Source organism: Mobula birostris, unplaced genomic scaffold (assembly GCF_030028105.1).
Source record: "Mobula birostris isolate sMobBir1 unplaced genomic scaffold, sMobBir1.hap1 scaffold_392, whole genome shotgun sequence".
Classification (NCBI taxonomy): domain Eukaryota; kingdom Metazoa; phylum Chordata; class Chondrichthyes; order Myliobatiformes; family Myliobatidae; genus Mobula; species Mobula birostris.
The window spans coordinates 388,798-460,886 of NW_027277007.1; the positions used below are offsets into that span (position 1 = coordinate 388,798).

General features: G+C 43.4%; 1 protein-coding gene across 2 annotated transcripts; it reads left to right on the forward strand.

Moving 5' to 3' along the window:
- Positions 1–6,839: 6,839 nt before the first annotated feature.
- saraf (store-operated calcium entry-associated regulatory factor) lies at positions 6,840–49,046 on the forward strand. Of its 2 annotated transcripts, XM_072250540.1 has the most exons (6): positions 6,840–6,953; positions 13,741–13,919; positions 14,770–15,166; positions 28,706–28,844; positions 38,140–38,255; positions 45,943–46,054. In XM_072250540.1, the coding sequence occupies exons 1-6, from the start codon at positions 6,884–6,886 to the stop codon at positions 45,966–45,968; spliced, it is 927 nt and encodes a 308-aa protein (XP_072106641.1). In that variant the 5' UTR covers positions 6,840–6,883; the 3' UTR covers positions 45,969–46,054. The 2 variants fall into 2 exon arrangements, with proteins under 2 accessions (XP_072106641.1, XP_072106642.1); XM_072250541.1 differs by lacking the exon at positions 28,706–28,844 and having other exon boundaries at positions 45,943–49,046.
- Positions 49,047–72,089: the final 23,043 nt, after the last annotated feature.

Below are 72,089 nucleotides of genomic sequence, written 5' to 3' on the forward strand. Positions count from 1 at the left end.
GCCTTCAATAAAGCGTATTTCCCGACTGGGAGAGTCACCAGTTTCACCTGTTCTCTTTGGCTTCCTCATCGGGAATTCTGTAAAGACTGAGGTGGTCTATCCTTTAAAATGTTCCACTCCACCCCCCGCAGCCCCCCCACCCAAACCTCCCCCTTCCCACCTCTGTATTGTTTTACCAAACATGTTTGTCCATTCCTGCTGTAGCGTCTGGCCGTTGCCGGCCCGCCCTATTTGTTAAGACTCTTAAAGGTAAATTATCCACTAATTGCGCTGCTCCTTTTTATTATTCGACCCTCCCCATTCTTTTAGCCCCTAATTTTTTATTTCTATTCCTTTAATACCGAGTTAGAGTTGAGATTAGATTTCATCCTATTTCTCCTTTCAGGATTACGTTATTTTATTGTGACTTAAGTGTTCAGACTGTGAGTTTACTGTTCTGTGGGTATAATGTGGTGGAAGCTTTGGCTAATGTATGTTGGGGTTGGGGTTTAACCTCAGTAGCCTGTGCCAGTTTTCATAGCTTCCTGGATTTACTTTGGCTTTTGAGGACCAGGATGATGAGAGAGACGTGTCACTTCTAGCTTCCATGTGAGTATGCGGGCAGTGGGCAAAATATTCCTCTAGTGTTTATGGATCTCGTACTGGAGATGCAGTATCACTTTACCCTGCCACTTTGTTTTTGGCCCACGTCATCATCATCTCGGTCCCCAACTTTCCTTTACTGGGATCTTCCTCCTCTTCAACCTCCATTCTGGAGTTTAAGTTACAATATTGGAGTTATTGCCTAGGGATAGTGTTTTGGATTTGGGGTCTTTTTTATAGGGACTGTGTGCTGTGATCTGGGGGTTGTGCGGTAGCTAATTGAGGGGTGTTGTGGGGAGGGACATGCCCGGGGGTAGAGTTAGGTAATGGGGGTTGAGGATTCACGGCAAAGGGAGGCAGGGTGGGGTGGCAAATAGCATTGCAGGGTGGGGGTGTCCCCAGTAGTAGGGGAGAGGACTGAAATTGGAGCCGAACTGCTGGTGATATTGGGCGAATTTGGTCCCTTGATGGAGTAAGAAACATAGAAACATAGAAAATAGGTGCAGGAGTAGGCCATTCGGCCCTTCGAGCCTGCACCGCCATTCAATATGATCATGGCTGATCATCCAACTCAGAACCCCACCCCTCCCTCCATACCCCCTGACCCCCATAGCCACAAGGGCCATATCTAACTCCCTCTTAAATATAGCCAATGAACTGGCCTCAACTGTTTCCTGTGGCAGAGAATTCCACAGATTCACCACTCTCTGTATGAAGAAGTTTTTCCTTAATCTCGGTACTAAAAGGTTTTCCCTTTATCCTCAAACTGTGACCCCTCGTTCTGGACTTCCCCAACATCGGGAGCAATCTTCCTGCATCTAGCCTGTCCAATCCCTTTAGGATTTTATATGCTTCAATAAGATCCCCCCTCAATCTTCTAAATTCCAACGAGTATAAGCCTAGTCGATCCAGTCTTTCATCATATAAAAGTCCTGCCAACCCAGGAATCAATCTGGTGAACCTTCTTTGTACTTCCTGTATGGCAAGAATGTCCTTCCTCAGATTAGAGGACCAAAACTGCACACAATACTCCAGGTGTGGTCTCACCAAGGCCTTGTACAACTGCAGTAGTACCTCCCTGCTCCTGTACTCGAATCCTCTTGCTATGAATGCCAGCATACCATTCGTCTTTTTCACTGCCTGCTGTACCTGCATGCCCACTTTCAATGACTGGTGTATAATGACACTCAGGTCTCATTGCACCTCCCCTTTTCCTAATCGGCCACCGTTCGGATAATAATCTGTTTTCCTGTTTTTTGCCACCAAAGTGGATAATCTCATATTTATCCACATTAAATTGCATCTGCCATGAATTTGCCCACTCACCTAACCTATCCAAGTCACGCTGCATCCTCTTAGCATCCTCCTCACAGCAAACACTGCCGCCCAGCTTCGTGTCGTCCGCAAACTTGGAGATGAGTACAGAGAAGGTTCACCAGATTGATTCCTGGGATGGCAGGACTTTCATATGAAGAAAGAATGGATGAACTGGGCTTGTACTCGTTGGAATTTAGAAGATTGAGGGGGGATCTGATTGAAACGTATAAGATCCTAAAGGGATTGGACAGGCTAGATGCAGGAAGATTGTTCCCGATGTTGGGGAAGTCCAGAACGAGGGGTCACAGTTTGAGGATAGAGGGGAAGCCTTTTAGGACCGAGATTAGGAAAAACTTCTTCACACAGAGAGTGGTGAATCTGTGGAATTCTCTGCCACAGGAAACAGTTGAGGCCAGTTCATTGGCTATATTTAAGAGGGAGTTAGATATGGCCCTTGTGGCTACGGGGGTCAGGGGGTATGGAGGGAAGGCTGGGACGGTGTTCTGAGTTGGATGATCAGCCATGATCATAATAAATGGCGGTGCAGGCTCGAAGGGCTGAATGGCCTACTCCTGCACCTATTTTCTATGTTTCTATGTTTCTATGTCCCGTTTATTCCCACTCTTTGCTTCCTGTCTGCCAACCAATTCTCTAACCACATCAATACCTTACCCCCAATACCGTGTGCTTGAAGTTTGCACACTAATCTCCTGTGTGGGACCTTGTCAAAAGCCTTTTGAAAATCCAAATATACCCCATCCACTGGTTCTCCCCTATCCACTGGTTCTCCCCTATCCACTCTACTAGTTACATCCTCAAAAAATTCTGAGATTCGTCAGACATGATTTTCCTTTCACAAATCCATGCTGACTTTGTCCGATGATTTCACCACTTTCCAAATGTGCTGTTATCACATCTTTGATAACTGACTCTAGCATTTTCCCCACCACCGATGTCAGGCTAACCGGTCTATAATTCCCCGGTTTCTCTCTCCCTCCTTTTTTAAAAAGTGGAGTTACATTAGCCACCCTCCAATCCTCAGGAACTAGTACAGAATCTAAAGAGTTTTGAAAAATTATCACTAATGCATCCACTATTTCTTGGGCTACTTCCTTAAGCACTCTGGGATGCAGACCATCTGGCCCTGGGGATTTATCTGCCTTTAATCTCCTCAATTTACCTAACACCACTTCCCTACTAACATGTATTTCCCTCAGTTTCTCCATCTCACTGGACCCTCTGTCCCCTACTATTTCTGGAAGATTATTTATTTCCTCCTTAGTGAAGACAGAACCAAAGTAGTTATTCAATTGGTCTGTCATGTCCTTGCTCCCCATGATTAATTCACCTGTTTCTGACTGTAGGGGACCTACATTTGTCTTAACCAATCTTCAATAAGGGCTTGGATTTATGGGTGTGTGTAGCAGGGTTGGAGATGTTAGGTTTAGGGTTAGGGCAACGGACTGTTATATAAGCCCTTTTGTCTGGTGTGGTTTGGGTTATTTGGGGTGCTGTCCGATTTAGTTGGGGTGCGCGGTCCATTGGAAGTTATGGTTATGGTGAAAACTAGGGTTTGGGATGTTTGTGGGTGGTGTGGTGCTGGTGATGTGGGGTGAACCTGGCTCCCAGGTGGGAAGAGTGCTAGGGTTTATGGGGGTGTGCTGAGGAGTTGGAGGTGTTAGGCTGAGGTGTATGGCTGGGTAGTGAGGTCACGGGACCTTGTGGTGGGAGGGTTAGGGTTAGGGGTCCATCATTAAATAGGCCCCTTTGTGGGGGTGTGGCCGGGGTCCACTTGGGCGCCGTCTGGTTTAGTTGGGGTGTGAGGTCCTTTTGGATGTTACGATCGGGTTGGGGTGGTAGGGTTGAGGAGGGTCCGCTGGGTGGTGGGAGGTATAACTGGTGGTGTGGGGTGAGTTTGGCTCCCTGGCGAGAAGAGGATCTGTGTTTATCGGATGTGAAGATGTTAGATTTCAAGGCAGGGCTATGTGCTGGGGATGCATTCTACCTCATGGGGGCAAGCTGGGAGGTTGGGGCGAGTGCTCTGTCTGGATTAAACTGGTCGTTACAAGTCTATTCTTTCTAGTGGTTATCCCTTGTAGAGTTATAATTTCTCACGTTATCCCTTATTATTTGGGGAATTAGTTTCTGTTCTGCAGCCTAGTTGTTAGGCTCTATTTCCCAAGAAGGACGTACCTTTCCTATTTAATGGTCACCTGTCTTAATTTTGTTTCAGGATGGGTGACTGAAGGGGATCCTCCTCTTCCTCCCTCCTCTAATTTTCTCAATGTTTTTAATTATTGGGTGTAGTGTTGGACCTCCAGTTGGTCTATTTTATATTGTTGGCCTAGCTTTTTAGGCCTCGTTTAGGCTGTTTGGGGAATACGTCTGTAGTCTTTCAATCCATCTCCTCTCTGCTCTTTTTCTTGAGGTTTCACTAGTTTATGTTGGTTTCCAGGCCCAGGATTGCTAAGGAATACACTCCATGCTCCAGGAAGTGCCTGCTAACTGGTCTGTTTTGGTTTCCTCTTGTGATATTACTGAGGTGTCCTGTGAGTCTGGTTCTCAAGCTGTTGCCCATCTCCCTTATGTATATAATATGGCATTGTTTATACTGGATTGCATATACAACATTCTTTTGTTTTCAAGTTATCCTCTGCTGCAGGTGGTCCCAGTTCTGGGGCTGGAGGTTGTATTGTAAGTCTTGGCGGAAGAGGATGTGGTGGTCTCCTTGGTGAGCGTCGAGCTCATGAAGCTGGTCTTTCAACAACTGTTTGTTGCTGTCTTTAAGTTTCTGGTGTGTAGGATTCCGTGGTGGCGACACAACCTTCACCTCCAGAATTATTCTCTGAAACTTGAGTACCTTCTTTTGTAGCAAGGCAAGGCAAGTTTTTGACAAGAACAGGCCATTCGGCCCAACAAAGCTTGCCAAATTCCTATTCATATCGTGTGTTGAAGTAACTATCGAGTTTAGATTTGAAAGTCTCTAAGGTACGACTCTCAACTACACAACTTTGTTCCTTGTGTTTACAACTCACTGTATAAAGAAATGCTTCCTGACGTTAGTCTGAAATCTCCCCTTAACCAGCCTCCACCTATGGCCATGTGTCCTTGATGATGGGTTCATTTTGAAATAGCAGCTGGTATCCACCTTATTTATACCTTTAGTGATTTTCAACATTTCTATCATGTTTCCTCTCATTCTATGTCTACCTAGGCTAAAAAGGTTTAATTCTTTCAACCTCTCGTCATAGCTCATACCCTGCGGATCTGGAATGAGTCTCATCTCTGGACTCTCTCCAGTGCCTTCACATCCCTCACACAATATGGAGACCAAAACTACACACAGTACTCAAGGTGTGGCCTCACAAGTGTATTATGCAGCTTAAGGAGAACATCTCTTGGCTTTGAACTCCACTGAGCGCGTGATATACCCCGACATTCTATTAGCCTTCCTAATCACTTCTGTGCATTGTCTAGATGATGATAGTGATGAGTCTACCAGGATGCCCAAATCCTTCTCAGACAGTGCACTGTCTAACTCAACACCACCCATTGTATATTTATATCTAATATTTCCACTTCCTGTGTGTAATACTTTCCTCTTACATTAAATTTCATCTGCATTCATCTGCCCACATCTGGATTTTGTTTAGATCTAACTGTATCGATTCTGTAGTCTGAATATAATCAGCCCATCTCCCTAATTTTGTGTCATTGGCAAACTTTACTAGTTTATTTGTTATGTGCTTATCCAATCATTAATGTAAATGAAAAACAACAGCAATCCCAAAACTGATCCCGGCAGAACCCCAGTTTCATCTAGGTGTGAAAATGATCCTCTCACCATAACTCGTCATTTTCTGTTTTTGAGCTAATTCTGCACTCATTCACACACCTTACCCAGAGTCCCTGCCTCCTGTGGTTTGATCATTCACCTCTCATGGGGAAACTTGTCTAAAGCATTCAGAAAGTCCAAGTAAACAAAGTCAATCACCCTATTGTTATAAATTTTAGTTGCCTGTTCATAGATCTCCAGCCTCCACCATGGTTTCCCCTTTCTGAACCCATGCTGGCTCTCTGCGAACATGCCTGTTCTGATCAGCCGCTTTTCAATCTAATTCTTTATTACCTTGCCTGCGATAAATGTTAAGCCTACTAGTCTATAGTTATCACGGTCAGTGCGGTTATATACTGGGACAGTGTATGTATGTTAGCTTATTTCCAATCTTTTGGGATTTCACCAGTCTTCAGTGACCTTTGAACAATACATGTTAGGGGTTTGTATATATAAATCACAGACCTCTTTTAATACCCTTGGATATATGTTGTCTGGCATTGGAGATTTATTATCTTTCAGCCTTTTCAGCTGAAGCAGGATTTAACTTTCTAAGATCTCCAAGTTACTTAAAACAATCTTATTTTTCTCTACTCTTACCGACATACAGTATTCCTAACATCTTTGCAGGTGGATATGAGTAAACAGTATCCGGTATGTCCTTCTCTGCATAACTTAACAACCACTTATTCCGAATATTGTACTCTTAACTCCCGACTTGACTTTTTTGTATTCCTTATATAGCTGTATTTTCTTCAATAATTTTTATGTGTTTTATATACCCGGCATATGTTGTGAAATCGATTGTGATATGGCAGCACTTTGCAATACATAATAATAAACCATTATTATTGCAAATTACAGTAAGTAATTAAATAAGTACTGCAAGACTGTAGAAAGTAATGAGGTAGTGTTCATGGGTTTATTTGTCCCTTCAGAAATGTGAGGGCTGAGGGGAAGGAGCTGTCCTGACTGCTGGGTGGCAGCCTGCAGGACTCCCGGGACCCTGCCCGCCCTTTCCCAGTTCAGCGTCACCGGCCGACGTCGGGCCCTCAGGGCAGGGGGCGGAGCGACAGACGTCACCCTCCGCCAAATGTGACGTCACCGCACGGCGGCCGGGCGCATGCGCAGTGGGTAGGAGCGGTGAAGATGGGCGGCCTGGGTGTCGGTGTCGCGGCCTTGTTGTGTTTTGGCGCTGCGGCGGCGGCGCACGATTCTGGTAAGGCTGCTGTTCCTGGACTTTTCACGGACAGAGATGCCAGGGGTTGGTGCCGACCCCTGGGTGAGCGGGCGGCCAGCCAGCAGTCGTGGCTTTACCTGCCGGCGCCTACCCCACTGCAGCCGGCCCGGCCCAGCTGCTACATCCTGCTGCCCGTATTCACCTCCATTCGGGGCCCCAAGCCCTCCTCCCGGGGTTCACCTGCGAATCTGCTGGGCTCGTCTTGTTGTATCCGGCGCGCCCCTTCTCTGAATCGGGGAGACCCAGTGTAAATGGGGACACTGCTTGGTCGAGCACCTCCGCTCCATCCACCGAAAAGCGGCATTCCCCGGTGGCCAAACATTTTAACTGCTGCCACGGCCTCGATGAGGCCACTCTCGGGGTGGAGAAGCAAGACCTTATATTTCCTCCTTCCGGTATTTTTTTTCCTCTTTTCACCTCCCCCTTTTCTCTTCTATTCCCCACTCCAGACTCTTCTCCTCACCTGCCTATCACTCCCTCTTGGTGTACCTCCTTCCCTTCCTCCCATTATTGGCCCAAAACGTCAAATGTTTATTCATATCCATAAATGCGACCTGACCTGCAGAGTTTCTCCAGTATTTTGTGCGTGTTGCAGAAGTGGTGGTACATATTAGTAGGTAAGGGAAGAAGGTCCTTAAAAGAGAATACAGGGAGTTGGGTAGAAAGCTGCATGGTCGCCGTGCCATGTACCAGTGGCGGCAAGGATGAGTTGATTTGTTAGATGAATGTATGGCTGAGGAATTGATGTAGTGGGCAGGGTCTCAGATTTGAGGCATTGCGATCTTTTCTGGAGAAGGTGTGGCCTGTACAAAAAGGATCGGTTATGTCTGAACTTAAGGGGAACCAATACCCTTGTAAACAACAGGAATTCTGCAGATGCTGGAAATTCAAGCAACACACATCAAAGTTGCTGGTGAACGCAGCAGGTCAGGCAGCATCTGTAGGAAGAGGTGCAGTCGACGTTTCAGGCCGAGACCCTTTGTCAGGACCCTTGTAGCAGGTTTACTAGAGTTGTTGAAGAGGGTTTAAGCAAATTTGGCAGGGGGATGGGAACTGGTTGGGAACCCAAGAAAGGGAGTTTGTGGAGTCCCTCCGAGATGGATTCTTAGAACAACTTGTACTGGAGCCTGCCAGAGAGAACGCAATTCTAGATTTAGTGTTGTGCAATGAACCGGATTTGATCAGGGACCTCGAGGTAAAGGAGCCATTAGGAGGTAGTGACCATAATATGATAAGTTTTAATCTACAATTTGAGAAGGAGAAGGGAAACTCGGAAGTATCAGTATTACAGTTGAACAAAGGGAACTATGGTGCTATGAGGGAGAAGCTGGCCAAAGTTCAATGGAACAATACCCTAGCAGCGATGACAGTGGAACAGCAATGGCAAGTGTTTCTGGGAATAATGCGGAAGGTGCAGGATCAGTTCGTTCCAAAGAGGAAGAAAGATCCTAAGGGAAGTAAGGGGAGACCGTGGCTGACAAGGGAAGTAATGGACAGTATAAAAATAAAAGAGAAGTATAACATAGCAAAGATGAGTGGGAAGCCGGAGGATTGGGACACTTTTAAAGAGCAACAGAAGGTAACTAAAAAGGCAGTACATGGAGAAAAAATGAGGTACGAAGGTAAACTAGCCAAGAATATAAAGGAGGATAGTAAAAGATTCTTTAGGTATGTGAAAAGGAAAAAAATAGTTAAGACCAAAATTGGGCCCTTGAAGACAGAAGCAGGTGAATTTATTATGGAGAACAAGGAAATGGCAGACGAGTTGAACAGGTACTTTGGATCTGTCTTCATTAGGGAAGACACGAACAATCTCCCAGATATAATAGTGGCCAAAGGACCTAGGGTAATGGATGAACTGAAGGAAATTTATATTAGGCAGGAAATGGTGTTGGACAGACTGTTGGGTCTGAAGGCTGATAAGTCCCCGGGACCTGATGGTCTGCATCCCAGGATACTTAAGGAGGTGACTTTAGAAATCGTGGATGCATTGGTGATCATTGGTAATCAAGAGAGAAAACAGGGAATTATAGACCGGTTAGCCTGACGTAGGTGGTGGGAGAGATGCTGGAGTCAATTATAAAAGATGAAATTACGACACATCTGGATAGCAGAAACAGGATTGGTCCGAGTCAGCATGGATTTACGAAGGGGAAATCGTGCTTGACTAATCTTCTGGAATTTTTTGAGGATGTAACTATGAAAATGGACAAGGGAAAGCCAATGGATGTAGTGTACCTGGACTTTCAGAAAGCCTTTAATAAAGTTCCACATAGGAGATTAGTGGGCAAAATTAGGGCACATGGTATTGGGGGCAGAGTACTGACATGGATTGAAAATTGGCTGGCTGACAGAAAACAAAGAGTAGTGATTAATGGGTCCCTTTCGGAATGGCAGGCGGTGACCAGTGGGGTACCGCAGGGTTCAGTGCTGGGACAGCAGCTGTTTACAATATATATTAATGATTTAGATGAGGGAATTAAAAGTAACATTAGCAAATTTGCCGATGTTACAAAGCTGGGTGGCAGTGTGAAATGTGAGGAGGATGTTATGAGAATGCAGGGTGACTGGGACAGGCTGGGTGAGTGGGCAGATGCATGGCAGAAGCAGTTTAATGTGGATAAATGTGAGGTTATCCACTTTGGTGATAAGAACTGGAAAGCAGATTATTATCTGAATGGAGTCAAGTTAGGAAAAGGGGAAGCACAACAAGATTTAGGTGTTCTTGTGCATCAGTCACTGAAAGCAAGCATGCAAGTACAGCAGGCAGTGAAGAACGCTAATGGCATGCTGGCCTTCATAACAAGAGGAATTGAGTATAAGAGCAAAGAGGTCCTTCTGCAGCCGTACAGGGCCCTGGTGAGACCACACCTGGAGTGCTGTGTGCAGTTTTGGTCTCCAAATTTGAGAAAGGACATTCTTGCTATTGAGGGAGTGCAGTGTAGGTTCACAAGGTTAACTCCCGGGATGGCAGGACTGTCATATGTCGAAAGATTGGAGCGACTGGGCTTGTATACTCTGGAATTTAGAAGGCTGAGAGGGGATCTTATTGAAACATATAAGATTATTAAGGGATTGGTCACGCTGGAGGCAGGAAGAATGTTCCCGCTGATGGGTGAGTCCAGAACCAGGGGCCACCGTTTAGGAATAAGGGGTAGGCCATTTAGAACGGAGTTGAGGAAAAACTTTTTCACCCAGAGAGTGGTGGATATATGGAATGCTCTGCCCCAGAAGGCTGTGGAGGCCAAGTCTCTGGATGCTTTCAAGAAAGAGATGGATAGAGCTCTTAAAGATAGCGGAATCAAAGGTTATGGGGATAAGGCAGGAACTGGATACAGATTGTGGATGATCAGCCATGATCACAGTGAATGGCGGTGCTGGCACGAAGGGCCGAATGGCCTACTGCACCTATTGTCTATTGTCTATTGGTTGCTATACAAGTAGATGCCGTGTTTAGTGAGATTGTGAGGAAAGACAGGCTGATGATGGGGCAAAATTGCAGTCAGTGGAATGAGTTGAATTGTAACATGGGTGCAAAATTGAAAAGGATGATGAATGTAGGACTGAAGGTGTTATTTGAATGAACATGGTATATGAAATTATGTGGATTATCTTGTTGCACAAGATTGGCAGGAATGAAGTTATGGGCATTGGTGAGTCATGGCTGACAGAAGATCTTAACATCCAAGGGTGCACATTGTATCTAAAGGACATGCAGATAGGCGGAGGGGTTGGGGTGGCTCTGGTGGTAAAAAATGAAATGGGGTGGGAATCGGTGACAGGATCGGAGGATGCAGAAACCTTGTGGGTAGAGTTAAGAAACTGCAAGGGTAAAAAGAAGATTGGAAAGATTATAAAACAAGCAGCAATCAACAGAAAAAACATTAAGGAGAGAAAATATGAAGCTAAGCTAGCCAGTAATATGAAAGAGGATACCAAAGCTTTTTACAGATTTGTAAAATGAGTAAAAGAGAGGTGAGAGTTGATATCAGACCGCTGAAAAATGACACTGGAGAGGTAGGAATGGAGGACAAAGAAATGGAGGATGAACTTCAGTATTTTTCATCAGTGTTTACTGTGGAGTGAAGTTGCAGTGCTCCAGAAATTCAAGGGTGTTGGGGTAGAAGTGAGTGTAGTTGCTGCACAAAGGAGAAGTTGAAAAGTCTGAAGGTAGGTGAGTCACCTGGGCCAGGTGGATTATACCCCAAGCTTCTGAAAGTGTGGCTGAAGAGATTGCGGAGACATTAGTATTGATCTTTCAAGAATAACTAGATTCTGGAATAGTTGCAGAGGATTGGAAAATTGCAAATGGCAGTCCACTCTAAGAAGGGAGGGAGATAGGAAAAGATAGAAGTTGGGAAGATTTTAGAGGCCGTCATTAAGAATGAGATTTTGGGGTTCCTGGAGGCACATGATAAAATAGGCATGGTTTTCTTAAGGATAAATCTTGCCTGACAAGATCTGTTGTAATTCTTTGGTGAAATAACAAGCAGGGTAGACAAAGAATAGTCAGTGGATGTTGTGTACTTGGATTTTCAGAAGGCCTTTAACAAGTGACGCTGCTTGACAAGGTAAGAGTTGATGGTATTATAGGAAAGATATTAGAATGAATAGAAGATTGGCTGATTGGCAGGATGCAAAGTGAGAATAAAGGGTGTCTTTACTGGTTGGCTGCTGATGACTAATAGTGTTCCACTGCGGTTGTTGGGACTGCTTTTCTAGCTCTATGTGATGACAGAATTGATGGCTTTGTGGCCAAGTTTGTGGGCAATATGACTTTAGGTTGGGGGTGGTGGTGCATGGAATCCTCAGAAGGACCTAGACTGGGAGAATGTGGCGGAAGGTGTACAATGTACTGAAGTGTATGGGTAAAAGGAATAAAGGTGAAGATTATTTTCTAAACTGGGAGGAAATTCAAAAATCAGATGTGCAAAGGGTCTTGGGAATCATGCAAGATTCCCTAAAGGTTGAGTTGGTGGGAATAAGGGTGAATGCAATGTTATCATTCATTTTGAGAGGAGTAGAATATAGGGGTAAGGATGTACTGTTGTGGCTTTATAAGGCATCGGTCAGATGACACTTGCAGTATTGTAAGCAGTTTTGGGCCCCTTATCTCAGAAAAGATGTACTGGCATTGCAGAGGGTCCAGAGGAAGCTCGCGAGAATGATTCCAGGAGTTAAAGGGTTAACATATGAGGAGTGTTTGAGGTTCTGGGCCTCTACTTGATGGAGTTTAAGAAGAGTGAGGGGGATCTCATTGAAACTTTTCAAATATTGAAAGGCCTAGACAGAGTAGATGTGGGGAGGATGTTTCCTATAATGGGGGAGTCTCAGACCAGAGGGCACAGCCTCAGAATAAAAGGACGTCCGTTTAGAACAGAGATGAGGAATTTCTTTAGCCAGTGGGTGGTGAATCTGGAGACCAAGTCATTGAGTATATTTAAAGTGAAGGTTGATAGGTTCCTGATTAGTCAGTGTCAAAGGTTATGGGGAGGAGGCAGGAGAATGGAGTTGAGGGAATGATAATTCAGCACGATGGAATAAGGGAATAGACTTGATGGGCTGATGGCTTAATTCTGCCCCTATGTCTTATTATCAGATCTGCATCTTAGACTCTGTCATTGTCTACAGCTCAGAAACTGGCCCTTCTTCCCACCCTATCCACCGTACTATATTAATATCATATACTTGCATTTGGTTTCGACGAATATTCTGCCTCCCACCTCTGCAGGCAATGCCTCCTAGCCTTCAACATCCTCCCTGTGAACCATTTGTGCTTCCTGTGTAAAGAAACTATAACTGGGGTTGAGGAGGTGATTCTGCTTTCAAATGACCTTGCCTAGTGTTGTGAGATTAACTACAGAAACACTGGCCCAAGTGAAGGATCTGACACCCGCTGCTGATCTCATATGCCACCACATATGCACCCATCCCGCTGCCCTTTATCATGATGTAACATGGCTGGGTTTGGTATCTACTCTAACAATAAGAATAACTCTCGACCACACGATCTACCTTGCTAGGATCTTTCACTTTATTGTTTACCTGCACTGTACTCATTGACTAACTCTTTTCTAACTCAATGCACTGTGTAATAATATGTACAAGCAGTATACCGGATGAGTTTTTCGCTGACTCTTGGTATGTGACAATAATAAACCCTATAATAGTAATAATTTTTTTCTGATTCTGTTCCTGCAGCTTTGAGTCAATTTGTCAATTTTATCAACTTTGCTACCAAGTTCCACCTTGCCTTCAAATTCCCTTGGACTATTTTTGACTACTCTCTCCCCTTTATTTATACCTTTCTCTCTTTTCTGAGAAGACAGACTATCCATTGGCATTTATTACGACCTCACTGACTCCAACAGTTACCTAGAATACATATTTTTCCAGCTTGTCTTTTATAAGAAACCCGTTTCTTTCCCTCAGATTCTGTCATCTGTTGTCAAGGCGAGGCTTTCCACTCCAGGACATTGAAGATTACCTCCTTTATCAGAAAATGGGTTTTTCCCAGCACTCTGATTGTTGGAGTCCTTGCAGACACCTCTGTACTCGCACTCCTGATCTTACCCCACCTTCCTGAGAAAGAACAGGGATTGAATTTCCCTGGTACTTGCCTTTCACTACGTCAGCCTATCAATCTCACCCTCCACCCCACCGATCCCTCCCTCTATTTCTCTCTGCCCCTTCTCAACCCCCACCTCTCATCATCAACTCACAAGGGAACTTAGGGATTAAATGGCAATATTTATCTTTTCCACAGAAAGGGTCCTCCTTCGAGAAGTCCAAGCTCTGACACTATACAGCGGACGATATACAAATGGCCGGAGAGCTAGCCCGGTGCCCCAGCTGCACTGTGTTGGCGGCACAGCTGGCTGCAATTCCTTTATTCCGCAGGTTGTGCAGTGTTATAATAAAGGCTGGGATGGCTATGATGTGCAGGTGGGTAAATGAGTGGTATATACACACTTTGAACTATAACAGGAGACAGAATTGCCTGCTGCTACAAAAATTTAGAGTATTAAGATGCTGGAGGAACCTAGCAGATCTGGCACAGATGAAGGATCTCGACTTGAGACTGTAGCCAGCACCTCTTCCCCAGGGCACCACTGCTGAATACAAGAGGACATGGCTTTAAGGTAAGGGGTGGGAAGTTCAAGGGGGATACTAGAGGAAGGTTTTTTTACTCAGAGACTGGTTGGTGCGTGGAATGCACTGCCTGAGTCAGTGGTGGAGGCAGATACGCTAGTGAAGTTTAAGAGACTACTAGACAGGTATATGGAGGAATTTAAGGTCGGGGCTTATATGGGAGGCAGGGTTTGAGGGTCAGCACAACATTGTGGGCCGAAAGGCCTGTACTGTGCTGTACTATTCTATGTTCTATAAGATGTTGCCGTTTTGTTTCCCTCCCTCCTGCTGAGTTCCTCCAGTGTCTTGCTTGTTACTGCAACTATTTCAGTGTAGTTTTTGAACCACTTGTTCTGAATATAGTAACCAAGCTACAGTTGTTCCTATAATATTTTGATCATGTCGAAGTAAAAAAATTATTGTGCAGTTTCTTAGTTTAGAAAAGGTTTTTCAGAAATTTAAATTAATTTAAGTTGAGAAGTAGAGAAATCTATTAGAAATCTTCAATAGCAAGGAATAGATGCGTCCTCATTTGAGAAGATCTGCGAGAACAATGGTTCTGTGGCTGACCTTATACTGCTGAAGAATCCACAAGTGGAGGTTTTAATTATTTATTTGTATGTATTTAAAAAAACCTAATTCTGTTTCTCCCTTTCCTACACAGTGGGAATGCAAGGCAGATATGGACATTGCTTACCGATTTGGAGCAGTTACAGTCAGTTGTGAAGGTTACAACTTCCCGGAAGATCCTTACATTTTGAGGGGATCTTGTGGTTTGGAATATGTTTTAGATCTTACTGAGGAAGGTCTTCATAGACCAAAAGCAAATTCTGGATTCAGTCATCAGTCGTCTAAGTATGAAAATCCCACGATTTTCAGCAATTCATCCAATATTATAGTTATGCTTTTACTATTTGGCCTTGCCTATTTGATGTATATGACATGTTTGAGAATCCAACGGAATGGCAGTGAGTCTCGCCCACAATGTGATGAAGATCTTCACAGCACGGCAGGTCCTTCAGCATGGCCCCCACCTCCTGGCTTTAAACCAGCCTACACAGGTGAGTCTATTAGCATTCTTCAGTAAGATGCGATGAGGTGTACCAAGTAATGATGGTTTTATCGTGTAAAATTGAGTAAGAGCATAAGAGATGGGAGCAGGAGTAGGTCACCTGGCCCATCAATCCTGCTTCGCCATTCAATAAGATCATGGCTGATCTGACCATGGACTCAACTCCACTTACCTGCCTTTTCCCCATAACCCTTAATTCTCCTCCTATGCAAAAATCTATCCAACCTTGTTAATATATTTACTGGCGCTCCAATACCTCATTGGGCAAGCAATTCCACAAATTCACCACTCTTTGGGAAAAGCAGTTCCTCCTCATCTCCATCCTAAATTTACTTTCCAATACTGTCTGATGAATCAAGTCTTTCATTACTCATCCCTTTCCTTATACTATTTTTTGTTTCTTTTTCTAGTTCTTTGATTTGCATCCTGCGATAGATTTTGTTTGCACCCCTCCGTAGGGTATTGCTATTTAATGACGGCTTAAACTTAATGTCTCCTAAACTGTTCCTTTTGTGATGATCAAGCATGTATACTTTCAACTATTGATCTTCATCTAAGAAATTTTTTCTTCTGTGTTTAATTAAAACTCTTCATAATTTTGATCTCTATTGATGTGCATTATGACTTTGCCAACATCGAGGAAATTTCTATCCTACAACACCTCAGGTACCCTTTTTCTACAGCCAGTTTTCTGTAATTTACTATTGACCACTGGGAGTCCATGTGATAAATCAAATAATGAATTATTATAGAATTTATAGCTGAGCTTGGAGCGTTTTCCAGAACCTGCCACTTTATTGATATGTACTTTTACAAAATATTTCCAGAGCTGAACATAATTATCTTGGTATAATCTAACTAGTGTTTTATTGAGTTGCAACATCACCTTGCGACTCTTAACTCAATCCACCAACAGCCTGCACTATCCACAACTGTACTAACCTTTGTGCCATTTGTAAACATAGTAACCCATCCCCCCACTTCCTCCTCGAAGTCCATAAGACATAGCAGCAGGATTAGGCTATTTGGCCTATAAAGTCTGCTCCGCCATTCAATCATGGCTGGTTCTTTTTTTCCCCTCCTCAGCCCTACACCCTAGTCTTCTCCCCGTAATCTTTGATGCCATGGCCAATCAAGAATCTATCAATCTCCACCTTGAACCCAACAACCTAGCCTCCACAGTTGCCTGTGGTAACAAATTCCCCAAATTCACCACCTTTGGCTGAAGAAATTTCTCTGCATCTTTGTTTGAAATGGATGCCCCTCTATTCTGAGGCTGTGCCCTCTTGTCCCAGACTCTCCCACCATGGGAAACATCCTTTCCACATCTACTCTGTCTCAGCCTTTCAACGTTTGAAACGCTTCAATGAGATCCTCACACTCATCCTTCTAAATTCCAGCGAGTACAGGCTCAAAGCCATAAAATGTTCCTCGGTGTTAACCCTTTCATTTTCAGAATCATCCTTGTGAACCTCCTCTGAACGCTCTCCATTGCTAGCACACCTTTTCTTAGATGAGGAGCCCAAAACTGTTCACAATATTCAAGGTAAGGCCTCAGCAGTGCCTATCAAGCCCCAGTATCACTTCCCTGCTGTTATATGATAGACCTCTTGAAATGAATGCTGATATTGCATTTGCCTTCTGCACCACTGACTCAACCTGCAAGTTATTCTTTATGGTGTTCTGCACAAGGACAAGCCCTTTTGCATCTCAGATTTTTGGATTTTCTCCCCATTTAGAAAATAATCTACACATTTATTTCTTCTACCAAAGTGCATGACCATGCATTTTCCAATATTGTATTTCAATTGTCCCTTTCTTGCCCATGCTTCTAATCTGTCTAAGTCCTTCTGCAGCCTTTCTGCTTCCTCAACAGTATCTGCCTCTCCACCAATCTTGGTATCACCTACAAACTTGGTAACAAAGTCACCTTATCCATCATCTAAATCAATGATATACACCATAAAAAGAAGCAAACCCAACACCGACCCCTGCAGAAATCCTCTAGTCACTGGCAGCTAACCAGAAAAGGGTCCTTTTATTTCCACTCGCTGCCTCCTACCAATCAGCCAATGCTCTAACCATGTTAGTAACACCATGAGCTCTTAACGTGGTAAGCATCCTCATTTGTGGCACCTTGTCAAAGGCCGCCTGAAAGTCCAAATATACAACATTCACTGCATTCCCACTATCTATCCTACTTTTAATCTCTTCGAAGAATTCTGATGGACATCAGGCAAGGTTTTCCCTTAAGGTAACCATACTGACTTTCTACTATCTTGTCCTGTGTCACCAAGTACTCCATGAACTCATCCTTAAGAATTGACTCCAACATCTTCCCAATCATTGAGGTCAGGCTAACTGGTCTATAATTTCCTTTCTATTGCCTCCTTCCTTTCTTAAAGAGTGGAATGACATTTGCAATTTTTCAGTCCTTTGGAACTATTGAAAGATCATTACTAATTTTGTTAAGCAGGAGGAGAGAGAGCAGCGCACCGCGCGTGCGCAGCTCTCCGGTGAAAAATGATATATCCGTTAAATAGGGGCCGTGGACAATTCTGATTTGATGGAGCCAGATGTGAAAGCACAGAGGAACATCTGGAGAAATTTCTGAAACGCCAGTTAGCTGCTGCTGTTACTGCGCAGTTGGGACTGAGACTGAGTTCGAATCGTTCAGACAGAGATGGCGCTCAGTACTCGGTGTCAGAGAGCTGATCGGAGGCTCAAAGTTTTCGGATGACTCAGAGTCGTACTGTGGTCGGCATGGCAGGAAGAGTTTTTCTTCCTTCTCCCGTCTGCATGAGATGTGGGACATTTGAGAGACTTTGAACTTTTTACTGTGCTCATGGGCTTCTTCATCAAGTTATGGTATTGTTGCACTGTTGTAACTATATGTTATAATTATGTGGTTTTGTTAGTTTTTTCAGTCTTGGTCTGTCCTGTGTTTTGTGATATCACACCGGAGGAAATATTGTATCATTTCTTGATGCATGTATTACTAAATGACAGTAAAAGAGGACTGCGTGTCTTCATAATCTAATGCCTTCACAAGCTCTACCTCTTTCAGAACCCTAGGGTGCAGTTCATCTGGTCATGAAGGGAGAAGATGAAATATGAAAGCAAGCTAGCAAATAATGTCAAACTGGATAGTAAAAGTTTTTTTAAAGTATGTTAAAAGGGAAATGAGAGTGGATATAGGACTGCTAGAAAATGAGGCAGGAGAAATAATGACGGGACAAGGAGATGGCTGATGAACTAAATGAGTATTTTGCATCAGTCTTCATTGTGGAAGGCACGAGCAGTATGCTTACATTGTAGTGTGTGAAGAAAGAGAAGTGGGTGCAGTTACTGTTACAAGACAGAAGGTGCTCAAAAAGCTGAAAGACCTAAAGGTGCTTAACTCACCCAGACCAGATGAGCTGCACCCTGGGTTTTGAAAGAGATAGCGTTAGAGATTTTGGTGGCACTAGAAATGATCTTTTAAAGATCATTGGACTCCGGCATGGTGCCAGAGGACTGAAAAATTGCAAATGCCACTCCACCCTAAGAAAGAGAGGCAAAAGAAAGAAAATTATAGACCAGTTACCCTGACCTGGTTTGGAAGATGTTAGTCAATTGTTAAGGATGGGGTTATGTAGTACTAGGTGACACAGGACAAGATAGGAGAAAGTCAGCATCGTTTCCATCAGGGAAAATCCTGCCTGACGAACCTGTTGAACTTTTTTGGAGATTACAAGTAGGATAGAAAAAGGGGATAAAGTTGTACATTTGGACTTTCAGAAGGCCTTTGACAAGATGCCACACATGAGGCTGCTTATCAAGTTAAGGGCCCATGGTATTATAGGAAAGTTACTGACACGGTTAGAGCATTGGCTGATTGATAGGAGGCAGCGAGTGGGAATAAAGGGATCCTTTTCTGGTTGGCTGCCAGTGACTAGTGGTGTTCCGCAGGGGTTGGTGTTGAGACCACTTCTTATGCTGTATATATATATTATTTAGATGATGGAATAGATGGCTTTGTTGCCAAGTTTGCAAATCATTCAAAGATTGGTGGAGGGGCAGGTGGTGTTGAGGAAAAAGGTAGGATGCAGAAGGACTTAGTCAGTTTAGGAGAACGGGCAAGAAATTGCCAAACGAAATACAATGTTGGAAAATGCATGGTTATGCACTTTGGTAGTAGAAATAAATGTGCGGACTATTTTGTAAATGGGGAGAAAATCCAGGAATCTGAGATGCAGAGGGTCTTGGGAGTCCTTGTACAGAACACTCTGAAAGTTAACTTGCAGGTTTAGTTGGTGGTGAGGAAGGCAAATGTCATGTTAGCATTCATTTCAAGAGGTCTGGAATACAAGAGCAAGGATGTGATGCTGAGGCTTTATAAGGCACTGGTAAGGCTTCACCTTGAGTATTGTGAACAGTTTTGGGCCCCTCATCTTATGCACCTTTAAGTCTTTCAGCTTTTTGAACATCATCTCCCTTGTAAATAGTAGCTGTACTCACTTCTCTCCCCTCACACATTAACACACTTGGGACACTGCTGGTGACTTCCACAGTGAATACTGATGCAAAATACTCATTTAGTTCATCTGCCATCTCCTTGTCCCCCATTATTTCTCTGGTCTCATTTTCTAGTGCTCCTATATCCACTCTTATCTCTTTTTTTATATACTTGAACAAGCTTTTTTATCCCCCTGATTTTGTTTGCCAGCTTGCTTTCATATTTCATCTTTTCCCTCTGAATGATTCTTTAAGTTCGTTTCTAGGTTTTTAAAAGCTTCTGAATCCTCTATCTTCCTGCTAAGTTTTGCTTTGTTGTATGCTCTCTCTTTTGCTTTTACATTAGCTTTGACTTCCCTTGTTGGCCACAGTTGTACTGTTTTGCTATTTGAGTATTTGTTGTTGGAATACATTTATCCTGCACCACCTTCATTTTTCCCAGAAACTCAAGCAATTGTTGCTTTGCTGTCATCCCTGCCAGCACCTCCTTCCAATTTACTTTGACCATCTCCTCTCTCATACCACTGTAATTTCCTTTACTCCACTGATATACTTCTATGTGAGACTTTACTTTCTCCCTATCAAATTTCAAGTTGAACACAATCATATTGTGATCACTGGCTCTTAAATGTTCCTTTACCTTAAGCTCCCTAATCGCCTCTGGTTCATTATGTAACACCCCATCTAGTATAGCTGATACCCTAGTAGGCTTAATGACAAGCTGCTCTAAAAAGCCATCTCATAGGTATTCAACAAATTCACTCTCTTGAGATCCGTTACCAAACTGATTTTCCCAATCGACCTCAATGTTAAAATCTCCCATTGACTATCATAACATTGCCCTTTTGACACACCTTTTCTATCTCCCATTGTAATCTGTAGTCAACATCCAGCTACTGTTTGGAGACCAATATATACAGTGGCATGCAAAAGTTTGGGCACCCCTAGTCAAAATTTCTGTTACTGTGAATAGCTAAATGAGTAAAAGATGACCTGATTTCCAAAGGGCATAAAGTTACAGATGACACATTTCTTTAATATTTTAAGCAAGAAAACTTTTTTATTTCCATCTTTTACAGTTTCAAAATAACAAAAAAGGAAAAGGGCCCGAAGCAAAAGTTTTGGCACCCTGCATGGTCAGTACTTAGTAACACCCCCTTTGGCAAGTATCACAGCTTGTAAACGCTTTCTTTAGCCAGCTAAGATTCTTGTTTGGGGGATTTTCGCCGATTCTCCCTTGCAAAAGGCTTCTAGTTCTGTGAGATTCTTGGGCATGCACTGCTCTTTTGAGGTCTCTCCACAGATTTTCGATAATGCTTAGGTCAGGGGACTGTGAGGGCCATGGCAAAACCTTCAGCTTGCGCCTCTTGATGTAGTCCATTGTGGATTTTGAGATGTGTTTAGGATCATTATCCCGTTGTAGAAGCTATCCTCTTTTCATCTTCAGCTTTTATACAGAGGGTGTGATGTTTGCTTCCAGAATTTGCTGGTATTTAATTGAATTTATTCTTCACTCTACCAGTGAAATGTTCCCCGTGCCACTGGCTGCAACACAAGCCCAAAGCATGATCGATCCACCCCCGTGCTTAACAGTTGGAGAGGTGTTCTGTTCATGAAATTCTGCACCCTTTTTTCTCCAAACATACAGCTCATTGCTGTCAAAAAGTTCTATTTTAACTTCATCAGTCCACAGGACTTGTTTTCCAAAATGCATCAGGCTTGTTTAGATGTTCCTTTAAAACTTCTGACGCTGAATTTTGTGGTGAGGACGCAGGGAAGGTTTTCTTCTGATGACTCTTCCATGAAGGTCATATTTGTGCAGGTGTCGCTGCACAGTAGAACAGTGCACCACCACTCCAGAGTCTGCTAAATCTCCCTGAAGGTCTTTTGCAGTCAAACGGGGGTTTTGATTTGCCTCTCTTGCAATCCTCGGGCAGTGAAGCGCAGAAGATTTAAAAGGACAGAAATCCTGCTTCGGGTTTAATTCAAAGAAGGAAGTCTGAGAATCGGAGCGGGAGTGCAGAGGAAGCCATTTCTGAATTTTTCGGGTTTTTTTTCCATTGGCGTTCAGAGAGGCAGGACTGCGCAGGCGTGTGACGTTGGGCAGTGAAGCGCGGAAGATTTAAAAGAAACAGAGCCTCATACAGCGGGCAGCGTAGTTTGCGGGTGGCGGAGTGAGCCGGGAGCAGAGTGAAGGCTTAAGGGCTTCAGCTCAATGGGTTTAGGTGGAAACGGGCGAGGCGAGGAAGGTTTAGTATTCATTTTTTGTTGTTATTTGAGGAGGGGGCAGTATGAGTGTGAGGGCAGTTTGTTGTTCTTGGTGCCGGATGTGGGAGGCCCTGGAGTCTCTAAGCCTCCCGGACGTCCACATCTGCGCCAGGTGCGCCGAGGTGCAGCTCCTAAGGGACTGCGTTAGGGAACTGGAGCTGCAGCTCGATGACCTTCATCTGGTCAGGGAGAGTGAGGGGTTGATAGAGAGGTGTTACAGGCAGGTGATCACACCGGGGCTACGGGAGGCAGACAAGTGGGTCACGGTTAGGAGGGGGAAGGGGAAGAGTCAGGTAATAGAGAGTACCCCGGTGGCTGTGCCCCTTGACAATAGGTACTCCTGTTTGAATACTGTTGGGGGGGGGACAGCTTACCCGGGGGAAGCGACAGTGGCCGTGCCTCCGGCACAGAGTCCGGCCCTGTAGCTCAGAAGGGTAGGGAAAGGAAGAGGAGGGCAGTTGTAATAGGAGACTCGATAGTAAGGGAGTCAGATAGGTGATTCTGTGGACGCAGTCCAGAGACCCAGATGGTAGTTTGCCTCCCTGGTGCCAGGGTTCAGGATATTTCTGATCGTGTCCAAGATATCCTGAAGTGGGAGGGTGAGGAGCCAGAGGTCGTGGTACATATAGGTACCAATGACATAGGTAGGAAAAGGGAAGAGGTCCTGAGAGGAGAACATAGGGAGTTAGGAAGGGACTTGAGAAAAAGGATCGCAAAGGTAGTAATCTCGGGATTACTGCCTGTGCCATGCGACAGTGAGAATAGGAATGCAATGAGGTGGAGGTTAAATGCGTGGCTGAGGGATTGGAGCAGGGGGCAGGGATTCAAGTTCTTGAATCATTGGGACCTCTATTGGCGCAGGCATGACCTGTACAAAAAGGACGGATTACACTTGAATCCTAGGGGGACCAATATCCTGGCAGGGAGATTTGCGAGGGCTACTGAGGTGACTTTAAATTAGAATGGTTGGGGAGAGGGAATCAAATTAAAGAGACTGGGAGAGAGGAGGTTAATTCACAACAGGGGGATGGGAACCAGTGCAGAGAGACAGAGGGGTATAAAATGAGGGTAGAAGCAAAAAGTAGTAAGATGAAAAGTAAAAGTGGCAGGCCGGCAAATCCAGGGCAAAAATCAAAAAGGACCACTTTTCAACATAATTGTATAAGGGCTAAGATTGTTGTAAATGCGAGCCTGAAGGCTTTGTGTGTCAATGCAAGGAGCATTCGTAACAAGGTGGATGAATTAAAAGTGCAGATTGTTATTAATGAATATGATATAGTTGGGATCACAGAGACATGGCTCCAGGGTGACCAGGGATGGGAGCTCAACATTCAGGGATATTCAATATTCAGGAGGGATAGACATGAAAGAAAAGGAGGTGGGGTAGCATTGCTGGTTAGAGAGGAGATTAACACAATAGAAAGGAAGGACATTAGCGAGGAGGATGTGGAATCGATATGGGTAGAGCTGCATAACACTAAGGGGCAGAAAACGCTGGTGGGAGTTGTGTACAGGCCACCTAACAGTAGTAGTGAGGTTGGGGATGGTATTAAACAGGAAATTAGAAATGTGTGCAATAAAGGAACAGCAATTATAATGGGTGACTTCAATTTACATATAGATTGGGTGAACCAAATTGGTAAGGGTGCTGAGGAAGAGGATTTCTTGGAATGTACGCGGGATGGTTTTTTGAACCAACATGTCGAGGAACCAGCTAGAGAGCAGGCTATGCTAGACTGGGTATTGAGCAATGAGGAAGGATTAACTAGCAATCTTGTCATGAGAGGCCCCTTGGGTAAGAGTGACCATAATATGGTGGAATTCTTCATTAAGATGGAGAGTGACATAGTTAATTCAGAAACAAAGGTTCTGAACTTAAAGAAGGGTAACTTTGAAGGTATGAGACGTGAATGAGCTAAGATAGACTGGCAAATGACACTTAAAGGGTTGACGGTGGATATGCAATGGCAAGCATTTGAAGATTGCATGGATGAACTACAACAATTGTTCATCCCAGTTTGGCAAAAGAATAAACCAGGGAAGGTAGTGCACCCGTGGCTGACGAGGGAAATTAGGGATAGTATCAATTCCAAAGAAGAAGCATACAAATTAGCCAGAAAAAGTGGCTCACCTGAGGACTGGGAGAAATTCAGAGTCCAGCAGAGGAGGACAAAGGGCTTAATTAGGAAAGGGAAAAAAGATTATGAGAGAAAACTGGCAGGAACATAAAAACTGACTGTAAAAGCTTTTATAGATATGTGAAAAGAAAAAGATTGGTTAAGACAAATGTAGGTCCCCTACAGACAGAAACAGGTGAATTGATTATGGGGAGCAAGGACATGGCAGACCAATCGAATAACTACTTTGGTTCTGTCTTCACTAAGGAGGACATAAATAATCTTCCGGAAATAGTAGGAGACAGAGGGTCCAATAAGATGGAGGAACTGAGGGAAATACATGTTAGTAGGGAAGTGGTGTTAGGTAAATTGAAGGGATTAAAGGCAGATAAATCCCCAGGGCCAGATGGCCTGCATCCCAGAGTGCTTAAGGAAGTAGCGTAAGAAATAGTGGATGCATTAGTGATAATTTTTCAAAACTCTTTAGATTCTGGACTAGTTCCTGAGGATTGGAGGGTGGCTAATGTAACCCCACTTTTTAAGAAAGGAGGGAGAAAGAAACCGGGGAATTATAGACCGGTTAGCCTGACATCGGTGATGGGGAAAATGCTAGTCAGTTATCAAAGATGTGATAACAGCACATTTGGAAAGTGGTGAAATCATCGGACAAAGTCAGCATGGATTTGTGAAAGGAAAATCATGTCTGACAAATCTCATAGAATTTTTTGAGGATGTAACTAGTAGAGTGGATAGGGGAGAACCAGTGGATGTGGTATATTTGGATTTTCAAAAGACTTTTGACAAGGTCCCACACAGGAGATTAGTGTGCAAACTTCAAGCACACGGTATTGGGGGTAAGGTATTGATGTGGATAGAGAATTGGTTGGCAGACAGGAAGCAAAGAGTGGGAATAAACGGGACCTTTTTAGAATGGCAGGCAGTGACTAGTGGGATACCGCAAGGCTCAGTGCTGGGACCCCAGTTGTTTACAATATATATTAATGACTTGGATGAGGGAATTAAATGCAGCATCTCCAAGTTTGCGGATGACACGAAGCTGGGCAGCAGTGTTAGCTGTGAGGAGGATGCTAAGAGGATGCAGGATGACTTGGATAGGTTAGGTGAGTGGGCAAATTCATGGCAGATGCAATTTAATGTGGATAAATGTGAGATTATCCACTTTGGTGGCAAAAAACAGGAAAACAGATTATTATCTGAATGGTGGCTGATTAGGAAAAGGGGAGGTGCAACGAGACCTGGGTGTCATTATACACCAGTCATTGAAAGTGGGCATGCAGGTTTTGCAGGCGGTGAAAAAGACGAATGGTATGCTGGCATTCATAGCAAGGGGATTCGAGTACAGGAGCAGGGGGGTACTACTGCAGTTGTACAAGGCCTTGGTGAGACCACACCTGGAGTATTGTGTGCAGTTTTGGTCCCCTAATCTGAGGAAAGACATCCTTGCTGTAGAGGGAGTACAAAGAAGGTTCACCAGATTGATTCCTGGGATGGCAGGTCTTTCATATGATGAAAGACTGTATCGACTAGGCTTATACTCGTTGGAATTTAGAAGATTGAGGGGGGATCTTATTGAAACATATAAAATCCTAGAGGGATTGGACGGGCTAGATGTAGGAAGATTGTTCCCGATGTTGGGGAAGTCCAGAACGAGGGGTCACAGTTTGAGGATAAAGGGGAAGCCTTTTAGGACCGAGATTAGGAAAAACTTCTTCACACAGAGAGTGGTGAATCTGTGGAATTCTCTGCCACAGGAAACAGTTGAGGCCAGTTCATTGGCTGTATTTAAGAGGGAGTTAGATATGGCCCTTGTGGCTAAAGGGATCAGGGGGTACGGAGGGAAGGCTGGTACAGGGTTCTGAGTTGGATTATCAGCCATGATCGTACTGAATGGTGGTGCCTGCTTGAAGGGCCGAATGGTCTACTCCTGCACCTATTTTCTATGTTTCTATCCTACGAGCAGTTCTCTGGGAGAGTTTTCTTGGTCTTCCAGACCTCAACTTGACCTCCACTGCCCCCGTTAACTGCCACTTCTTAATTACTTTGCGAACTGAGCAAACGGCTACCTGAAAACTCTTTGCTATCTTCTTATAGCCTTCTCCTGCTTTGTGGGCATCATTTATTTTAATTTTCAGAGTGCTCGGCAGCTGCTTAGAGTAGCCCATGGCCACTGATTGTTGGGACAAGGTTTGAGGAGTCAGGGTATTTATAAAGCTTTGTAATTTGCATCACCTGGCCTTTCCTAATGATGACTGTGAACAAGCCATAGCCCTAACAAGCTAATTAAGGTCTGAAACCTTGGTAAAAGTTATCTGAGAGCTCAAATCTTTTGGGGTGCCTAAACTTTTCAATGGTGCTCCTTTCCTTTTTTTCACTCTAAAATTGTACAAAACAAAAATAATACACTAATCTTGCTTAAAGTGTTGAAAAGAATGTTTCATCTTCAACTTTATGATTTTTGGAGATCAGTTCATCTTCTACTCACTTAACTATTCACAGTAACAGAAATTTTGACCGGGGTGCCCAAACTTTTGCTTGTGGCTGTAATTGCCAAGAAGGTCCTTTTACCCTTGCAGTTTCTTAACTCAACCCACAAGGATTCAACATCTTCTGATCCCATGTCACATCTTTCTGATGACTTGATGCCATTCTGTACCAGCAGAGCCACATCACTCCCTCTGCTTACCTTCCTATTCCTCCGATACAACGTGTAACCTTGGCCATTCAGCTCCCAACTACAACCATCCTTCAGCCATGATTCAGTGATGGCCACATCATCATACCCGACAATCTCTAAAAGTGCAACAAGATCATCCTCCTTTTTTCCTATACTCTTTTCATTGAAATATAATACTTTTGAGTACTGTATTTGCTACTTTTTTGATTCTACATCCCTTATGAACTGATAATTGTCCTGCTAGTTAGTATTTTGTCCTACCATCTGCCTGCCCTTCCTGACAGTCTTACCTGCACGCTATCTTTTCTTTTTGCCATATGTCCTATCCTGAGTCCTTTCACTCCAGTTTCCACCCCCTTGCCAAATTAGTTGAAGCCCTCCCCAATAATGCTAACAAGCCAAAATGTCATTTATAAAAATCACAAAGAGAAAGAGTCCCGGAACGCCATTGGTCACTGACTTCTAGGCAGAAGACCTTCCATCTACAACCACGCTCCGTGGCCAAGTCAGTTGTATTTATTTAGTGATACAGTGTGGAGGAGACCCTTCCAGCCCTTCAAACCGCACCACCCTAACACTACCCGACACCTCAGATTTAACCCGAACCTAATCACAGAAAAACTTACAATGATCAGTTAGCCGACCCAGTGCGTCTCTGGATGGTGGGAGGAAACTGGAATACCCATGCATTCCATGGGGCTATGTACAGAGACTCCTTACTGACAGTGCTGGGACTGAACTCTTAACACTGATTCCTTGAGCTGTTAACCACTACTCCACCATGGCGCCCATTTTGAATTCACATAGCTTGGTTTTCCTAGAGGCCTTCTGATTTTCTGTACGAGTCTGCCATGGGAAGTTTTGTCAAATGCTTTACTAAATCCATATATCCACTACTCTGTCTTCATTGATATGTTCTGTCATTTCCTCAAAGAAGTGAATTGAGATTGTGAGGCATGACCTGCCCCTCACATAGTTCGAAACAGAAAACAGAAAAAAATGAGAAAACGCTTGGAAACATTAAGCTGATCAATTTCAGCATTTTCTGCTTCTCATATTTCCAGCATCAGCAGTTCTCTCCCCCGCCCAATGTCTGGTCTTTTCAGAATATGGTGACCACAATGTGTACCCTGTAAGGCTGGATCAATACTTTCTGTAAAAGCTGAATCAGTTCCTGGGATAACTGCTCAGATCTTTCAATTGCTGTCCATTTGGTGCTGTTCACTGCAGTTGCAAACTCTGCTAATAATCTGGGTAACTCAAAATATGTACATGGTATCCATTGGTCACATTAAATGTTGTCATATCTATTCCCACCATCCACTCAAGGTGCAAGAATGGTGAATAGGGGAGTGAGGGGGCTTTGGAGGCAATGTAGAGAAGGAGAAAGCCAACTGCTGGAGTTGATTGAAATCCTACTACGTCTACTTCTCCTTCCCCACCTTACAATGCACATGTGTGCACTCACGTTGGAGAGAGGAGTGAGCAGTGGTGTTAATCAGTTCCAGGGTGCTTTTGTGGGTACTTTCTCCTGGTTTGATGCACTTTATTGAATGGTCTGTTCCGAATCCTTCATAATGTCGTCTAATAATCCCTTATGCAATTCCCAAGTTCTGAGAAGTGCAGTTTGCATTTGGAGGAAAGTTCAGAGGTTGATAATTTTATTGTTTGTGACGTGGTAAATATGATGTAATGAACTTCATAAATTTTTGATTCAGTTCTGTCTTTGTCTATATCATTTGAAAGTTTTATTTATTTTATTATTTTAAGTTTGCCAACCTGAAATCTGTATTTTTAAAATGATTTGCTCAGGTTTAGTTTAAATTTACAATGGAAATTGGGATCACTAATTGCTAGACATTTCTTGACTTTTCACTTAAGCTTAGGCTTAGGCTTAGAGCATATCCAATGTTGCTTCACTTTTTTTTTAATTCTCTTTATCTATTTTCAGGGGGCACAACAAACGATGGCTTTTACAGCAAGGCCAATCAGGGCTTTGGTGGGTATCAAGCAGACCGTAGCTCAGGACCAGGATTTTGGACTGGAGTGGGTGCTGGTGGTTTACTTGGGTACTTGTTTGGTAACAGAAGGTATGTCTTTGTAGTTCTAATATAGCAGGTTAGCACAGTTGTTAAAACAGCATCCTGTAATGTGATAATTTTACTTTTGTCATAGACTAAGTATTATTAGTTTAGAATATGGATTCAACTTAATCTTTATAAAGATACTGTTGTGAAGATGGGCTCTTCATTGGCACTTTAGATGGTAACTGGTTAAAACAATGAAAGTAGTGTCTGCAGCTGAAAGTTGAAAAGCTCAAACGAATAAAAAGAGGGGTAGCTGAAACGGAGCGGCCAGTGAGTGGGTGAGCTTTGAGGCTTTGGCTCAAGAGGTTTTGGCAGTTGGATTGTGCAGTCAAGTCAGTCAAGATTTGAATAGCTCAGACTTAGCAGAAAGCAGCTGATTGGGGAATCGAAAATTGAAATGCTCAAACAAATAAAAAGAGGGGTAGCTCAAGCAGGGCGGCCAGTGAAGGAGTGGAGCTTTGAGGCTTTGGCAAGAAGAGGCGGAGGATGAGCTTGCTCCCAGTGAGGTAAGGCCGGGTAAGTTTTTAAAATTAATTTAATTAAGTTAGGAGTAGGTAATGGAGGCAGCAGTTAGGGCAGTCCAGTGCTCTGTATGCAGTCTGTGGGAAGTCAGGGACAGCACAATTGTCCCTGATGACTACACCTGTAAAAGGTGCATCCAGCTGCAGCTCCTGACAAACCGAGTTAGGGAGCTGGAGCTGGATGAACTTCGGATCATTTGGGAGGCAGAGGCCGTAATAGATTGAGTTTCGGGGAGACAGTCACCCCTGAAAGTCAGGAGACAGGTAACTGGGTGACTGTCAGGAGAGGGAAGGGGAATAGACAGAAAGAGCAGAGCACTCTGTGGCCGTTCCCATCAACAATAAGTATACTGTTGGTGTGGACCACATACCAGGGACAATTGTAGTGGTTGCGTTTCTGACACCAAGACTGGACCCTCAGCTCAGAAGGGAAGGAGGGAAAAGAGGAGAGGAGTAGTGATAGGGGATTCGATAGTTAGGGGAGACAGATAAGAGGTTCTGTGGGAGAGATTGAGAATCCCGGATGTTCTGTTGCCTCCCTGGTGTCAGGGTCCACGATATCGCGGATCGAGTTCTCGGTATTCTCAGGAGAGAGGGTGAGCAGCCAGATGTTGTGGTCCACATGGGGACCAATGACATAGATAGGAGTAGGGATGAAGTACTGAAGAAGGAATATAGGAGTTAGGAAAGAAGTTAAAAAGCAGGACCTCAAGGGTGGTAATCTTGGGATTGCTGCCTGTGCCACGAGACAGAGAGGGTACGAACAGGAAGTTATGGTAGATGAATGCGTGGCTGAAGAGTTGGTACAGGGGGCAGGGGTTCAGATTTCTGGATCATTGGGATCTCTTCTGGGGAAGGTCTGACCTGTACAAAAAGGATGGGCTGCACCTGAACTGGAAAGGGACCAATATCCTGGTGGGCAGGTTTGCTGGAGCTGTTGGGGAGGGTTTAAACTAGTTTGGCGGGGGGTGGGAATCAGAATGTGAGTGCGGAGATTAGGGCAGAAGGACAAGGGCATGATGCTCTGTGTTCTGAGTTGGTGAGGAAGGACAGGCAGGGGACAAAACATAAATGTAGCTTGTCAGAGGGGTTGAAATGTGTCTGTTTCAACGCTAGGAGGTTAGGGATAAAGGGGATGAACTTAGAGCATGGATCAGTACGTGGAACTACGGTGTTGTGACCGTTACTGAAACTTGGCTGGAGGAAGGGCAAGATTTGCTGATGCAGGTACTGGGGTTTAGGTGTTTTAAAAGCAGTAGGAAGGGAGGTAGAAAAGTGGGCAGGGAGTAGCATTACTGGTCAGGGATAGTATCACGGCCATAGAAAGGGAGGATGCTGCAGAGGGAGTGTCCACTGAGTCGGTGTGAGTGGAAGTCAGAAATAGGAAAGGATCAATCACTGTGCTGGGAGTAGTCTATAGGCCCCCAAATAGCCCTCGAGACACGGAGGAGCAGATAAGCAGGCAGATTTTAGAATGGTGCAGGAAATACAGGGTTGTAGTTACGAGTGATTTCAACTTTCCTCATATTAACTGGCACCTCCTGACTGCAAGGGGGATAGATGGGAATTTGTCAGGTATGTTCAAGAAGGATTCTTGACACAGTATGTGGACCGGCCGACGAGAGGAGAGGCCATTCTGGATCTAGTTCTGGGTAATGAACCTGGTCAGGTGGCAGACCTCTTGGTGGGGGAGCATTTTGGTGAAGTGACCACAACTCCCTTAGCTTCAGCATAGCTATGGAAAAGGATGAAAACAAACAAAATGGGAAAGTGCTTAACTGGGGAAGGGCTAACTATGAAGGGATAAGGCAGGAACTAGTGAGAGTAAATTGGAAACACATTCAAGGGTGAAAGCACAGAAGTAATGTGGAGGAAGTTTAGTGACCACTTGTGCTGGGTTCAGGATAGGTTTGTCCTACTGAGACAAGATAGAAATGGTAGGAAAAGGGAACCATGGCTGACAAAACATGTGAAGCAATTCGTCAAGAGGAAGAAGGAAGCATATGTTAGATATAAGAAGCAGGAAGCAAGAGGGGCTCATGAGAGATACAGGGTAACCAGGAAGGAGCTTAAGAAAGGACTTGGGAGAGCTCAAAGGGAGCATGAGAAGGCCTTGGCAAGTAGGATTAAGGAGAACCCCAAGGTGTTCTATGTGTATGTGAAGAGCAGAAGAATGACAAGAATGAAGGTGGGGCTGCGAAAGGATAAAGAAAGCGACATGTGCCTGGAGGTGGAGGAGGCTGGGGAGGTCCTAAATGAATACTTTGCTTCAGTATTCACAAGTGAAAAGGACCTTGATCAGGGTGAGGTCGAAATAGAACAGGCCTGTGTGCTGGACAATGTGGAGATTAAGGGAGAAGTACTGTTGGATCATCTTAACTTCTCATTGGAGAAGGAAGTCTGAGAATCGGAGCGGGAGTGCGGAGGAAGCCTTTTTTGAATTTTTCGGTTTTTTTTCATCGGCGTTCAGAGAGGCAGGACTGCGCAGGTGTGTGAGGTCAGGGACTGAAGCGCAGAAGATTTAAAAGGAACAATCTGTTTAAGATTGGAGGAGTTGTGGATGGAGCTGTAGGTTGTCGAAGGTTACAAGAAGATATAGACAGGATGCAGAGTTGGGCAGAAAAGTGGCAGATGGAGTTCAATCTGGATAAGTGTGAGGTGATGCATTTTGGAAGGACAAACCAGAAGGCTGAGTACATGGTTAATGGTCGGTTACTTAAGAGTGTGGATGAACAGAGGGAACTTGGGGTTCAAATCCACGCATCCCTCAAGGTTGCTGCACAGGTTGATAGGGTAGTTAAGGCCTATGGGATGCTAGGCTTCATTAATAGGGGGATTGAGTTCAAGAGTAGAGAGGTCATGTTGCAACTCTACAAATCTCTGGTGAGGCCATACTTAGAGTATTGTGTTCAGTTCTGGTCACCTCATTATAGGAAGGATATGGAAGCTATGGAGAGGGTGCGGAGGAGATTTACCAGGATGTTGCCTGGATTGGAAAGCAAGTCTTATGAGGCAAGGTTAGCAGAGCTGGGACTTCTCTCTTTGGAGCTTAGAAGGATGAGAGGGAACTTGATAGAGGTCTACAAGATTATGAGAGGCATAGATAGAAGAAGGAAGAAGAAGCAAGTCAAGAATGAAGGTGGGGCTGCTAAAGGATAAAGAAGGCAACGTGCCTGGAGGTGGAGGAGATTGGGGAGGTCCTAAATGAATACTTTGCTTCAGTATTCACAAGTGAAAAGGATCTTGATCAGTGTGAGGTCCAAATAGAACAGGCTTGTGTGCTGGACAATGTGGAGATTAAGGAAGAAGTAGTGTTGGATCATCTTAACCTCTCATTGGAGAAGGAAGTCTGAGAATCAGAGCAGGAGTGCGGAGGAAGCCTTTTTTGAATTTTTTGGGTTTTTTTTCATCGGCATTCAGAGAGGTAGGACTTCGCAGGCGTGTGAGGTCGGGGACTGAAGCGCGGAAGATTTAAAAGGAACACAGCCTCATACAGCCGGCAGCGTAGTTTGCAGGCAGCGGAGTGTGCCGGGAGCAGAGTGAAGGCTTAAGGGCTTCGGCTCAATGGGCTTAGGCGGAAACAGGCGAGGAAGGTTTGGTATTCATTTTCTGTTGTTATTTGAGGAGAGGGGCAGTATGAGTGTGAGGGTAGTTTGTTGTTCTTGGTGCCGGATGTGGGAGGCCCTGGAGTCTCCAAGCCTCCCGGACGTCCACATCTGCGCCAGGTGCGCCGAGATGCAGCTCCTAAGGGACCGCGTTAGGGAACTGGAGCTGCAGCTCGATGACCTTCGTCTGGTCAGGGAGAGTGAGGAGTTGATAGGAGTTACAGGCAGGTGGTCACACCGGGGCCACAGGATGCAGACAAGTGGGTCATGGTTAGGAGGGGAAATAGGAAGAATTAGGTAATAGAGAGTACCTCGGTGGCTGTGCCCCTTGACAATAGGTACTCCTGTTTGAGTACTGTTGGGGGGGCAGTTTACCCGGGGGAAGCGACAGTGGCTGTGCCTCCAGCACAGAGTCCGGCCCTGTAGCTCAGAAGGGTAGGGAAAGGAAGAGGAGAGCAGTAGTAATAGGGGACTCGATAGTTAGGGGGTCAGATAGATGATTCTGTGGACACAGTCCGGAGACTCAGATGGTAGTTTGCCTCCCTGGTGCCAGGGTCCGAGATGTTTTTGATTGTGTCCAAGATATCCTGAAGTGGGAGGGAAAGGAGCTAGAGGTCGTGGTACATATAGGTACCAATGACATAGGTAGGAAAAGGGGAGAGGCCCTGAAAGAAGAATATAGGGAGTTAGGAAAGGAGTTGAGAAAAAGGACCGCAAAGATTGTAATCTTGGGATTACTGCCTGTGCTACGCGACAGTGAGAGTAGGAATGCAATGAGGAGGAGGATAAATGCGTGGCTGAGCGATTGGAGCAGGGGGCAGGAATTCAACTTTTTGGATCATTGGGACCTCTTTTGGCGCAGGTGTGACTTGTACAAAAAGGACGGGTTACACTTGAATCCTAGGGGGACCAGTATCCTGGCGGGGAGATTTGTGAGGGCTGCTGAGGTGACTTTAAACTAGAATAGTTGTAGGGGAGGGAATCAAGTTAAAAAGACTAGGAGAGAGGAGGTTAGTTCACAAATAGAGAAAACTAGTAGACAGTGTGTGAGGGAGGATAGGCAGGGGACAGAGATCAGGAGCACTCAGACCAAAGATGTAGGGGACAAGGAAGGAAAAGATAACAAAGTTGTTTGCTCCATAAAGGATAAACAAAGAGTAGGAGGTGGAGAGTTTCTTAAATGTATCTATTTTAATGCTAGGAGCATTGTAAGAAAAGTGGATGAGTGTAGAGCATGGACTGATACCTGGAAATATGATGTCGTAGCTATTAGTGAAACATGGTTGCAGAAGGAGTGTGATTGGCAACTAAATATTCCAGGATTTCATTGCTTCAGGTGTGATAGAGTAGGAGGGGCAAGAGGGAGATTAGTGGACTCGTCTAGGGAGGCTATTTGGGTGGAATTGAGGAATAGGAAAGGTGTAGTAACACTTAGGGGGGTGTATTATAGACCACCTAATGGGGACTGAGAACTGGAGGAGCAAATTTCTTAGGAGATAGCAGATATTTGTAGTAAGCACAAGGTTGTGATTGTGGGAGATTTTAATTTTCCACACATAGCTGGGAAGCCCATTCTGTAAAATGGCTGGATGGTTTGGAGTTTGTCAAATGTGTGCAAGATAGTTTTTTGGAGCAATACATAGAGATACCAACTAGAGAAGGGGCAGTGTTGGATTTCCTGTTAGGGAATGAGATAGGGCAGGTGACAGAGGTATGTGTTGGGGAGCACTTCGGGTCCAGTGATCACAATACCATTAGTTTTAGTGTAATTATGAAGAAGGATAGGACTGGACCTAGGATTGAGATTTTTGATTGGAGAAAGGCTAACTTTGAGGAGATGGGAAAGGATTTAGAAGGAGTGGATTAGGACAATTTGTTTTATGGGAAGGATGTAATAGAGAAATGGAGGTCATTTAAAGGCGAAATAGTGAGGGTGCAGGATCTTTATGTTCCTGTTAGGTTGAAAGGAAAGGTTAAAAGTTTGAGAGAACCATGGTTTTCAAGGGATATTGGAAACTTGGTTTGGAAAAAGAGAGGGATCTTCAATAAATTATTAGCAGCTTGTAGTTAATGATGTGCTCGAGGAATATAAAGAATGTAAAAAGAATCTTAAGAAAGAAATTAGAAAAGCTAAAAAGATATGAGGCTGCTTTGGCAAGTAAGGTGAAAATAAATCCAAAGGGTTTCTACAGTTATGTTAATAGTAAAAGGATAGTGAGGGATAAAATTGGTCCCTTAGAGAATCAGAGTGGACACCTATGTGCGGAGCCAAAAGAGATGGGGGAGATTTTGGACAATTTCTTTTCTTCAGTATTCACTAAGGAGAAGGATATTGAATTGTGTAAGGTAAAGGAAACAAGAAGGGTAATTATGGAAAGTATGACGATTAAAGAAGAGGAAGTACTGGCGCTTTTAAGGAATATAAAAGTGGATAAGTCTCCGGGTCCAGACAAGATATTCCCTAGGACCTTGAGGGAAATTAGTGTCGAAATAGCAGGGGCTCTGACAGAAATATTTCAAATGTCATTAGAAACAGGGATGGTGCCGGAGGATTGGCGTACTGCTCATGTGCTTCCATTGTTTAAAAAGGGTTCTAAGAGTAAGCATAGCAATTACTGGCCTGTGAGTTTGACGTCAGTGGTGGGTAAATTGATGGCAAGTATTCTTCGAGATGGTATATAGAATTATCTGGATAGACAGGGTCTGATTAGGAACAGTCTACATGGATTTGTGCGTGGAAGGTCATGTTTGACAAATCTGTTTGACTTTTTTGATGAGGTTACTAAGAAAGTTGACAACGGTAAAGCGGTGGATGTTTTCTATGTGGACTTCAGTAAGGCCTTTGACAAGGTTCCACACGGAAGGTTAGTTAGGAAGGTTCAATCGTCAGGCATTAATATCGAAGTAGTAAAATGGATTCAGCAGTGGCTAGATGGGAGACGCCAGAGTAGCGGTGGATAACTGTGTGTCAGATTGGAGGACGGTGTGTAGCGGTGTGACTCAGGGTTCTGTACTGGGTCCAATGTTGTTTGTCATATATATTAATGATCTGGATGATGGGGTAGTAAATTGGATTAGTAAATATGCAGATGATACTAAGATAGGTGGAGTTGTGGATAATGAAGTAGGTTTTCAAAGCTTGCAGAGAGATTCAGGTCAGTTAGAAGAGTGGGCTGAAAGATGGCAGATGGAGTTTAATGCTGAAAAATGTGAGCTGCTACATTTTGGTAGGACTAATCAAAATAGGACATACATGGCCAATGGTAGAGCATTGAAGAATGCAGTAGAACAGAGGGATCTAGGAATAATGGTGCATAGTTCCCTGAAGGTGGAATCTCATGTGGATAGGGTGGTGAAGAAAGCTTTTGGTATGCTGGCCTTTATTAATCAGAGCATTGAGTATAGGAGTTGGGATATAATGTTGAAATTGTATAAGTAATTGGTGAAGCCAAATTTGGAGTATTGTGTACAGTTCTGGTCACCGAATTATAGGAAAGATGTCAATAAAATTGAGAGAGTACAGAGGAGGTTTACTAAAATGTTGCCTGGGTTTCATCTCCAAGTTACAGAGAAAGGTTGAACAAGTTAGGTCTTTATTCTTTGGAGCATAGAAGGTTGAGGAGAGACTTGACAGGGGTGTTTAAAATTATGATGGGGATAGATAGAGTTGACGTGGATAGGCTTTTTCCATTGAGAGTGGGGGAGATTCAAACAAGAGGACATGAGTTGAGAGTTAAAGGGCAAAAGTTTAGGGGTAACATGAGGGGGAACTTCTTTACTGAGAGTGGTAGCTGTGTGGAACGAGCTTCAAGCAGAAGTGGTTGAGGCAGGTTCGATGTTGTTGTTTAAAGTGAAATTGGATAGATATATGGACAGGAAAGGAATGGAGGGTTATGGGCTGAGTGCAGGTCGGTGGGACTAGGTGAGAGTAAGAGTTCGGCTCGGACTAGAAGGGCCGAGATGGCCTGTTTCTGTACTGTAATTGATATATGGTTATAGGGTGGATAGCCAGTACCTGTACAAATAGCAAACACCAGAGGGCATATGTACAAAGTTAAGGGAGGGAAATTTAGGGGAGACATCAGGGGTATGTTTTTTACACAGAGGGTTGTGGAATGACTGGAATGCCTGGAATGACTTGTCAGGGATGGTGGTGGAGGCTAAAACATTAGGGGTATTTAAGAGCCTCTTGGACAGACACGTGGATGAAAGAAAAACGGAGGGTTAGGGTAGTGTGGGTTTAGTACTTTTTTTAAAGGAATATATGGGTCGTCACAACATCGAGGGCTGAAGGGCCTGTACTATGCTGTGGTGTTCTAGCTTGTGTGTTTCAGGTCGAAAGTGTGGTTACTTCAGTGAAAGTGTTTGTGAATGTGTATGTAATGGCAGCATACAGAGTGCACAGATCCTAATCAGTTTATAACTGGGAATACCACAGGAATGTAAAAGTACAGCAATTTTTGAATGTTTTCCTTCTCTGTTCTCAGTGTTAGTGGACCTAATATAGTCCTGTTGCCAAACAATAGTTTGTACCTTCCCTCTTTCTGGGCTTGTGTCTCTATCCTCTGCTTCTATGACCTGTAAATGGTTCATTTCGTCTCTTCAATCTCAACATGATTTATTAAATCATTAGGTAACTCAGACAAGCAAAACTTCCTTCTCATATATTCCATTCTATACTTTCAGATGCGTACAGCCCTCTTAAATCCTCAATGTTGAGCAAGAAATGTATGCACTTCTGAAGAAATGTATGCATGTACACCACTAGGCATTTTGCCCACTCTGTAGTTGGTATTAGGAGCTGAAGAACTCTGAGCAGAATTTTACAGAGCACTCTCTCAGAATGACGTATGTTTGGATATACTGATTAGGATCCTCATTTATAAACTTGCCAGTCCGTCTGCATTTTGTTTCAAGCATCTCTCCTGGACGTCTTGGCTGATCATTTGGTGAACTTTTGTACTTACTTTACTCTTGGAAAATGAGTGCAACACTTACCTTGCAAATTTCCTGCAGTCCAAGGAAAGCTCATGACTTTAATTAGAGTAAAGAGGATTGCAAGTGTTTTCTCCACATTCTGAACATGAAGTTCCAATGTTTGTGCCAAATTTTAATTGTAATTATTGTGTTTATGGTAAGTATTAATTATCTTGATCATTTTCCACCCCCCAGATCTCAGCCGAGCAGTTCATTTTATGAATTCCAGAGGGGAAGTCCTGCATTTTACTCACAGCAAAGGCAAGAGAATAATTGGAAACCCGAAAACACAGGAAGCAGGACTGTGTCAGGTATGTGTATGTCACATGTAAGGAAGAAGTATAAAAGTTTGCAGTTTTCTTCACTGTCGTTTTGCTGTTTTATAATTTTTTTTCTACTGTGACCAAAATGATCCCTTAGCAAAATCCCATTTATGACTTTATCCATCTGTAAAGCTATAAACTCCGAGACATAGGAGCAAAATTAGGGCATTTGGTCCATCAAGCCTCCTCTGTCATTCAATCATGGCTGATTTGTTATCCCTCTCAACCCATTTTCCTGACTTCCCCCCGTAACTTTTGATCCCCTCACTAATAAAGAACCTGTTGACCTCCGCTTTAAATAGACCCCGTGACTTGGCCTCCACAGCAATTTGATGATGAACTCCACAGATTCATCACCCTCTGGCATTTAAAAAAAAAAATCCTCCTCCACTCTGTTCTGAAGGGCTATCCTTCCTTCTATTCTGAGTCTGTGTCCTCTGGTCCTAGACTCCCCCACTGTAAGAAGTATCCTCTCCACATTCACTCTATCTAGGTCTTCCAGTACTTGATTGGTTTCAGGGAGGTCCCCCCATTCTTCTGAACTCCAGCAAGTACAGTCCCTGAGCCATCAAACACTCCTCATTTATTAACCCTTTCATTTCCGGGATAATGCTTGTGAACCTCTTCTTGACCCTCATCAACGCCAGCACATCCTTCTTTAGATAAGAGGCAAAATCTGCTCACAATACTCCAAATGCAGTCTGACCAATGCATTATAAAGTCTCAGCATTATGTTCTTGCTTTTATATTTCATCCTCTTGAAATGAATGTCAACATTGCATCTACCTTCCTTACTAGGGTTAGGGTTAACCCTAACCCTAATTAATCTTCAGGGAATCCTGCATTAGGAATTCCCAGATTCCTTTGTACCTCAGATTCTGAATATGCTTCTCATTTAGAAAATAGTTTATAACTTTATTCCTTATACTGAGGTGCATGACCATACACTTCCTTACACTGTATTCAATTGGCCACTACTTAGATTAGATTTAGATTATGAGGACACTTTGCCAGTTTCTATGGCAAACTTGGCCATTAATTCCATCTTCAGATCATTTACATATAATTTGAAAAGAAGTGGTCCTAACACCGACCCCTGTGGAACATCATTAGTCAACAGCATTTTTTCTTTTATTGCTTTTTAGTTTCTCCTGTTGGAATTTAAAAGCTTACCAATTCTCTAGCTTCCCACTATTTTTTACAATATTGTATGGCCTGTCTTTTGCTTTTATATTGTCTTTGACTTCCCTTGTCAGCTGTGGTTACCTCATCCTCCCTTTAGAATGATTCTTCTTTGGGATGAACTGATCCTGCACTTTCTGAATTACTCCCAGAAACTCCAGCCATTGCTGCACTGCCATCACCTCTGCTAGTGTCCCCTTCCAATCAACATTGGCCAGCTTCTCTCTCATGCCTTTGTCGTTTCTCTTGGCTCCACTATAATATCAGTACATCTCATTTTAGCTTATGCCTCCTAAGAGTTCCTTTACTTTAAACTTCCTTATCATTACACAACACCCAATTTAGTATTATTTTTTCCCTTGTGAGCTCAACTATAAGCAGCTCTAAAAAGCCTTCTCAAAAGCATTCCATAAATTCTTTCTGTTGGTGTACACCCCCAGCTGATTTTTCAATACTGCATATGGCAATTTTTTACTTCCCTTTTTACTTGCCTTTTCTGTCTTCCTTTGTAATTTGTGGTCCACATCCTGGCCACTGTTGAGGTCTTTTTACCCTTGCAGTTTCTTAACTCTGCCCGCATGTTCTGATCCTATGTCACCTCTTTTAGAGATTTGATTTCATTTGTTTTACCAACAGAGCCGTTGACTCAGTGATGCCCACGGTGTCACACTTGCCAATTTCTAACCATGCTACAAGATCATCTACCTTTTTTCTTATGCTGCAGGCGTTCGAATATAAAAAAACCCTCAATCTTGTATTCATTATCCTTTTCAATTTTGTCTCCATGTTACCTGAAGTAAAATTATCCTTTTCTCAGTTGTGTCTGTTATTCTGCAGACTTCTAGAACCTCTCCTCTCCTTCCTTTACTTTATTCTTACTTTTCCAAGCTGTTGCCCCCTGCCCCCAAACATCCTCACTATTTAGTTTAAAGCACTGTCCAGAGCCCTAATTGTGAGAGTTGTCACGACCCTGGTTCCCAGCTTCTTCCTTCTCCAATACTGGTGCCCATGTCTTGAATTCTAAAGTAGTTCTCTCACACCAATCTTTAAACCGTGCTTTTAGCTCTCTGACTTTATTATTGACTGTGTCAATTTGCATGTGTCTCAGGTAACAATTTTGGTTCAGTAATTCAATTTAGTCCCTTACTGCTCAAATTCTCTAAGCAGAACTTCTTTCCTCCCACTCCAAATTCCTCTGCAGGTCAGATGAGATTCCTCAAACACGGCTACCAAGCAGACCACACAGCCGTTTGCACTCTCAATCCATGCAACAGAAAATTGTGTCTATTTCCCTGACTATATTATCTCCAGTTACAATTGCATTTCTCCCCTCTTCCTCCTCTTGAGTAGCTTCCTGAACCACAGAAGCCTAAAAACATTTTATCACTGATAAAGTAGTTTTGAAATGTATTCATTGATATTCAAATAGCAGATCTCCTAATCTGGGTTTATAGCAAGGTATTACAAAACCACCATATAATTTGTTAAATCATTAGCTGAATTTATTGCACGTTGAATATTGGCTGTTAACAGGAAGGATATTGCTTTTCTGAATAGTGTAAAGTGTTATTTGTAACTGATACATGAGGTAAGTGTTTTTAATTCCTCATTTCAAGGGCAGTATGGGCAGTGCTGTGCCTCACTGTACTGAGATCTAAACTGAAGTTTCAAGAGTGTGCTCTGACTTCTCGATGAGTGTTACCACTGAACCACAATTGTTATGGTACTTCCTCTACATCGCATTGAATAATATTATATTTAAGACCATAATACCATAAAATATAGGAGCAGAATTAGGCCATTTGACCTATTGTGTTTTCTCCACCATTTCATCATGGCTGATCCAGTTATCTTCTCGGCCCCAGTCTCCTGCCCTCTCCCCGTATCCCTTCATACCCTGACCAATCAAGAATCTATCAACCTCTGCCTTAAATGTACATAAAGACTTGGCATGGTACATAAAGAAATTCTCATTTCTGATCTAAAAGGACGCCTGTCTATTCTGAGGCTGTGTCCTCTGGCCTTAGACTCTCCCACCATAGGAAACATCCTCTCTACATCCACTCTATCAAGGCCTTTGTACCATTCAATAGATTTCAATGAGGACACCCCTCATTCTTCTGAACTCTAGTGAATGCAGGCCCAGAACCATTAATTGCTCTTCATATGACAAGCCATTTAATCCTGGAATAATTTTCGTAAACCTGCTTTGAATCCTCTCCAGTTTCAGCACATCCGTTCTAAGATGAGGGGCCCAAGCCTGCTCACAATAATCCAAGTGAGGCCTCACCAGTGTTTTATAAAGTTTCAGCATTACCTCCTTGCTTTTATATTCTGGTGCTCTTGAAATTAATGCTAACAGTGCATTTGCCTTCCTCACCACAGACTCAACCTGCAAGTTAAACTCTAGGGAATACTGCACAAGGACTCCCAAGCCTCTTTGCTCCCCAGTTTTTTGTATTTTCTCTCCTTTTTTTAGATTGTGAGGACACTGAGTCCTCGTTTATTGTCATTTAGAAATGCATGCATTAAAAAATGATACAATGTTCCTCCAGAATAATATCACAAGAAACACAGGACAAACCAAGACTAAAACTGACAAAACCACATAATTATAACATATAGTTACAACAGTGCAAAGTAATACAATAATTTGATAAAGAGCAGACCATGGGCATGGTTAATAAAAAAAAAAAGGTCTCAAATTCCCGATAGCCCCATCATTTCACGCAGACGATAGAAGGGAGAAACTCTCCCTGCCATGAGCCCCCAAGCGCTGCAAACTTGCCGATGCAGCACCATTGGAAGCACCCAACCGCAGCGGACTCTGAGTCTGTCCGAAAACTTCGAGCCTCCGACACCGAGCACCATCCTCTGCCGAGCGCTTCGACCCCGCCCCAGCCACCGAGCAACAAGCAAAGCTGAGGACTTGGGGCCTTCCCCTCCGGAGATCTTGGATCACACAGTAGCAGCAGCAGCGAAGCAGGCATTTCAGAAGTTTTACCAGATGTTCCTCTGTGCTCTCACGTCCGTCTTCATCAACTCAGGATTGTGCACGGCACCCGACTTGACAGATAACAGATATCACCACCGGAAAATAATCCACCATTTCATTTCTTCTTCCAAACTGCACTTCCTGACACTGTATTCCATCTGCCATTTCTTTGCCCATTCTCCTAATCCAAATCCTTCATAGCCTGTCTACTTCCTCAAAACTACTTGCCGACCTACCTTCATATTGTCTGCAAACTTTGCTATAAAGCCATCAATTGCATCATCCAAATCATTGACGTATAACTTAAAAAGAATCATTCCCAACACCTGACTCTGTGGTCAGCCAACCAGAAGAAGCTCCTTTTATTTCCACTCTTTGCCTCCTGTTAATCAGCCACTGCTTTATCCATACCAGAACCTTTCCTGTAATACCATGGGCTCATAGCTTGTTAAGCAGCCCTGTGTGGTGCCTTGTCAAAGGCCTTCTGAAAATCCATGTACACAACATCAACCAGTTCTCCTTGGTCTATCCTACTTTTTGTTCCTTCAAAGAATTCCACCAAATTTGTCAGGCAAGATTTTCCCTTGATGGAACCATGATGACAGTGGCATATTTTATCATGTGCCTCCAAGTACCCTGAGATCTCATCTTTAATAATCGACTCCAGCATCTTCCAACTACAGAGGTCAGACTAACTGGTCTTGAGTTTCCTTTCTTCCGCCTCTCTCCCCTTTTAAAGAGTGGAGTGACATTTGCAATTTTCCAGTCTTCCAGAACCATTCCACAATCTAGTGATTCTTGAAAGATGATTACCAATGCCTGCATAATCACTTCAGCCACTCTTTCAGATTCATGGGATGTACACCATCTGGTCCAGGTGACTTCTCTGCCTTCAGACCTTTGTTTCCCAAGAACCTTCTCTCTAGTAATGGTAACTTCATGCACTTCATGACTCGTAACGCATGGAACTTCCGCCATATTACCAGTGAAGACTGATGCAAAATACTTAGTTCATCCGCTATTTCTTTGCCCCTATTACTACCTCTCGAGCATCATTTTCCAGCGGTCCGATAGCCACGCTCACTTCTCTTTTACATGTTATGTATCTGAAGAAACTTTTGGTATCTTTAATATTACTGGCAAGCTTATTTTTGTATTCCATCTTTACCTTAATTACTTTTTAATTTGCCTTTAGCTAATATTTAAAATCTTCCTAATCCTCGAACTTCCCATTAATTTTTGCTCTATTGTAAGCAGTCCCTTAGCTTTTATGTTGACGTTGACTTTGATTTATCTTGTTAGCCATGGTTGTGTCACCTTACCTTTTAGAATACCACTTCCTCTTTGGGATGTATATATCCTGTGCCTTCCAAATTGGTTCACGAAATTCCAACCATTGCTGCTCTGCCGTCATCCCTGCCAGTGTTCTTTTCCAATCAATTCTGGCCAACTCCTCTCATGCCACTGCAATTCCCTTCACTCCACTGTAATTCTAATACATCTGACTTCAGCTTCTCCTTCTCAAATTTTAGGGTGAATTCAATCATATTATTTTCACTTTCCCTTCAGAGTTCATTTACCTTAAGCTTTCTAATCAATTCTGGTTCATTGAACAATACCCAAGCTGGAATAGCTGATCCCATAGTGGGCTCGACCAAGAGCTGCTTTCCAAGCCATCTCATAGGCAATCTAGAAACTCCCCCTCCTGGATTCCAGCACCAACCTGATTTCCCCAATCTACCCGCATATTGAAGCCCCCATGACTATTGTAACATTGGCATTTGGCATGCATTTTCTATCTTCGGTTGTAATTTGCAGATTGCATCCTTACTACTGTTTGGGGATCTGTATATAACTCCCAACAGGGTCTTTTTACATAGAACATAGAATAGTACAGCACAGTACAGGCCCTTTGGCACACAATGTTGTGCCGACCCTCAAACCCTGCCTCCCATATAAGCCCCCACCTTAAATTACCTTTGCAGTTCCTCAGCTCTATCCACAATGATTCAACATCTTTGGAACTTGTGTCACCTCTTTCTAATGATTTGATTTCATTTTTCACCAACAGAGCAACACTACGCTTGCCTTACTGCCTGTCCTCTCGATACAATGTGTATCCTTGGGCATTAAACTAGCTACAATCCTCTTTCAGCCATTATTCAGTGATGCTTACAACATCATACCTGCCAGTCACTACACATTGCCTCTGTTAGTAAAGCAGCTACCTAATCTTTGGCACTATCATTCGTCTTTATTAAAATATTTCTGGCATTGAAATATAGGCAGATGAGGACACTAGTTGCACCATGCTCAACCTTTTGGTTCCTAATTTTGTCTGAGGTCTTACCAATATTTGCTTCCACAACCTCTTCACTAACTGTTCTGGCACTTTGGTTCCTATGCCCCTGCAACTCTAGTTTAAACCCCACCGTGCAGTATTAACAAACCTTCCCGCTGAGGTATCAGTCCCTTTCAGGTGGAGGTGCAACTGTCCTGTCTGTACAGGTCCCAGCTTCCCTGGAAGAGAGCCCAATGATCCAAAAATCTTCTGCCACTCCTCCTGCACCAACTCCTTAACCACATATTAAACTATGCAATCTTCCTATTTAAGTATGTAAATTTGTTGCGGGCCAAAATTAGAATTACCAGAGAAAGTAATGAATGGAAACTTCTTGGATTCTGTCAAGAAACAATGCAGTCAAATATCTAGTCTTCACATCAGTTTGAGATATTTTATTCTTTCTTAAAAATGTAATTTTTCTGTAGTAGTGAGTAGGGTGTGATGTGTTTGGGTGTCCCATGTGTCTAAATGTAATTGCTTAAAAATATGTGTAAGACTCGCTTTGCCTAGTGGCATGATCTTGGGGTGGCGCCCCCTACCTGGCCAAACTTTAGCACTCTTGTTTGGGTGGATGCTACGTGTTGTGTCCCCTGTGTAACATCAGTACCCCGAAATAACATTCAGTACACAATGTGCGGTTAAATGATTACGATTTTATATTTAAGTATGGGGTTAGTAGAGAAACAAAAAAAAAGGAAAACAAATAAAAGGCACCAATAATCTCAAAAACATGTCCAGTGCACAAACGTTGGAGCTCATGGATTCCCTTTCGCTGATCCTCCTTCGCTCGTCGTTGACCCCTGGGCTCCCGCCCCGAGCCCAGGCCCAGCGGGTCCGGCAACCATCTCCTCAAGCCACATCTTCTCTCTATCCTCCTCGCACCTTCTCTCTCAAGCCCACACAAACTAACAGCTTGCAGACACAGACAGAAAGAATAACGTCCATCCCAATTGGTTAGCAAATGAATACAAGTCCCATTATCACTAATTATAACACAAACATGCTGCTACAGAGAACATTACCTTATCAGTTAATATTACAGAGAAGCCATTTCATTATTAGCCTTGGCAAGTAACATGAAAGAAGAAACCCTTACATGTGCTTAATTGTACTTGGCAAATTAAAGAAATTAAGCATGCCTCTTTTTTTTTCAGGCTTTGGTGGAACAAAAAGAAGATGAGAAAATGAAGTTCAAGAGCTCGGCGGCTTCAGTCTGGGAGTATATTAGGATGTGGAAGAAAGATATTGCATTGCTCAGTAATTTTAGTTAAGTAATTGACTGGTGCAAACTTGCTATTGTATTCAATTTACTGTGTTTTGAATCTGCAACATAATTAGGGCATATTGTAAAATGTGATACATGCTCATATACACATGAGCATTTCAGCCAAGAATACAGTTTCAGAAATTGAAAGGAAGCGTAATTTGACAATGTTGATTACACTGCCAGTGAGGTACAGTTTAAATATTCTGGGAAATGGAAGTTAGTAGGTTAGAACAAATGTTACCTTCTAACAGTTGTAAATTTTCAGTCTAATATCTTGGCTATCACTTTCATTAGCAATGATCTCAATTGGTTGAATAACTAAACATTATTTGGGGCAGGAGGGTAGATAACTGTGAATCAATATTCAGCAGCAGGACCTGCTCAATATTTAATTTTACTTCTCAGAAAATGTATTCTAACCTAGTTTTTGTGCAGAACCTCGTGATTTTCTCCAGTCACTGCTTCCTGTCCCCACTCCTTTCTCTCTTTGAATATAAAATTCTGTCTGCATTGCTGGAATGCCTCCAGTTCTTCTGTGTTCTTACGGATGGATTGTCTTCAGTTGGTTTCACTGTTCACAAATATCATGGGTATTGGGGAGGAGATGAGGTGGCTCAATAATTAAATTTTGTTCTAGTTACTTTATGCATGTAAGAGTCGGTCTTTGCTAATGGGATCTAAGGTAAAATTCATGAAACAAACTGCTGAATTATGAGTGAATGTGGCTACTATAACTTCAAACAAAAACTGCAGGTTCTGGAAATATTAAATGCCGGAAACAGCAGGTCAGGCAGCATCTGTGGAAATGGACATAGAGTTAGCCTATTGGGAAAGTGAGAAAACAGGTTAGGTTTAAGTTTAATAAAGGCTGGGAGAGGGGTGGGAAGGACAAAATAGGTCAGTGTTGCCGAAATGTTCCTGCAGGTCAGAGCTGTCTGAATCCTGAAACTAAAAGAAGAACGAAGTATACCAGCACAGCCAAGCAGATCGGGTAGTATTGGTTTAAAAGCAAGTGTCTAATACAGACAAAAAGCATGTTGTATGCAGCTCGTTCTTCAATCATTCTGCTGGTCATATGATACAATACTTCAACATTAGTAAATGAATGTCAACATCAATTCTCATACACTGTTCGGTAGATCCAGAAACATCTAGGAGAAAACTGGAAGAAGGTTTTGGAAGTATGTTAACACCCTTATCTTCCCAGCTTTTCCCAATTGAATGTTCTTCACAGTACGACATTACTTTTGCTCTGATGATTACTGCACAGAGACATAAGTTTAGATGTGACAAAGACATTAGTGCTGCTCAGTTTGTCAACAGAATGTTCAGCCATGTCCAGGCAGAAGAAAAAAAATGTTTTGCTCTTGCTTGCCTCCAAAGACACACTTTGCCATCTAGTAGACACTGGTACATCTTTTACAAGTTGCACTGATAATAAGTTATTTATACTCATCACTTGCCAAAAGGAAGCTTCAAATTTCTGCTGGAAAATTGTACAAAAGTTCCCTGGAATTGCTTGCATGAACTGAATTGAAGAGTTAGTGATCCCAGCAGGAAGGTTGCTGTTGTTTTACAGCTCGTTATAAGGTCTACTCAGCATCGAGCATTGCTGTCAAGTTTTTAGTTGCATACTGGATGATCTTGAGTTCTAACATCTAAAAGTTTTTGGTGGGACATGGCAACACACATCAAAGTTGCTGGTGAACGCAGCAGGCCAGGCAGCATCTCTTGGAAGAGGTACAGTCGACGTTTCGGGCTGAGACCCTTCGTCAGGACTAACTGAAGGAAGAGCTAGTAAGAGATTTGAGAGGGGGAGGGGGAGATCCAAAATGATAGGAGAAGACAGGACGGGGAGGGATGGAGCCAAGAGCTGGACAGGTGATTGGCAAAAGGGATATGAGAGGATCATGGGACAGAAGGCCCAAGGAGAAGGGGGGGAGACCCAGAGGTTGGGCAAGGGGTATAGTCAGGGACAGAGGGAGAAAAAGGAGAGAGAGAAAGAATGTGTGTATATAAATAAATAACAGATGGGGTACAAAGGGGAGGTGGGGCGTTAGCAGAAGTTAGAGAAGTCAATGTTCATGCCATCAGGTTGGAGGCTACCCAGATGGAATATAAGGTGTTGTTCCTCCAACCTGAGTGTGGCTTCATCTTTACAGTAGAGGAGGCCGTGGATAGACATATCAGAATTGGAATGGGATGTGGAATTAAAATGTGTGGCCACTGGGAGATCCTGCTTTCTCTGGCAGACAGAGCGTAGGTGTTCAGCGAAACGATCTCCCAGTCTGTGTCGGGTCTCGCCAATATACAGAAGGCCACATCGGGAGCACCGGACGCAGTATCTCACCCCAGCTGACTCACAAATGAAGTGTCGCCTCACCTGGAAGGACTGTTTGGGGCCCTGAATGGTGGTGAGGGAGAAGTGTAAGGGCATGTTTAGCACTTGCTCTGCTTACAAGGATAAGTGCCAGGAGGGATGGGGAGGGGGGTAGGAATGGACAAGGGACTCGTGTAGGGAGCGATCCCTGTGGAAAGCAGAGAGAGGGGAGGAGGGAAAAATGTGCTTAGTGATGGGATCCTGTTAGAGGTGGCGGAAGTTACGGAGAATAATATGTTGGACCCGGAGGCTGGTGGGGTGGTATGTGAGGACCAGGGGAACCTTATTCCTAGTGGGGTAACGGGAGGATGGAGTGAGAGCAGATGTGCATGAAATGGGGGAGATGCATTTGAGAGCAGAGTTGATGGTGGAGGAAGGGAAGTCCCTTTCTTTAAAAAATGAGGACATCTCCCTCATCCTGGAACATGGTATTTATTTATCAGCAGTTAATAGGCATGCAATCAATGAATTTAAACTGATGTTTTTTTTATATATTTATTGTATGTTTTTAATTATTGTGGTTTTTTTTGTATTGCATTGGATCTGGAGTGACAATTATTTCTTTGCTTTACACTTGTGTACAGGAAATAAAATTAAGTAATCTTAATTAAGGGGAATATTCCTGCTTCTCTTAATTGCCCATCACCTCGTGCTGGTGCCCCTCCTTCCCTTTCTCCCATGGTCCACTCTCCTATTAGATTCTTCAGCCCCTTTACCTTTTCTACCTATCACTTCCCAGCTTCTCACTTCACCCCTTCCCCCACCTGCCCCCTCACCTGGTTTCACCTTTCACCTTCTAGTTTGTATTCCTTGCCCTTGCCCCTTCCCCCTCACCTGGTTTCACCTTTCACCTTCTAGTTTGTATTGCTTACCCTCGTGTTGATTTTTGGTCGAAACCCTCAGCTCTCTATGCTGCCTGAACTCAGTATTTTGTATGTGTTGCTGTGAAACATGGCAATTCTGTTCTGAAATTACCAGTTAATGCTCATCTTCAAATAGAGTGTCAGCTCCCTGTTATAATTCAATAGTATTATCATTGATTGAGCAGGATGAAAGTACTCAGGTGGATTGGCCATGTAATTAATGTGGTTAGAATAACAGAAACTACTGGGGATCTTGCAGTAAGTGACCACATTAAGCATTTTCTTCATCATCGTCATCATTAAGGTACAGAGGGTTAATCTCAAAGGACAAAGCAGCCCACATGATCCACACCACAATGGCTGCTATTAATACTTACTACTTCCTCCACAATTGCACTCTGGCTGTTCTCTACAGAATGCGTAGCACTTGACTGCTTAAAACGTCTGAAATTCTACAAGCTCTATCACTAAGGGCAATGACATCAGTCACGTAGGAATACTATTAGGTCCTCTTCAAGTCCCTCCATCCCTTCGTCAATGCTGGGCCTAAATCCTTTAACTTCCCTTAGTGTAGTACTAAGAGGTTCAAAGGTTAAGCTGCTTCACCATCATCCCTTATGCAATTATTCATGGGCAGTGTGTTCTGACCTTGCCTGTTCACATGAGAAAAAAGCAATTGTTACCCATGAAACTTCTCCCTGCAATGAGTATGTACAACTACCAAATCATTACTATTGGGTATTAACTACAAAGAAAGAAAATTATATTCTTACCAGAGGATTTAACACCTATTCCTCAGCTTTTACCGAGGTCTCCAAGACATGAATGTAGGTTCATAGATGGGCAGTTCCTCTGAAAGGGAGATCAAAGCTGCATATAGCAGCCAGTTAGTCCTGACGAAGGGTCTCGGCCTGAAACGTCGACTGCACCTCTTCCTAGAGATGCTGCCTGGCCTGCTGCGTTCACCAGCAACTTTGATGTGTGTTGCTATACCAGCCAGTGTGGGGTCTCACTAAAGCTCTGTACAATTCTGTAGCTGCTGGAAATCTAAAGTAACACACACAAAATGCTGGAGGAACAGCAGAGAAAATCTATGGAAATGAGTGAACAGTCAATGGTTTGAGTCCTGAAGCTTAGATTGTCCATTCATTTCCATAGATGCTATCTGACCTGTTGAGTTCCTCCAGCAAATTGAGTGTGGTGCTTTATACCTCATATTTTGGGTCCCTTGAAAACCAATGTGCCATTGCCTACGTGTTTACATACATTAATCCCTGTATGAGGGTTGTCAGGTCTTATTGCACCCCCCACCCCTAACTTGCAATTAAGATATTCTGACTTCCTAGTTTTGCCACAAGGTGGATTCATCACAGTTACTCATAGTATGCTTTACCTTTATTTGGTCACTCCCTCAAGCTGTCTAAATCTCACTGGAGCATTTCTGCACTCTTCACACAGCACATCTTAAATTGTAATATCTCCAAGTTCAGCCCAAAGATAGATGGGAATGTAATACCTGTCATGCTACTGGTGTTTAGGGCAGCAATGAAGGTCTTTCGTCTCTGGCAGTGTTCAGGGCTTCCTTCACTGTGTCAGTAGCTCGGTTTTCACTACTGTCAGTCATGCAAGTCCTGGGAGGCGACTCAGGAAAACTGTTACACTGGGATGTCAAAGGATTCTTCATTGTTGTTTCCATAACAATTTTGTTTTACTAGTCATAATTGTTAGCCCTGAGCTGAATCCCCAAACGTGGGGGACCGGTGGACCACTGTCTGGCCTCTACCCCTTGACTTGTTTGGCATGGGTGACCCTACCAAGTACCAAAACATGAAGTTCTGACTCCAGCCAATGTAGGTGTCTGGGTCATTGAGGCATGCACACCTCCAAACCCTATGACAAGATTGGAGGAAAGGTGGATGGAAGCTTTATGCCAAACTTGGAGATACTGCCTGTTACATCGCTGGTGTTTAGGGCAGCAATGGAGGTCCTCTGCATCTCAGAGCTTCCTTCATTGTGGCAATAGTTTCCTCTGGTTTTCACTACTGTATTATCAGCCATGCAGATCCTGAGTGAAGACTCAGGAATACCATTGCGCTCAGATGTAGAAGGATTCTTGTTTGCTGTTTCCATAGCAATTTTGGTTTACCAGTCAGGGTTGTTAACATTGAGCTGAACTTACAAGAGGGGTAGACCACTCTTAGTCTAGCCTCTACCCTTTGACCTGTTCAGCATGGGTGAGTCTACCATGAGCCAAAGCATAAAGTCTTGATTCCAGCTGTCATAGCTCTCTTGGTCATTGAGGCATGCAAGTGTCCAAACCAGGTCAACGTTGTGGTCCTCTTGGAGATGTGAACATTCAATTTCCTCATCTAAATCATTAATATATAATGAATAGCTAGGGTCCCAGCATTTATCCCTGAAATACCCCATTGCTACTCTGCAAAAGCTCATTTATATGTAATCTTTGTTTACATTACAACCATTGTTTCTGGTGTGGAATGCCAATACATGACCTCCAGTTCCATGCCTTTCATCATGCTGTTTTCTAATGTGAAGTCTTTTTGAAAGCCTGAAAGTCCAAAAGCACCACATCCTCTGGGCACCCCTAAATAACCAACCAGTTACACACTCAAAACATTCCAGTAAATCTGTCAGGTATAGATTTCCTTTCATAAATCCATCACGGATCCTGTCTTTCTGTTCCAAATGTTAGGCTATTATGTCTTTAACAATAGACACCTGCAGTTTCTTCACTATCAATGTCAAACTAGTCGGTATATAGCTCCGCTTTTCCATTTTCCACCCTTTTAAAACGGTCCACTGACCAATCATGACAAATTAGTCATGGGATTTGTTTTGTGGCAGTATAGTGCAGGCATTAAAACAACAGACAATGACTATAAATTACAATAAAACGAATCAAACACATAAACATTGCAAAGGAGAAATAGTGAGGTAGCATCCACAGAGTTCACTACCATCAAGAATACCTACTGCTCTATCGCTCAAACTCATTTTGGGAAATTTGATTGGCTCCCACCTGTATTAAACAGAAGCTGAAGAGCAAGGCACCAGAGGCAAGGACAGGAAAGAGGTGATTATGGGAGGCGAGTACAGGAAAGAGGCAGTTGTGGGAAGCGAGTACGGGAAACAGGCGGTTGTGGGAGGCAGAGGACGGAAAAGAGGCGGTTGTGGGAGGCGAGGACGGGAAAGAGGCGGTTGAGGGAGGCAGAGGACGGGGAAGAGGCGAGGACGGGAAAGAGGCGGTTGTGGGAGGCAGAGGACGGGGAAGAGGCGGTTGTGGGAGGTGAGGACGGGAAAGAGGCAGTTATGGGAGGCGAGGACAGGAAAGAGGCAGTTGTGGGAAGCAAAGGAGCAGCTACAGGATTGCTTCAGTTCAGTCTCTGGTTTTCCTTTATGTTCCTGTAAAATGCTTGCAAGAAAGTGAATCTCAGGGTAGTATATGGTGACATATTCGGATTTTGATAATTAGTTTATTTTGACTTTTGAAATTCTGAAATGTGAACATCTGGGAATCTGATGGCAGAGTGGAAGAAGATCTTCCTAAAACACTGAGTGCGGCTTAAACAACAGAACCGCATTTGCTACCTTTCAATCCTCCAGCACCGTACTTGGGGGCTAATGCTGCTTTAAATATCTTTGCTCGGGCCCCCACAATTTTTGCACGTGCCTCCCACGGTCCAAGGGAACATCTTCGCAACCAGTGAGATCAGACTAACTGGCCTATAATCTTCCTTCTGCCTCTCCTTTCTTGAAGAGTGCAGTGACACTTGCAATTTTCCAGTCTTCTGGAACCATTCCAGAATCTAGTGATTCTTGAAAGATTACTATGCGTCTGCAATCTCTTCAGCCACCTCTTTCAGAACCCTGGGGTGAACACAGTCTAGTCCAGGTGACTCGCTTACCTTCAGACCTTTCAGTTTCGCAAGAACCTGCTCCCTCGTAATGGCAACTTCACACATGTCATGATCCCTGACATCTGGAACTTCAACCATACTGCTAGTGTCTTCCACAGTGAAGACTGATACAAAATACTTATTCAGTTCTTCCACCATTTTCTTGCCTCCACCCCACCCCCTCGCCATGCTATCCCTCCAGCATCATTTTACAGCAGTCCAATATACACTCTCGCCTCTCTTTTATGTATCTGAAGAAACTTTTGGTATCCTCTTTAATATCATTGGCTACCTTACTCTCATATTCCATCTTTGCCTTCCTAATGACTTTTTAAGTTACCTTCTATTGGTCTTTAAAAGCTTCTCAGTTTTCTAACTTCCCACTAATTTTTGCTCTATTACCTGCCCTCACTTTGGCTTTTATCTTGGCTTTGACTTCTCATGTTAGCCATGGTTTTGTCATCTTTCCTTCAGAATACTTCTTCCTCTTTCGGACGTATATACCTTGTGCCTTCTGAATTGCTTCCAGAAATTCCAGCCATTGCTGTTGTGCTGTCATCCCTGCCAGTAATGCACTTGTCTGCATTAAATTCCATCTGCCATTTTTCAGCCCATTTTTCCATCTGGTCCGGATTCCCCTGTAAGCTCTGATAGTTTTCCTTTCTGTCAACTGCACCTTCTGTCTTGGTGTCATCCGTAAATTTGCTGATCCAGTTAACCACATTATCATCCAGACCATTGACATAGATGATAAACAACGGACCCAGCACCGATTGCTGTGGTAATCCACTAGTCACAGGCCTCCAGTGAGAGAGGTGACCATAAGACATAGAAGCAGAATTAGGCCATTCAGCCCATCGAGTCTGCTCTGCCATTCCATCATGGCTGATCCCAGATCCCACTCAACCCCATACACCTGCCTTTTCACCATATCCTTTGGTGCCCTGACTGATCAGGAAATGATCAACTTCCACCTTAAATATACACACGGACCTGGCCGCCACTGCAGTCTATGGCAGAACGTTCCACAGATTTACCACTCTCTGGGTAAAAAAAATTCTCCTTACCTCTGTTCTGAAGGGTCGCCCCTCGACTTTGAGGCTGTGCCCTCTGTTCTAGATACTCCCACCCAAATGTTGAAAGGATTAGATAGGGTGGATGTGGAGAGTATGTTTCCTATGGTGGGGGTACATTTCAATACAAGGAGTATTGTGGGAAAGGCAGATGAGTTCAGGACATGGATCAACACATGGAATTATTGTATTGCAGCCATTAGTGAGACTTGGTTACAGGAGGGGCAGGACTGGCGGCTCAGTATTCCAGAGTTCTGTTGTTTTTTAGCCAGAGAGTAGTGAACGCTCTGCCATACTGCGGTGGAGGCCAAGTATGTGGGTGTAGGGTGATCAGTCAGGGCATCAAAACATATGACAGGCTTATGGGGTTGAGTGGGATCCGGGATCAGCCATCGGCCATGATGGAATGGCTGAGCAGACCCAATGGGCTGAATGGCCTCATTCTGCTGCAATATCTTTTGGTCTTAAGGCAGCACCCATCATTAAAGAATCAGAATCAGGTTTACTATCACCGACATGTGTCGTGAAATTTGTTAACTTGCCAGCAGTGGTACAATGTAATATATGGTAATATAGAAAGAAAAAAATAAGTAGATCAATTACAGTAAGTGTATATGTATATTAGATAGATTAAAAATAGTTCAAAACAAAAATCATATTTAAGAAAAATGTGTTGATGTAGTGTTCATGGGTTCAATGTCGATTTAGGAATCATATGGCAGAGGGGAAAAAGCTGTTCCTGAATTGTTTAGTGTGTGCCTTCAGGCTTCTGTACCTGTTCCCTGATGGTAGCACTGAGAGGAGGGCGTGTCCTGGGTGCTGGAGATCCTTAACAATGGACACTACCGTTCTGAGGCACCACTCCTTGAAGATGTCTTGGATACTACAGAGGCTAGCACTCAAGATGGAAATGACTAATTTTACAACTTTCTGTAGCCTCCTTCGGTCCTGTGCAAGTAGCCATTCTCATGTTGAAAGTGTTGCGCATTCTCTTGTTGGGACCTGTATGTACTGAATAAGGAAGTTTACCCGAACAGGTTTGATGGACTCTATCCTATCCAGTCCTTTCACAGTATGGGGACCCTAGTCAACATGTAGAAAGTTAAAAACAGCTGCTATAACAACATTATGTTTCTTGTAACAGTCTGTGATATCTCCACAAATTTGTTCCTCTAAATCCCATGGATTGTTTGGTGGTCTATAACATAGCCCCGTTAGAGTGGTCATACTTTTCGTATTCCTCAGTTCCACCACCCATAAAGCCTCACTAGATGAGTTCTTCAGTCTGTCCTGACTGTACACTGTCGTGACATTTTCCCTGACTAGTAATGCCATCCCTTCTCCTTTAATACTTCCCGCTTGATCTCGTCTAAAACAATGGAATATTGAGCATCCAATCCTGCCCCTCTGCAACCAAGTCTCACCAATGGCTATATCATAATTCCATGTGTTGATCCATGTTCTGAGCTCATCTGCCTTTCCTACAATACTGCTTGTAATGAAATGTACACAGTTTAGAACTTTTGTCCCATCATGCTCAACCTTTCGATTCTTGACTTTCTATGTAGGGTTAATGTCTTTCTCCACAACCTCTCCACAATCTGTTCTAGAACTCTAGCTCCCGTCCCCTTGGGGATGGGGTGGCTGGAATTTGGAAGGCAGGGCCTGAAGAGGAGGCACAGACAGACGCTCTCATGTCAACTCAGAAACATATCGGCAGGTATGTAGAGGACCTCATATCAAAGAGGTCAATCCAGGTGTTCCCAAAGTGAAAACCATGGATGAATTGGATGATCCATTCCCTACTGATGTCCAGGACTGTGACGTTCAAATCCTCATCTACATAATACATTAAGATGTGACGTTTGTGAAGCTATTCAAGATGCTAAGAGACAATACCAGTCCAAAACTAAGTCTCAGACAAGTTGCCAGTTGTGGGTGGGCTTGTATGCTGTAACAGATTAGGATTTGGGTAGCATCTCCAGCGGCAGTGAATCCCTTCCTGGTGAACTGAATAATCTGAATGGAATAGGAATGGAAATCTATCACTTGTCCGGCAGCCTCCAACGTTTGTTTCCACAGTCACTATTACAGACGCAAGATGTCTTCCTGAGGATGAACCTGTGGAAAGTATTTAGCCTGGATGAAGACCCTGGTCCTGTCCTTAAATGCAGTATAGTTAGTTCAGATAGGTGTTTATTTGCAGACCCACCTGCTTTAAGAAGACCACTATCATCCCACTAGCTAAGAAAAATAAAGTAAGGTGCCTAATCACTATCGCCTAGTGGCTCTGACATCCACCATCATGAAGTGGTTTGAGAGACTATTGTTTATTAACCACAACTCCATCTTCAACACTGTAATTCCAAGCAAACTCATCTCCAATCCCCTAAACCTGGAACTCAACACTTCCCTTAGCAACTGGACCCATGACTTACCAAGCAGCAGACCACAATCAGTACTTCGGCAAAATCATGTGCTCAGTGCTTGACTGCCAATTAATGACATAGGAGCAGAATTAGGCCATTCAGCCCAACAATTCAGCTCCGCCATTCCATCAGGGCTAATCCTGGATCCCATTCAACCCCAAATACCTGCCCTCTCACCATATCTCTTGATGCCCTGACCAACCAAGAATCTATCAACTTCCACTTTAAATATACTGACAGACTTGGCCTCAACCACAAAGCATTCCACAGATTCACCATTTTTGGCTAAAAAAATTTCCTCTTGACTTCTGTTCTAAAAGATCATCCCTCAATTTTGAAGGTAAGCCCTCTAGTTCTGGAAATATCCTCTCCAAAACTGCCAAACGCTGATTATATAATAACCCCTTCATTCTGGGAATCTTCATCATGAACCATCTCTGGATTCTCTCCAATGACAACACAACCTTTCTGAGACAAGGGACCCAAAACTGTTGACAATACTCCGTGTGGCCTGACTAGTTTCTTCTAAAGCTTCAGCATCATCTCCTTGTTTTTATATTCTATTTCCCTTGAAATAAATGGCAGCATTTCATTTGCCTTCTTTACCACAGAATTAACCTTCTGGGAGTCTTGCACAAGGACTCCTAAGTTCCTTTGCACCTCTGATATTTGAATTTTCTCCCCATTTAGATAATAATTTGCACTATTGTTCCTTTTTCCAAAATGGATCATTATACATTTCCCAACACTGTATTCCATCTGCCACTTTTTTGCCCATACTTCCAATTTGTCTAAGTCCTGCTGCAATTGCACTACTTCCTCAACACTACCTATCCCTCCTCCTATCTTCATATCTTCCACAAACTTTGCCTCAAAGCCATCAGTTCCATTACCAAATCATTGACAAACAGTGTGAAAAATAGTGGTCCCAATACTGATCCCTGAGGAACACCACTAGTCACCGGCAGCCAACCAGGAAAGGCCTTCCTTATTCCCACTTGTTGTCTCCTGCCTGTCAGCCATTCCTCTATCCATGTCAGTATCTTTCCTGTAACACCATAGGATTTTATCTTGTTAAGCAGCCTCTTGTGAGGCACTTTATCAAACACCTTTTGAAAATCCAAGTAAATAACATCCATTGCCTCTCCTGTTGGTTAATCCTATGAAGGATTCGGACAGATTTGTCAGGCATGATTTCCCTTGACAGAAACCATGCTGACTTTGACTTATCATTAGTCCTCAAGTGCACCAAAACCTCATCCTGAATAATAGTCCCCAATACTTTCCCAACCACTGAGGTTAGGCTAACTGGCTTATAATTTCCTTTCTTTTGCCTTCCTCTGTTCTTAAAGACTGGAGTAACATTTGCAATCTTCCGGTCCTCTGGGACCATGCCAGAATCAAGTGATTCTTGAAAGATGATGACCAATCCATCCATTCTCTCGTCAGCAACCTCTCTCAGGACTCTGGGATGTAGTCCATCTGTTCCAAGTAACTTATCCACCTTAGGACCTTTGAGCTTGCCTGGCACTTTTTCCTTTGTAATAGCAATGGCAGCTGCTGCTTCCTGACACTCACGGACCTCTGGCACACTGCTAGTGTCTTCCACAGTAAAGACTGAAGCAAAGTACGCATTAAGTTCATCTGCTATTTCTTTGTCTCCCATTACTACCTCACCAGCATCATTTTCCAGTGGTCCAATATCAACTCTTACCTCCCTTTTACTCTTTATATAACTGAAAAAATATTATTGGCTAGTTTGATCTCAGTTTAATCTATTCACTTATAGGTTTTCGTTGCCTTTTGTTGGATATTGAAAGCTTCTGATCATCCAACTTCCCACACACTTTTGCTAAATTATATGCCCTTTACTTGGCTTTTACGCAGTCATTAACTTTCCTTGTCAGCCACGGTTGCCTGGAAGAACAAGTTCTTCTGGGAGGTATATCTATCCTGCGCCTTGTGAACTATTCCCAGAAACTTCAGCCACCTCTGTTCTGCCATCATCCCTGCCAGTATCCTCCATCAATCCACCTGGGCAAGCTCCTCTCTCATGTCTCTGTAATTCCCTTTATTCTATTGTGATACTGATACATGTTACTTGTACTTCTCCCTCTCAAATTGCAGTATGAATTCAATCATATTTTAATCACTGCCTCCTAAAGGTTCCTTTAGGTTAAGCTCCATAATAAGATCTGGGTTATTACACAACACCCAATCTAAGATAGCCTTTTACCTGAATAGGCTCGAGCACAAGCTGCTGTACAAAAACTATCTCATAGGCAGTGAATAAATTCCCTCTCTGATACCTGATACCAACCGAATTTTCCCAATCTCCTTGCATATTGAATTCTCCCATTACAATTGTGACATTACCTTTATTACTTTCCCTTTCCAACTCCCTTTGCAATCTCAGCTCCACACCTGGAGGCCTATATATAATTTCCATAATGGATTTTTTACCCTTGCAATTTCTTAACTCCACCAACAAAGATTCAATATTCTCTGACCCTATGACACCTCTTTCTAAAGATGTAATTCCATCTCTCACCAACAGAGCCACACCACTGCCTCTGCCTTCCTGTCTGTTCTTCTAATACAGAATATATCCTTTGATGTTAAGCTCTCAGCTTGGCCTTCTTTCAGCCACGACTTGGTGATGCCCACAATGTCATACCGACCAATCCCTAATTGCGCCTTGAGTTCATCCACCTTATTCCAATTACTACCCCCATACTCCATGTTGCAGGCTATCAACCAAAAAAGAACATTTAATCCTACTCTTTACGTTCTATCAGTTAATCAATTCTCAATCTATACCAGTTTATTAACCCCCACACCTTAGGTTTTTACCTTGTTCAAAACCCATCTCTGTCGATTTCTCCCCATCTAATCTAATAGATATGCTCTCAAAGAACTTCAATAGGTAACCAATGTTGATTTCCCTTTAAAAATTCCATGTTGACTCTGCTCATTTAGATTAAAAATTTTCCAAACATCTCCTTGATACCATATCCTTTATTATAAATACCAGCATTTTCCCAATTAAGATTTTCAGTCTAGCAAGTCAGTAGTTCCATATTTTCTCTCTCAATTCTCTCTAAAATGCAGCTCCTGATCAAGATGGTGCCAGTGACCAACACTTCCTTGTGGACATCTTCCAGATAGTCCACAGAACTGTTTATTTCACTTTTTCTGCATCTTCTTTTTATTTTAAACACATTTCTGGAACTGTGAGACTGCGATTTTACAATTTGGAGATTGATTATGTGATCTAGTGAGAAAGTGCCAGGAGGGGAGTATGAGCTGAGCGACCTCAAGGGGAAGAAGCTTAGAGACGACGATCAGCTCCATTTCTCACCGACTGAATCAGCGAGGAAGATTGAAACATTGAGGCGAATGCTGAGGAGATCAAATGTTTGGCATTCTGGGTTTTTGGCCATTCTTTCTTGGAAGTGATCTGTAAGTTTTTTGTGCAAGGGGGGTGTTTGTGGGTTTGGAGTTTAATGGTCTTGTTATTGTTTACTTTGTGGACCGATCTGTTAGATTTTTTGTGCACGGGAGGGGATTGAGGGCTTGGGGGTTTAAGGTTCGATGTTCTAGCTGCTGTTTTCCGTGCGGACTGATCTGTTAGTTTTTTGTGGAAGAAAGGGAGCTGGGGGTCGGAGTTTGAGGTTTGCGAGGAGGTGGTGTTTGATGTTTTTCTTTGAATGACTTCCATGGTTTTTTGCTTTGTGGCTACCTGGAGAAGATGAATCTCAGAGTTGTATACTGCACGCATGTTTTGATAATAAATGAACCTTGTACCTTTGAAATAAGCTGCATGCATTTATTACCTTCCAATCCTCAGCGATCATTCTAGATTCAGTAGTGTTTTACAAGACGATAGAACATACACTCTCCCCATTAGCATCTCATTCAAATCTATGATCTCTCATTCTAATCTCAGCCAACCTCAGTGGAAAAGGCCTGCTTGCATTTGCCCTATTGATACTCCTCATAATTCTGTATACCTATAACAAATCTCCCTTCATTCTCCTATACTCTTGGGAATAAAGTCCAAACCTATTCAAACTTTCTTTATAACTCAAGTCCTCAAATCCCAGCAACATCTCTGAAATTTTTTTCTGTACACGTATCAATCTTATTGATACTTTTCTTGTAGGTAGGTGACCAGAGACACACACAATACTCCAAATCAGGGCTAACCAATGTCTTGTACAACTTCACCATAACATTCCAACTCCTGTACTGAATACTTAGATTTATCAAGGTCAATATGCCAAAAGCTTTCATTATGACCGTATCTGGCTATGACACCACTTTCAAAGAATTATGGATATGTATTCCCAATCCCTCTGTTCTACATATTCTTCAGTGCCTGACCTTTCACTGAGTATAGCCTATCCTGGTTTGCCCTCCCAAAGTGCAATACCTCACACTTGTCTCCATTATATTCCACCTATCATTCTTCAGCCCACTCTTTCAAAGGGTCCAGATCCCACTGTAAGCTTTCCTTGCTATTCACTACGCCCCTCCCTCATCTTCATGCCCGCACAAATCTGCTGATCCAGTTTACCACATTATCATCCAGGACATTGATATAAATGACAAACAACTATGGACCCAGTACAGATCCCTGTGGCACACCAGTAGTCAATGCCTGCTGTCAGAGAGGCAACCATCGATTACCACTCTCTGGTTTCTCCCACAAAGCCAATTCATATCCAATTTACCAGCTTCTCCGGAATGGTAAGTGACTGAACCTTCCTGACCGGCTTTCCAGGTGGGATTTTGTCAAAGGTCTTGCTGAGTCAATGTAGGCAACATCCTCTGCCTTTCCTTCATCAACCTTCCTGATAACCTCCTTGAAAAACTCTATAAGATTGATTAGACATGACCTACCATGCACAAAGCCATGTTGACTACCTCTAATCAGGTCCTGTCAATCCAAGTGCTTAGGTACAAGATTCCTTTCCAATAATTTACCCATTACTCACAGCAGGCTCACCGGCCTATAACTTCCTGGATTATTCTTAGAGCCTTCCTTGAATAACAGAATAACATCGACTATTCTTCAGTCATTTCTGCACTGACCATCCAAAAAGTGCACGGGGACAACTTGCCAGGCCCTGGGACATATTCGCTGTTGTGATGGGAGTTCTATATATTGATTAAGGAAACTTTCCTGAACACATTAGACACACTCTAATCCGTCCAGTATGGGAGTTCCAGAAAATCACATTATTCTTGCCACTGTCTACTATCTCTCTACAGGTTTGCTCCTCCAAATCCGGCTGACTATGTGAGGTCTATAATCCCATTAAAGTGGCCATTCCTTTCTTATTCCTCAGTCTATCCATACAACCTCAGTAGACAAGCTCTCCAGTCTGTCCTATCTGAGTTCTGCCATAACATTTTCCCTGACTAGTATTGCCACCACCTCCCTTTAATCCTCTCTTCTCTATCATGTTTAAAACAACAGAACCCGAGAACACTGAGCTGCCACTCCTGCCCCTCCTGCAGGTAAGTCTCAGTAATGGCTATAATATGATAATTCTATGTGCTGATCCATGCCCTGGGCTCATTCACCTTTTTTACCATACTCCCTGCACTGCACTGATAGAAACATAACTTGCAATGTTATTCCCAACATCCTTCACCTTTTCATTCAAATAAAAGACCTTTTGTTGTTTTTTGCTGATTTACACCTTTTCTTTGTTCTTTATGTAGATATGAGAAAATAGACACACATATGAAGTGGTATTCCTGTAGATTCATGAAGCAGTATGACAAATTATCTACTAACATCCCAAAAAAATTAACTGGTACAGCACTCTACCCATCCCTACACCGTCATGATTTCACTTGAAATTTCTGTTGTTTAAGTTCAGCCCCATATGCCAGGATGTTGTTCATTGACTTCAGCTTGGCATTTAACATGATCGTCCCCCAGAGGCTGCTGGGTAAACTGCCCTCAATGGGCCTCAACACCTCTCTGTAACTATATCTTAGACTTCTTGATAGAAAGACCCCTGTCAGTCTGAGCCAGCAGCAACATCTCCAGCTTCATCGCACTGTGCACTGGTGCCCTTCAGGGCTGTGTGCTCAGTCTGCTGCTGGTCACACTGCTGACCCATGACTGCGCTGCCAGATCCAGATCAAACCTCATCAAGTTCACTGATGGTGCTACAGGCTCTTCAGCAACAATGACGAGTCGGCATACAGAGAGGAGGTAGAGAGGTTTATCAAACGGTCTGAGAGCAATGTGGACAAGGCAAAAGATGATTGTGGACTTCAGGAAGGTGCAGATCAACCACGCTCCATTGCACATCAATAGCTCTGCCATGGAGAGAGTGAAGAGCATAAAGTTACTTGGTGTGCACATAATGGACGATCTAGCCTGGACTCACAACACCTCCTCATTTGTCAAGAAGGCGCAGCAGCATCTACACTTTCTGAGGAGACTGAGGCATCAAGGCTCCCACTCCTGTTCGAACAAATTTCTACAAAAGCACCATCAAGGGTGTTTTGTCTGGCTGCATCACTGTGTGGTACAGAATTGTGAGGAATTAATCCATGAACCTGACAGAAGACAGTTCAAACCACCACGAGGATCATCGGCGTCAATCTCCCCCTTGTTTGTGACATTTACCAGGAGTCTTGCAGATGAAGGGCTCAAAGCATTGTTGAGGATCCATCCCACAATCTCTTTAAGCCACTACTTCTCCTGGTGTGCACTGACAGATGACCTAACCCAGGTGTGGAGGAACGGCAGTCTCCCATGTTGAGACAGAAGCAAGAATTTATTCATAGGAATTCCAACAGAACATCGATGGCTTGAACGAGCAACACCATGACATAAAGTATTCTCGAAATACAAGGACCCCACGATAAATGATCACAATATGCTGAAAACCTGTGCCGGTCAAAATAAACTTGACAGCACTAAGCAGAAAGCACAAGGGCTTAATGACTCAAGATTAGGTACTCCTTCCTTATCACAGCCTAGGGAGTCCTGGGGAATTCGAGACAGTGTTGGTAAATTTGAAACAGACCTAATGCTCTCAAGATAGGGCTGGTAAATTGAGACAGACCTACTGCTGTCTGGAAAACTCACATCCATTGCATATAATTCAGTGAGATTGCATATAACTTGGAAGCATTGTATGTAACTCCGGAACATTGCAAATAACTTGCAAGTATTGTAACTCGGGGACGTTGCATATAACTTGAAAGCATTGTAACTCGGGGACATTGCATATAACTTGGAAACATTGCATATAACTCAGAAATGTTGCATATACCTAGGGAACATTGTATATAACTCAGGAGCATTGCATATAATTTGAAAACATAAAATCAAACTCAGGACCAAAGAATAGTCTTTGAAACATGGAATGATCTTTGGAAGCCTGAAACAGTCCTCAGATACCTGGAATAGTCCTTGGAAACCTGGAGGGCCATGGGAAACAAGGAAACCTTGTCAATCTTGAACAGACTACAGAAACTTAGAACATGGACTCAAGAAACTTGGAATATAGCTTCAGGAAGCTCAAAATATAGCTTTGGGACAAGCACTGAGAATAGAAGGCACCATTCCTTCCAGCTGACCAATGTCCAAGTGATTGTTAAACCTCTGCTGGGTCCATTTATGGTGCAGTGACCTTCTGTCCTGGTGTGTGCTGACAAATTGCTGAACCCAGGTTCGGACGAATGACAAGCTCTCATATTGAGACAGAAATGAGAGTTTATTCAGATGAATTCCAACTGAACATTGGTGGCGTGACCAAGTGACACTACAAACTGAATCATTATCGAAACACACAAAGACTCCATGATAAGCACTAATTGGGAGTCCACTTTAAATAATCACAGTACACTGAAAACCTGTGCCAGTCAAAATAAACTTGACAAGATTAAGCAGAAGGCACAAGGGTTTAATGACTCTAGGTAAGGCGGCTCATCACAGCACCATCAGGAAGGAAGGACTTTAAAGTTCAAAAGTTCAAAGTAAATTGATTCTCAAAGTAGAGGTATGTTACCAAACACAAACCTGATCCATTTTTTTACGGGCATACTCAGAAAACCCATAATAGAATCAATGAAAGACCACATCAGCTGGGTGCTCACCAGTGTGAAAAAGACTACAAGCTGTGCAAATATAAAAAGAAAGGAATAATAATAATAACAATAATAATAAATAAGCAATAGATATCAAAAATATGAGATGAAGAGTCCTTGAAAATGAGTCCATAAGTTGTGGGAAGAGTTCAGTGATGGGGCGAGTGAGGTTGAGTAGTTATCCCCTCTGGTTCAAAAGTCTGATGGATGAGGGGTAATAACTGTTCCTGAACCTGGTAGTGTGAGTCTTGAGACTTCTGTATGTTCTTCCTGATGGTAGCAGTGAGAAGAGAGCATGACCTGGGTTTTGGGGCCCCTGATAATGAATGTTGCTTTCATGCAACATTGCTCCATGTAAACGTGCTTTACCTATGATGGACTGGGCTGTATTCACTACTTTTAGTAGGATTTTCCATTCAAGGACATTGGTTTTTCCATACCAAGCTGAGACGTAGCCAGTCAGTGTCCTCTCCTCCATGCACCTATAGGAGTTTGGTAAAGTTTCAGAACCCTCACAAACTTCTAAAGAAGTAGAGGCACTGCTGTGCTTTCTTCATGATTGCACTTATGTGCTGGGCCAGGACGGGTCCTCTGAAATGATAACACCGAGGAACTGAAAGTTGCTGACCCTCTCCATCTCTCATCCCCTGATGAGGACTGGCTCTTGGACCTCTGCTTTCCTCCTCCTGCAGTCTACAATCAGCTCCTTGGTCTTACCGACATTGAGTGAGAGGTTGTTGTTATGACACCACTCAGCCAGATTTTCAGTTGCCCTCCTGTATACTGATTCATCACCACCTTTGGCTCAGCCTATGACAGTGGTGTCATCAACAGACTTCAACACGGCATTGGAGCTGTGCTTAGCCTCACAGCCATAGGTGGAAAGCGAGTAGAGCAGGGGGATGCACACAGACTTAGAATCAGGACTAGGACTGCCATACTGGGTACAGGCTTCCCTCAGGCTGTGAGACTAATGAATACCCTGCCACCACCGAGGTCTCGTCACTACGACAGCGAGCTGTTTACTGTTTACTAGTGCACTGCTTGACTATATGTTTTATTGACTTATTTATGGTGTAATATTTTTGCATATGTGCTGTGTGTGATATATGTGTAGGTGTGTAGGTGCTCCGTAGTCCAGAAGAATGTTGTTTTGTGTGTGTGTGTATATATTAATGTCAGATTACATTAAGTTTGAACTTCAAATTGAACTTGAAATATGACGTTGATGTTTAGAAGGAGAAAGTTGAAATAAATGTCTGCCTGATTATTATTACAGCCTTTGCTATGTGGACATTGCATGCTAAATCATAAAATATTTGTTCCGTTTAACTGTGGTTACATTGTAAAGTTATTTGAATTGACTACTTATGGAGTTTATTGAGTGCTATAAAAGAATTGCTACTTCTGCCCTTAGATGGTGCTACAACTACATCATTCATAGGAAACTTGCCCATCATTTATCATAACATTCTATTGAATGAACTGCTAGAACGTGAACCATAGAACATAGAACAATACAGCACAGGAATAGGCCCTTTTATCGAACCAAATAAATTAATAATCAAATGGCCAACAAAACTATTCTCATTAGCCTCCATAATGTCCATATCCTAACATTTCTCTCACATCCATGTGCTGATAACGTCTCTTGGAGATAACTGTCTCTATCTCCACCCCAGGCACCCATCGCTCACTGTGTAAAGGTATTGCCCCTCACATCTCCTTTGAACTTATTACCTCTTATCTTAACTGCATGCTCTCTGGTGTTAGATATTTCAGCCCTGGGAAAAAGACACTGTCATGATGAAGCGTCTTGGCCTGAAACGTCGACTGTTTCCTCTTTTCCGTAGATGCTGCCTGGCCTGTTGAGTTCCTCCAGCATTTCGTGTGTGTTGTTTTGGATTTCCAGCATCTGCAGATTTTCTCTTGTCTTTATCTGCTTGCTCTATCTATACTTCTCTTAATCTTATAGAACATAGAAATCTACAGCACATTACAGACCCTTCAGCCCACAATGTTGTGCAGACCGTGTAACCTAATCTAGAAGCTGCCTAGAATTTCCCTACCACATAGCCCGCTATTTTCTATGTACCTATCTAAGAGTCTCTGAAAATAACCTATTGTATCTGCCTCCACCACCATTTCCGGCAGTGCATTCCACTCACCCACCACTTTCTGTGTGAAAAACTTACCCCTGACATCCCCTCTGTACCTACTTCCAAGCACCTTAAAACTGTACCCACTCATGTTACCCATCTCAGTCCTGGGAAAAAACTTCTGACTATCCACATGATCAATGCCCCTCATCATCTTATACACCTCTTCAGGTCACCTCTCATCCTCTGTCGCTCCAACGAGAAAAGACCAGAATCTCTTGTCAGCCTCTAACACTCCAGGGAAATCACCCAAGTTTTTCCAGCCTTTTGTATCAGCACCTGTCCTCTAAACCAGGCAGCATCCTGGTAAAGCCTTTCCGCAGCCTCTCCAAAGGCGTGATGTGCCTCCTATAGTGGAGTGACCAGAGCTGTACGGAATACTCCAGATGCAGGTAACTGGAGTTTTATGAAGCTGTAATATACCTAATGAAGGCAAAGGTTACATAGGCCTTCTTAACCACCCTATCAACCTGTGTAGCTACTTTAATTAATCTATGAACTTGGACCCCAGGATCCCTCTGTTCAACAACATTTTTAAAAGTCTAGTTCATAACAGTCTCTTCACATTTGACCTAACAAGGTACAACACTTCACATTTGGCAGGGTTAATCTCCATTTACCATTTCTCCACCCATATCTGCATCTGATCTATATCCCTCTGTATACTTTCCAGTCATCTACACCATTCACAACACCACAATCTTCTTATCACCTGCAAATTTACTAATCCACCCATCTATTGTACATTTTCATCCAGGTCATTCATATACTGTGCATCACAAGCAGCAGATTTCCTAGTACAGGTTCCTGCGGAACACCATAATGACACACCTCTAGCTGGAATAAGTCCCTTCAACCACTACCCTCTGTTTTCTATGAGCAAGCCCGTTCTGAATTCAAGTGGTCAGATCACCGTTGATCCCATGCATCTTAATGTTCTGGCTGAGCTTCCACAGGAGACTTTTGTCAAACACCTTACTAAAATCCATGTAGACAACATCCACAGCTCTACTTTCATCAATCAGCCTGATCACTTCATCAAAAAACTCAATCAAGTTATTAAAACTCGACTTGCCCCGCAACGAGCCATGCTGGCTCTCCCTACTTAGGCCATGCTTCCTAAAAGCTCATAAATCCAATCCCTAAGAATTCTCTGCAGGAACTGTCTTATCATTGCCGAGAGACTTACCAGTCTATAGTTTTCAAGATTATCACTGGTTCCCTTCTTGAATAATGCCAGTCCTCCAGGACCATGCCTGTGACTAGAGAGGACACAAAGGCCCTAGCATTCTCCTCTCTTGGCTCTTTCATTAACCTGGGGAATATCCCAACAGACCCTGGGACTTAATCCACCTTAATACTCTTTAAGAAACCCAACACTACTTGCTCCTTCACCTCGAAATGCCCTAGCATATCAACATGGTCATCACTGAAGTCACTATCCTCCACGTCATTCTCCTTGGTAAGTACTGATGTGAAAGTACTCATTAAGGACACCTCACCCACATGTGCCACATCCAAGCAAGTGCTCCCCTTTATCTTTGAGTGATCCTACCCTCTCCCTATTTATCCTCTTGTTCTTGATGCATTTATAGAGTGCCTTGGAATTCTCTTTAAGGTTTTTCATGGTCCCTCTTGGCTTTCCTAATACCTTTCTTTAGTTCTTTTTTGTCTTCTTTATAACCCTCAAGGATTCTGTTTGATTCTGGCTTCCTAAGCTTTACATACTTTTTCTTTTTCATCTTGACTAGATCTCCACATCTCTTGACAGCCAAGATACTCTTCTCTGGCCATGCTTGTCCTTCCTTCTGACTGGAACATTCCTGTCCTGTACGCTGTGCAGTTGGTCTTGAAGCATCCTCCTCATGTCAGATGTGGATTTGCTTTAAAAAATGGCTATTTCCAATCTCCTTTCCCTAGCACCTGCCTGATGCTCTCATAATTTGTCCTGCTCCAAGTTAATCTCTCCTACAATGTCCACTCTTGTCTTTATCTACAGCTGTCTTTAAATTTAAGCAATTGTGGTCACTGTTCACCCACTGAAAAGTCGGTTATCTAGCTAGGCTCATTACCCAACACCACGTACAGTACAGCTGCTTATCTTGTTGGACTATCTGCACATTGAGTTAAGAATCCCCGCTTCCTCTCCCAGATGCGCCTAACAAATTCTACCCCCTCTAAACCTCTTGCACTCAGAAGGTCCCAGTTTATATGAGGGAAGTTGAAGTTGCCCATGACAACAACCCAATTATTTTTACTCATTTCCTTCATCTGTTTACATATCTGTTCCTCTGTTGGGGTTGCTGTGGAACAAACCCACAGTGATTGCACCTTTCTTATTTTTGAATTTGAGTGCATCTGAGATATCGTCCCAGATTAGTAATGCAACACTTCCCCTTTTTTACCCCTGCTCGACCTTTGCTAAAACATCAAAACATTGGGACATTAAGCACCCATTCCTGTCCCTTTCTGTAATGACCACACACCATACTGATCCATGCTCATCACCTCTAGCCATAATTCTCCTAGCATTAAGATACACACACTTCAAACGATCCATTCCATTATATCTGTTACTTTGCTCTCACCTGTTTCTCCTGGCCCCAACATTGACCTTCCTCTCCATCACTCCACTTTCTGTCCTGGTGCTCTGGTTCCTGTCCCCCTGCTAAACTAGTTTAAAACCTCCCGAGTAGCCCTAGTGAACCTCCTGGCCAGGGTATTGGTTCCCCTTTAGTTTATGTGCAACCTATCCCTCTTGTACAGGTCACCCCTGCCCCAGGAAAACTTTCAGTTATCTTAGAAACTGAAATTCTATCCCCTGCACCAATTCCTCAGTCACTCATTCAGATGTACTATCGTCCTATTCCTGCCCTGACTAGCATGTGGCACTGGGAGTAATCCACAGATTGGAGTCTTGGCGTCCTGCTCTACAGCCTCTTTCTTAACTCCTTGTACTCACTGTGCAGGACCTCTTCGCCCTTTCTACCTACGTTGTTAGTGCCATCGTACACCATGACCTCTGACTGCACCCCTTTCCCTTGAGAAAGTTCTGCAGCCACTCTGAGATATCCTGGATCCTAGCACCATCCTGACATCTCTTTCAAGACCACAGAACCTCCTCTCCATCCTCCTAACTATTGGGCATCCTATCACTATTGCTTTGCCTGTCTTTGCCCTTCCCTGCTGAGTCTCAGAGCTGGTCACAATGCCACTGGCCTGGCTGATGCCACTGTGCTCTGATTGGTCAATCCCCCCCCCAGCAGTATCCAATGGGGTGTACTTGTTGCTGAGGGGAATGGCCACAGGGAAAGCCTGCTTACTCCCCTCACTTCTCCTGGCAGTCACCCATCTACTCTCTGAAACCTGCACTCTGCGCTTGACAACCTCAGTAAAAGTTTCATCTATGAGGTTTTCAACTACCCAGATTGGTCTGACGCCATCCATCTCCATTCTCAGTTCCTTGACCTCGTCAGTCAGAAGATATTGGGTGTACTTCCTGCCTCTTGAGCCTGGTTGACCCTTTCAAGTGAACGACACAAATTGATGAAGTTAGAGTGGTGGATGTGGTGTATATGGATTTTAGTAAGACAATTGATAAGGTTCCTCATTATAGGCTCATTTAGAAAGTAAGTAGGCAGGGGATGCAGGGAAATCTGGCCGTGAGGATCCATATTGGTTTGTCCACAGGTAGTAGATGCAGCATATTTTGCTTAGAGGCCTTACACCAGTCGTGTTCTGTCGTGATATGTTCTGGGACTCCTGCTCTTAGTAATTTTATAAATGACTCAGATGAATGGGAAGGGTGAGTGAGTAAGTATGTAGGTGACATGAATGTTGGCTGTGCTGTAGATAGTGTAGAAAGTTGTTGTAGGTTATAATGGTACGTTGATAGGATGCAGAGCTGGGCTGAGAAGTGGGAAATGGAGCTCCATCCATAAGACCATATGATATAGGAGCAGAAATGAATGCTAACATTGCCTTTGTCTTCTCCATCACCACCACTACCTGCAAATTAGCCTTTAGAGTGTTCTGCACAAGGACTCCCAAATCCCTTTGCATTTCAGATTGTTGGATTAAAATAGTCTGCATATTTATTTCTACTACCAAAGTGCGTGACCATGCATTTTCCAACATTGTATTTCATTTGCCACTTTTGTGCCTATTCTCCTAATCTGTCTAAGCCCTTCTGTAGTCTACCTGTTTCCACAACGCTACCTGCCGCTCCACCAGTTTTTGTATCATTTGCAAACTTAGCAACAAAGCCATTTATTTGATTATCTAAATCATTGATATGCAGCATAAAAAGAAGTGGTCCCAACACCAACTCCTGTGGAACATCACTAGTCAACCAGAAACAGATTCTTTTATTCCCACTCACTTCCTCCTACCAATCAACCAATGCTCTAACCATGCCAGTAACTTTCCTGTAATACCATAGGCTCTTAACTTGGTATGCAGCTTCAAGTGTGGCACCTTGTCAAAGGCCCTCTGAAAGTCCAAATATAGAAACATAGAAGCATAGAAAATAGGTGCAGGAGTAGGCCATTCAGCCCTTCGAGCCTGCACCGCCATTTATTATGATCATGGCTGATCATCCAACTCAGAACACCGCCCCAGCCTTCCCTCCATACCTCCTGACCCCTGTAGCCACAAGGGCCATATCTAACTCCCTCTTAAATACAGCCAATGAACTGGCCTCAACTGTTTCCTGTGGCAGAGAATTCCACAGATTCACCACTCTCTGTGTGAAGAAGTTTTTCCTAATCTCGGTCCTAAAAGGCTTCCCCTCTATCCTCAAACTGTTCTGGACTTCCCCAACATCGGGAACAATCTTCCTGCATCTAGCCTGTCCAATCCCTTTAGGATCTTATACGTTTCAGTCAGATCCCCCCTCAATCTTCTAAATTCCAACGAGTACAAGCCCAGTTCATCCATTCTTTCTTCATATGAAAGTCCTGCCATCCCAGGAATCAATCTGGTGAACCTTCTCTGTACTCCCTCTATGGCAAGGATGTCTTTCCTCAGATTAGGGGACCAAAACTGCACACAATACTCCAGGTGTGGTCTCACCAAGGCCTTGTACAAC

Bases quoted from the DNA above. Each gene is read 5' to 3' on its own strand.
- saraf (XM_072250540.1), top strand. From the start codon at position 6,884: ATGGGCGGCCTGGGTGTCGGTGTCGCGGCCTTGTTGTGTTTTGGCGCT. The intron at 6,954-13,740 runs GTAAGGCTGCTG...TCTTTTCCACAG, and splicing joins GGCGGCGGCGCACGATTCTG to AAAGGGTCCTCCTTCGAGAA. The intron at 13,920-14,769 runs GTGGGTAAATGA...TTTCCTACACAG, and splicing joins GGGATGGCTATGATGTGCAG to TGGGAATGCAAGGCAGATAT.